The sequence below is a fragment of the Sander vitreus genome, chromosome 18, assembly GCF_031162955.1.
Source record: "Sander vitreus isolate 19-12246 chromosome 18, sanVit1, whole genome shotgun sequence".
NCBI lineage: Eukaryota > Metazoa > Chordata > Actinopteri > Perciformes > Percidae > Sander > Sander vitreus.
Genome location: NC_135872.1, coordinates 4,592,766 through 4,663,700, shown reverse-complemented (window position 1 = coordinate 4,663,700; position 70,935 = coordinate 4,592,766). Strand labels below are relative to the sequence as shown.

At 40.8% G+C, this 70,935-nt stretch overlaps 6 protein-coding genes across 6 annotated transcripts in view; 4 read left to right on the top strand and 2 right to left on the bottom strand.

The window, feature by feature from the left end:
* Positions 1 to 787: 787 nt before the first annotated feature.
* LOC144533741 (uncharacterized) lies at positions 788 to 9,368 on the bottom strand. Its single transcript, XM_078275288.1, has 6 exons — positions 9,105 to 9,368; positions 8,624 to 8,941; positions 8,214 to 8,489; positions 1,950 to 2,036; positions 1,815 to 1,843; positions 788 to 1,598 (listed from the first exon to the last, which is right to left on the bottom strand). The coding sequence occupies exons 1-6, from the start codon at positions 9,163 to 9,165 to the stop codon at positions 1,524 to 1,526; spliced, it is 846 nt and encodes a 281-aa protein (XP_078131414.1). The 5' UTR covers positions 9,166 to 9,368; the 3' UTR covers positions 788 to 1,523.
* Positions 9,369 to 13,240: 3,872 nt separating this feature from the next.
* On the bottom strand, positions 13,241 to 18,956 carry LOC144533370 (uncharacterized). The gene is made up of 8 exons (XM_078274685.1): positions 18,861 to 18,956; positions 16,914 to 17,240; positions 16,482 to 16,787; positions 16,257 to 16,319; positions 15,846 to 15,935; positions 15,135 to 15,163; positions 14,721 to 14,789; positions 13,241 to 14,582 (listed from the first exon to the last, which is right to left on the bottom strand). The coding sequence occupies exons 1-8, from the start codon at positions 18,919 to 18,921 to the stop codon at positions 14,448 to 14,450; spliced, it is 1,080 nt and encodes a 359-aa protein (XP_078130811.1). The 5' UTR covers positions 18,922 to 18,956; the 3' UTR covers positions 13,241 to 14,447.
* Positions 18,957 to 27,246: 8,290 nt separating this feature from the next.
* LOC144533255 (cysteine-rich protein 2-like) lies at positions 27,247 to 42,526 on the top strand. The gene is made up of 8 exons (XM_078274504.1): positions 27,247 to 27,427; positions 34,212 to 34,306; positions 37,338 to 37,395; positions 37,841 to 37,969; positions 38,361 to 38,429; positions 38,591 to 38,685; positions 38,798 to 38,855; positions 41,960 to 42,526. Exons 1-8 carry the CDS (start codon positions 27,385 to 27,387, stop codon positions 42,025 to 42,027), a joined length of 615 nt encoding a protein of 204 aa, XP_078130630.1. The 5' UTR covers positions 27,247 to 27,384; the 3' UTR covers positions 42,028 to 42,526.
* Positions 42,527 to 44,690: 2,164 nt separating this feature from the next.
* Positions 44,691 to 50,585, top strand: LOC144533230 (uncharacterized). The gene is made up of 2 exons (XM_078274463.1): positions 44,691 to 45,340; positions 47,823 to 50,585. The coding sequence occupies exons 1-2, from the start codon at positions 45,017 to 45,019 to the stop codon at positions 48,288 to 48,290; spliced, it is 792 nt and encodes a 263-aa protein (XP_078130589.1). The 5' UTR covers positions 44,691 to 45,016; the 3' UTR covers positions 48,291 to 50,585.
* An 8,277-nt stretch (positions 50,586 to 58,862) lies between these two features.
* Positions 58,863 to 63,325, top strand: LOC144533257 (uncharacterized). The gene is made up of 6 exons (XM_078274506.1): positions 58,863 to 58,969; positions 59,643 to 59,963; positions 60,094 to 60,381; positions 61,082 to 61,174; positions 61,771 to 61,799; positions 61,940 to 63,325. The coding sequence occupies exons 1-6, from the start codon at positions 58,909 to 58,911 to the stop codon at positions 62,021 to 62,023; spliced, it is 876 nt and encodes a 291-aa protein (XP_078130632.1). The 5' UTR covers positions 58,863 to 58,908; the 3' UTR covers positions 62,024 to 63,325.
* Positions 63,326 to 68,073: 4,748 nt separating this feature from the next.
* Positions 68,074 to 70,935, top strand: part of LOC144533826 (uncharacterized) — a 4,003-nt gene continuing 1,141 nt past the window's right edge. Inside the window, exons 1-6 of the mRNA XM_078275392.1 lie at positions 68,074 to 68,164; positions 68,472 to 68,798; positions 69,532 to 69,612; positions 69,944 to 70,030; positions 70,129 to 70,157; positions 70,496 to 70,555. Coding sequence (XP_078131518.1) covers positions 68,104 to 68,164; positions 68,472 to 68,798; positions 69,532 to 69,612; positions 69,944 to 70,030; positions 70,129 to 70,157; positions 70,496 to 70,555 — 645 coding nt within the window. The 5' untranslated portion in view covers positions 68,074 to 68,103. The remainder of the gene's footprint in view (positions 68,165 to 68,471; positions 68,799 to 69,531; positions 69,613 to 69,943; positions 70,031 to 70,128; positions 70,158 to 70,495; positions 70,556 to 70,935) is intronic.

Sequence of the window (70,935 nt, the reverse complement as noted above, 5' to 3'; positions counted from 1 at the left end):
AACTGAAGAGGGAAGTCTTTTGTTGAGATGTGGTTAACAGCAGTAGCAGAGCTCTGCAGGTTCCCCCCTACTTATGACCAGATAATCATCAGAGACAATAATGATGAACACATTAATGAGTGTCTAACTGAACTGTCTTTAATCACTTGAAGGTAGAGCATCAAGTCCCCACAATCCCACTTCTGAACACATGTAGCAGGCCTGTTCATGTTGTTTTAGAAATGTTTTATAGACTAAGGAAGAGTCTGTTTTATCCGAGTGTGTGTGACGTCACCACTTCAGGGTTTTTCATGCTCTGCACACAGTCCTTTAATGTTAATATAATAACTCAGAGTCATATTAAAAGCTCCAGTGAAGAGGTCATTTGCATGAACACGTTTGTGCATTTTCTTGTCACGTTACATGCATTTGTTATTTAGACAAATGTTAGAGCCCAGCGCAACAAGAGGTGTTCAACCCAACAGAGGTCAGCTGAGCACAGGCAAGCTTGTAGTGTGGTCTGTGTGATAGAAATACAAAACAGTTGTAGCAGTCCTGTTCATGTTGTTTTGAAATGATTTGTGTAACTAAAGAAGTGGTGATTATTTTAGATGCATTTATATGTTACACAGACAAATGTTAGAGCCCAGTGCAAACAGAGGTGTTCAACCCAACAGAGGGAAGGTTTACTACGAGTGCTGAGAAAATAAAAGGTCAGCTGAGCAGAGGCAAGCTTGTGTTGTGGTCTGTTTGCTGAAGAGTGAGAGAGAGAACTACAGAACACTGAAATTAATACTTTTATTTGCAAGTTTATATTATTATATACATAACAAAGACACAATTGATACAGATTCCATTAAGACTCAAAGCTCATTAAATCCAAAAACTTACTGTAGTCCAATATGTTTAAATTACAGTCAATCAAAATCACTTCTTCTGTACACTGAGGGACAAAAAGTAACGCAAACTGCTGCAGCTTCAAAAAGAACCAGCACATTTTAAACTCAGATACATTTCACAAACAGAAGAAAATGTACATTCAAGATTAGATTGTGCTTTAAGTGCAAAAAGCAGGGTAATGTACATATATATTATAATGTATATAATAAACTGTAAGGGGTGGATATGACTATGCTAAGATATACACAGTAAGAACATCTGCAGCAGTCGGCAGCGCAAATATAACTATAAAACATATATAGTGCAGGTGTAAGTACAAGTAATGCTAATATAAGATATAATATACAAAATAAACAGCTGGAGGAATAATACAAATTACTTTTTATAGACTATACATCAGATATATGGACATCATCATAAATGTGTACCAGTATGTGAGAGCAATATTTAAGGAAATGTACTAAGAAATAAAAAAAAATATAACAAGTGATCTGTCTCAGATGAAATTTGGGTTCCGGACTGATTTAATCATAGAAAATCTTAAAATGATTTCTTGATTCTTTTGTTATGTAGTTGTATAAGATATGTTGAGATATGTAACAGCAGTGGACTCGGTGGTGAGTTGATGTTGTTGATCAGTGGAGTCAGACAGAGGAAGAAGCCTCAGCATCGTTTTCATAGTTCACCGTATCTTCATCTTCATCTTCATCATTATGCTCCTGTGAAAATAAAGCAAATAAATGTTGAAACACAGATCAGCTCCAGAGGAACAGCTAGGCTTTAGTGCCTTGCTCAAGAGAAACAGAGTGATGGTTATTGGAGCAGATGAGAGCATGACTCATCACTTTTCCTAACACACTCTCAGAGTGAGTCCACACCTAACCGACAGTTTAAAGTAAATAACAAATATCACAAACTCACAAACTTAAACTCACAATGTTTTCTTGCGTCTGGGTTTTGTTCTCTAAAAAGAAAAAAGACAAAAGAGAGTCGACTTCGCTAACACTATAAAAATCAATGTTTATCAAAACTTTTTTTTTAATTAAAGTTTAGTCTATAAATGTTCTCACCTTTAGCTCTTGTCCATATGTTGACCGCCACAACACTTGTTATGAGCGTTGCTAAACCAACGGGCACAAAGATGATCCTCCACCAGCCTGAAGGGAGAAGTTAGAAGTGTTAAATACAGTCAGAGGTGTTATGATGATGAGCTACTTGTTAGCGTGTTCTTGTGCTGTCTTTATATCTCTGAGCTCTGAATAAACAAAGTCTTTTGTCTGCATGTCTTTTCTAACTGTAAATGTAGTTCCGTTCTTTTCAGTCACTACATTCTAGGGGTGGAACGGTACATGTATTCGTATTGAACCGAAATGGTACGGGCATCTCGGTTCGGTACATGAATTTACACTGAGAATACATGGTATAAAAATACATAAAATTTGCATGTAAATTAATTAATGTAATGCGGAACTACGGTTAGATACGCGTTTCTTTAGGGACACCTAATCTGTAGCCCCCCCTTAGCTCTGAAGCTCCCGAGCTCCGCCTATATGCATAGACAGAAATATAAATGGACCAACAGACCCATTGCTCTGGACGGAGACCATTGAAGCTATTAGAAGCACTTTCGCGGTGATGGCTGAGCGTTACTGCCCAGCTGCAAACTGCGCTTGCCGACGTAGATGTGATGTGAGCAACCTGTCTGAAAGTTGTAAGTCTTCTGGTAGCTGTGCCAAGAGAAACCTCAATCATTCCCAATCTTACAGAGATGGAGAGTGTAGGTATATGTAAGGAGATAACACAGGCACAGGCTAATTATTGCTAACTAAAATGCTAGTTAACATTAGTAACTAAACTTAAACAGCTAATGTAAGTCCAAACTGCCTGCGACCTTCTCCTGTACTATACAGTAATTCCTCTACTATGCGAAGTCGTGTGGTTATGACACAATCGTTAGCCTATTTTTACGAGAAACGTCTACTACGGAGCCATAACGTGAGGTACAAGGTAATGGAGCCTTTTATACATTGTCTTGTTTCTTTAGAAATAAACAACGGACAAATAGAGTCTTTAAACGCTTCAGATGTAAAGTTATTCGCTGTCAAAGTGACGTCAAAATGAATGGCAGTCAATGGAATGCTAACGGGGGGCAGTGGTGGAATGTAACGAAGTACAAATACTTTGTTACTGTACTTAAGTACATTTTTCACGTATCTGTACTTTACTTAAGTACAATCAATAGTGCATACTTTTTACTTTGACTTCGTTACATTTTACTGCAATTATCTATACTTTCTACTCCACTAACAATTCTACAACGTTCCGTTACATTTTCGTTACATTTTCTGATCAGTTTTTCCGGTTTTTCCCCCTGCCAAAACGTCTTCCTGACCGTGACATGTTTGCAGTCCGCAGGGTAGCCTTCAGCAGCAGCCGTCCAGCTCCCGGTGCCGCTCGCTATATTACGAATCCCACTATGGCTACACCAAGACCCGCCCTCCAATAGCCTTTATTGGCCAGGCGCGTACCGCTCCCGGTAGCCTACTACCGCTGCTCCTGTTACTACTGCTGCTCCCGATACTCTGCTTGGTCATGCTTGGACATAGGGTTAATATACAACGCGTATATCTATCTTAAAAACGCTCCCGGTCCTCCTCAGCTGTGAAGCCACGTACTTGTTGTCCAAGCCCGTGTGTTCTCGCTAAATAAATGTGTGCAGCATTCACTGTCCCGTGGGAAATAATGCAAAGTTGAGCTTCATGGCTTGTTAGCAACAAAATGGCTCCATAGGAGCTACGCTTTGTGGAGGCTGGCTTACCCCCTTGCCTACATGTCGACGGTCCAGTGAGTGAGTCAGAGCTAGCAGCACTATGGTGAGTAGCCTAGCCTATGGCGAGTGGTGGCGACCCACAACAGTTAGAGGACCCGCCGGCCTCTTTAAGATTGCAAGTTTGGGAAAACTTTGGTTTCCCAGTCAGTTACAGTAGCGCAGGCGAGAGAGTGGTGGATAAGACGAGGACTGTGTGTCGGCGTTGTTCAGCAGTTGTTGGGTATGTGAGTGGAAATGCATCTATCATGCTAATGCATATCCAACGCCATTACCCAGATGTGCCAATCACTGGAACGAAACAAAAAAAAAAAACTGTCCAACTTCTCCTCCCTTCTCGTGCTACTGAAAGCTATCTCATGGTGACTGCTCATTTTTTTGACTGAGTGGGAAATGAAAGCGTAAGTTCTACAGACGTGGCCCCTGTATGAGCAGCACACAAGCACTCACCTAGCTGAGAAGCTACTTTTGTGGGGGAAGGTCTCGCCTAAGTAGAATTTTTTGTTGTTGTTATTATTGTTTATATATGTAATTTGCAGTTTCATAAATAAGAGATGCTGTATTTCCAGTTTTATAGCTGATTGTCTTATTTTGTTTACAAGTTCCAGATGGAGTCTGGAGATGATGTGGGGTACTCTTTGTTTACTGTTTACATCTTACTTTACACACTAAAGGCTGTTGCAGCTAGCTCAGGTGATAGACTGGATGACACTAGGTGGTACAGCCTGAGACACGCACAATAAATTTTTTTTTGCCTTCTGCGTTTTTGTTATGCTTTTCCCTCCATTGTATTCAACCGTGATGTCTGAACTGAGGTATGAACCGAACCGTGACTTCTGTGTACCGTTCCACCCCTAACACATTCTGGTTTCTGTTTTGTTTGATTGTTGTTTTCAGATGTTGAGTTGTTTGTCTCTTCTGAAGTCCATTTATTTCCTTTTGTTGATTGTGGTTTCATTGTTGCTAGAAATATTGTAGTCGTTGTTGTTTCTATTGTTGCTACATCATCATTTTAACGGCTACATTAACAAAACTGTACAGTACATCATGACCAGGAAGGATGAAATACAAAAAGCTTAAATTTAAACACCATCCATCCATCCATCTTCATCCGCTTATCCGGGGTCGGGTCGCGGGGGTAGCAGCTCCAGCAGGGGACCCCAAACTTCCCTTTCCCGGGCCACATTAACCAGCTCCGACTGGGGGATCCCGAGGCGTTCCCAGGCCAGGTTAGAGATATAATCCCTCCACCTAGTCCTGGGTCTCCCCCGAGGCCTCCTCCCAGCTGGACGTGCCTGGAACACCTCCCTAGGGAGGCGCCCAGGGGGCATCATTACCAGATGCCCGAACCACCTCAACTGGCTCCTTTCGGCGCAAAGGAGCAGCGGCTCTACTCCGAGCTCCTCACGGATAACTGAGCTTCTCACCCTATCTCTAAGGGAGACGCCAGCTACCCTCCTGAGGAAACCCATTTCGGCCGCTTGTACCCTGGATCTTGTTCTTTCGGTCATGACCCAGCCTTCATGACCATAGGTGAGGGTAGGAACAAAAACTGACCGATAGATTGAGAGCTTTGCCTTCTGGCTCAGCTCTCTTTTCGTCACAACGGTGCGATAAATTGAATGTAATACCGCACCTGCTGTGCCGATTCTCCGACCAATCTCCCGCTCCATTGTCCCCTCACTCGCGAACAAGACCCCAAGGTACTTGAACTCCTTCACTTGGGGTAAGGACTCATTCCCTACCTGGAGAAGGCACTCCATCGGTTTCCTGCTGAGAACCATGGCCTCCGATTTAGAGGTGCTGATCCTCATCCCAGCCGCTTCACACTCGGCTGCGAACCGATCCAGTGAGTGCTGAAGGTCACAGGCCGATGATGCCATCAGGACCACATCATCTGCAAAAAGCAGCGATGAGATCCCCAGCCCACCGAACTGCAACCCCTCTCCACCCCGACTACGCCTCGATATCCTGTCCATAAATACTACAAACAGGATTGGTGACAAAGCGCAGCCCTGGCGGAGGCCAACTCTCACCTGAAACGAGTCCGACTTACTGCCGAGAACCCGGACACAGCTCTCGCTTTGGTCGTACAGAGATTGGATGGCCCTGAGAAGGGACCCCCTCACCCCGTACTCCCGCAGCACCTCCCACAGTATCTCCCTGGGGCACCGGGTCATACGCCTTCTCCAGATCCACAAAACACATGTAGACTGGTTGGGCATACTCCCAGGCTCCCTCCAGGATCCTTGCAAGAGTAAAGATCTGGTCCGTTGTTCCACGACCAGGGACGGAATCCGCATTGTTCCTCTTCAACCTGAGATTCGACTATTGACCGAACCCTCCTTTCCAGCACCTTGGAGTAGACTTTACCGGGAGGCTGAGAAGTGTGATACCCCTGTAATTGGCACACACCCTCTGGTCCCCCCTTTTTTAAAAAGGGGAACCACCACCCCGGTCTGCCACTCCTTAGGCACCGTCCCAGACTTCCACGCAATGTTGAAGAGGCGTGTCAACCAAGACAACCCCTCCACACCCAGAGCTTTAAGCATTTCTGGACGGATCTCATCAATTCCTGGGGCTTTGCCACTGTGGAGTTGTTTAACTACCTCAGCAACCTCCACCAGGGAAATTGATGCCAATCCCCCCCCTCATCCTCCAGCTCTGCCTCTACCATAGACGGCGTATAGTCGGATTTAGGAGTTCCTCAAAGTGCTCCTTCCACCGCCCTATTACCTCCTCAGTTGAGGTCAACAGCGTCCCATCCTTACTGTACACAGCTTGGATGGTTCCCCGCTTCCCCCTCCTGAGGTGGCGAACGGTTTTCCAGAAGCACCTTGGTGCCGACCGAAAGTCCTTCTCCATGTCTTCTCCGAACTTCTCCCACACACGCTGCTTTGCCTCTTTCACGGCAGAGGCTGCAGCCCTTCGGGCCCTTCGGTACCTTGCAACTGCCTCCGGAGTCGTCTGGGATAACATATCCCGGAAAGACTCCTTCTTCAGTCGGACGGCTTCCCTGACCACCGGTGTCCACCACGGTGTTCGTGGGTTACCGCCCCTTGAGGCACCTAAGACCCTAAGACCACAGCTCCTCACCGCAGCTTCAGCAATGGAAACTTTGAACATTGTCCACTCGGGTTCAATGCCCCCAGCCTCCACAGGGATGCACGAAAAGCTCCGCCGGAGGTGTGAGTTGAAAGTCTGTCGGACAGGGGCCTCCTCCAGACGTTCCCAATTTACCCGCACTACCCGTTTGGGCTTACCAGGTCTGTCCAGAGTCTTCCCCCCACCCCCTGACCCAACTCACCACCAGATGGTGATCAGTTGACAGCTCCGCCCCTCTCTTCACCCGAGTGTCCAAAACATATGGCCTCAGATCAGATGAAACGATTATAAAATCGATCATTGACCTTTGGCCTAGGGTGCTCTGGTACCAAGTACACTTATGAGCATCCCTATGTTCGAACATGGTGTTCGTTATAGACAATCCATGACTAGCACAGAAGTCCAACAACAAACAACCACTCTGGTTTAGATCAGGGAGGCCGTTCCTCCCAATCACGCCTCTCCATGTGTCTCCATCATTACCCACGTGCACGTTGAAGTCCCCCCAGCAGAACTATGGAGTCCCCAACTGGAGCCCCATGCAGGACTCCACTCAAGGTCTCCAAGAAGGCCGAATACTCTGAACTCTTGTTTGGTGCATATGCACAAACAACAGTCAGAGTTTTCCCCCCCCACAACCCGCAGGCGTAGGGAGGCGACCCTCTCGTCCACCGGGTTAAACTCCAACGTAGCGGCGCTCAGCCGGGGGCTTGTGAGTATCCCCACACCCGCCCGGCGCCTCACACCCTGGGCAACTCCGGAGAAGAAAAGAGTCCAACCCCTATCCAGGAGTATGGTTCCAGAACCAAGACTGTGCGTAGAGGTAAGCCCCACCAGATCTAACCGGTAGCGCTCCACCTCCCGCACAAGTTCCGGCTCCTTCCCCCCCACAGAGAGGTGACATTCCACGTCCCCCAGAGCCAGCCTCTGCTGCCCGGGTCTGGTCCGTCGAGGCCCCTGACCTTCACTGCCACCCATGTGGCAGCGCACCCGACCCCAGCGGTTCCTCCCACAGGTGGTGGGCCCATGGGATGGAGGGATGTCCGCCACGTAGCTTTTTCGGGCTGTGCCCGACCGGGCTCCGTGGCAAACCCGGCCACCAGACGCTCGCTGACGAGCCCTCCATCTGGGCCTGGCTCTAGACGGGGGCCCCGGGCTTCCTCCGGGCAGGGTCACTTCATCCCTTCCTCGATTTTTCATAGGATTTTTGAACCATTCTTTGTCTGGCCCCTCACCTGAGACCACTTTGCCTTGGGAGACCCTACCAGGAGCACACAGCTCCAGACAACACAGCCCTCAGGTTCATAGGGACACACAAACCTCTCCACCACGATAAGGTGATGGTTCCCGGAGAAGAAATTTAAACACATTCAGTGTAATTATCATATCATCATGTTCTCACCTGGGTTCTCTCCTGAGGACTGAGGAGAGATGAAGGGAAACAGCTTCACTTCTCTACTGTAATCCTCTGTCACTTCACACTTCAATAACTCGTAATCCTTTGACTTCTGATTAAGGTGAGATGTTGTAAATGTCGCAGTGGCTTGACAGAAATGCTGTATTGTATTCACGTCAGTCTTATCACCCTCATACAGCCACTTCACTGAGTGTCTACACCCTGACTGTCCCAACACAGAGCAGATCAAGGTGACCGTATCATTGTTCTTCTGCTCAGTAACTGGTGAAGATGGAGATATTGAGAGAGAAAGACAACAAGAGTAAAATTAACTTCATCACTGTAATCATAATTATTATAATACTTCAGTATATTGTTCTAACAAGACAATTTGAAAACATGATGTAAATACTCACTGGTAACAACAGACAGATGAACAGAGTCTCCACCCTGTTGTTGTTCTCCTGATCTGAACTGTCTGCAGGTGTAACTACCAACATCCTTCTCTGTGACCTTCTTTATAACCAGAGAACATTTCTCTGTAACACTCAGTCTGTCTGATTTAGCTTCGGCTTCTTTGCTTATTTTCCCGCGTTCAAACAGCCTCACTGTTTCTCTTAAACCACCGAAGGTCCAGGAAGTACTGTCACACTTATTCTGATCATCTATCACATGTTCACAAGACAAAGTGACTTCACCTCCAGTTCTGACAGCGGAGGTGGAATATTTCCCAGCTGTTTGTTTAGAAAAAGAGAGTTAAATGTGATAAACTGAAATATTAATATGACTGTTATGTTTATAGTTAGTGTAATAATAATTTTAGTTTGCAAATGTGTCTCATTTTCAGTTTCCAAGAGTTCACTAAACTCACCACAAACAAAACGTGTGTTATCTTACCTGTAAAGTGAACCAGCAGCATCAGAAATGAAGACATTATAATCCATCTGAACTGAGCCATCGTGATTCTCTCTCAGTCTCACGCTCTCAACTGTCAAAGTCTCTGATGCTGCTTCTTAAAAATGAATACAGCATCTACTTCCTGCAGTCACTTCCTTATATTGACTTCTTCTATACTCTGTCAGTTGAATGTATATGTATAATATTAGCATTTATTCCCTTGTGGACATCAAAAGATAAGAGAACTTTGTGGAATTTGTAGAACTTTTTCTAACTTTCTGTAGAACATTCTGTCTTTAAAGTTGTTTTGTTGTTCTTTCTTTGAACTGAAGAGGGAAGTCTTTTGTTGAGATGTGGTTAACAGCAGCAGCAGAGCTCTGCAGGTTCCCCCCCCCTACTTATGACCAGATAATCATCAGAGACAATAATGATGAACACATTAATGAGTGTCTAACTGAACTGTCTTTAATCACTTGAAGGTAGAGCATCAAGTCCCCACAATCCCACTTCTGAACACATGTAGCAGGCCTGTTCATGTTGTTTTAGAAATGTTTTATAGACTAAGGAAGAGTCTGTTTTATCCGAGTGTGTGTGACGTCACCACTTCAGGGTTTTTCATGCTCTGCACACAGTCCTTTAATGTTAATATAATAACTCAGAGTCATATTAAAAGCTCCAGTGAAGAGGTCATTTGCATGAACACGTTTGTGCATTTTCTTGTCACGTTACATGCATTTGTTATTTAGACAAATGTTAGAGCCCAGCGCAACAAGAGGTGTTCAACCCAACAGAGGTCAGCTGAGCACAGGCAAGCTTGTAGTGTGGTCTGTGTGATAGAAATACAAAACAGTTGTAAATCTTCTCTACTGTAACTATCTGTTACTTCACACTTCAATAACTCGTAATCCTTTGACTTCTGATTAAGGTGAGATGTTGTAAATGTCGCAGTGGCTGGACAGGAATGCTGTGTTGTCTTCACGTCAGTCTTATCACCCTCATACAGCCACTTCACTGAGTGATGACACCAAGATCCTGACACAGAGCAGATCAAGGTGACCTTATCATCGTTCTTCTGTTGAGTCACTGGTGAAGACCGAGATATTGTGCAACATGGCATCATGACTTTGCGTAAACATACACACCACTTTCGTAAAGCCAAATGGCGTGTTATCTGTATGCATTTTGAGCTATCCGCGTGTATGTCTACACTGTATACAGCGGATGTAAACATACACACCACATACACACACCGCGTGCGTCGCCACGTCGTGTGTGTATGCGTGTTATTGCGAGAACGTGCCGTGCTATCGCGAAAACATCACACGTGTGTAAAAAAAAAAAAAGGTTGCGTTTAGAGAAAGAACATTGGGGAAGGCTTTATTAAAAAATTTTGATAAACGCAAAATGTGGGGCGTGATCCCAGCTGTCCTGGGTGAAAGTCCTGTGTTTTACCCATCCACCACCCCAACCAATCTCCCTCTGTGGACCTCAGTCCTTTCATACTACTCGCTATGGCGATAATTCACATGTAATGTAGGTCAGTGGAGGCAAAACGGCGTTGATAAACACGCTAAAAAACGATTATGTGTCTTGATAACACACCAAAATGGCATACGAATTGGCGTGTCATACATACGCCACTTAGTGAGATCAGTCTGTATTGTGAGAGAAAGACAACAAGAGTAAAATTAACCTCATAACTGTAATCATAATAATTGTAATGTTTCAGTATTGTGTTCTAACAGGAAAGTTTGAAAACATCCTGATTTAAATACTCACTGGTGACAGCAGACAGATCATTCTCAGTGTCTATATAATGCTGTCCTGTACTGTATCTGCAGGTGTAACGACCAGCATCCTCCTCTGTGACATTCTTTATAACCAGAGGACAGTTCTCTGTAAAACTCAGTCTGTCTGGTTTAGCTTTGGCTTCGTATTGTATTTTCCCGTGTTCAAACAGCGTCACTGTGTTTCCTGAACCACTGAAGGGCCAGGTAGTACTGTCACATGTATCCTGATCATCTATCATATTTCCACAAGATAGAGAGACTTCATCTCCAGCTCTGAGAGAGAGAGAGTGGAGAATGATGGTTGCCAAGATGCAGCTGTTGCGACAAAGAGAGAAATGTAAAAACTAAACGGAAATATAAATGTGATTGTTACGTTCTTAGTTAGTGTGACGGTCATTTTAGATAAGATTACAAATGTGTCTCAATTTTAGGTTTTCCCACGAGTTCTTACCTGTAAAGTGAACCAGCAGCATCAGAAATGAAGACATTATAATCCATCTGAACTGAGCCATCATGATTCACTCTCAGTCTCACGCTCTCAACTGTCAAAGTCTCTGACGTGCTGCTTCTTAAAATTAAAAACAGTACAGATGGTGACAGTAGACAAGGTCTTGATCAGGAAGTTGCACATTTGAATATTGCTAGTTGGTTCCTCATTGTATCTTTGTAATTGTTTTCCTGAGAAGTGAAGGAGAAATGTTTGGGTTTTGGGTCAACGCCAGCAGCAGAGCTCTGCAGGTTTTACCCTCTAATGAGGACAAGATAAACATCAGAAACACACAAACAGTCCACACTTTATTAGGACAAAGAGACACTTATTGAGTTGTGTTGAAAACTACTTTAACCCCTGGAAGGTTTGGGCTCACTGAGACTAGTTTCAACAAACGGTTAAAACACTGATGAGAGTCCTGACTGAACTGAGTGAGGAGACTGGGACAGGAGAAAAAGTCAGAGGACATCTGGTGGACAGGAAGAGAATGGCAGTGAACTGGTTTGAGGAAGTGTGAATGTGTCTGGAGGGACAGAGAGGCAGAATGTTGGACGTTTAAGATGTGTCAAATGTTTTTACATCGATATCATCTCACAGTAGGTGGTCGTGTGCATCCAAACCTTCTGAACGTGGCTTTTACCAAATGTTGTGGCCAATTAAAAAAATAGTAATACATGCATTAGGTTGCTGTTTTTGAATGTGAAAAGAGCCCAGATTAAAATGCACACAGTAACCCACACCTTGTGTCAACATGAGAAAATACAAAGCATAATATTGCTTTTATCAGTGCATTTATATGTAACAGCACTGTTTGTGTGAGTGTATAATAGAGATGGAAAATAAAATTAAATGAATTGAATGGAAATTAAAATCGTGTCTTAGTGGAGGATTAGGATATTGGCCTAAACTATATATACTGAAACCTTGGGGGCAGTTTTTACTGCTCAACACATTTTTTAGGGGCATTCTTAAGGGGCATTCATTGATTTCTTTCAGTTCACCTCCGTTCTTTCCAACTCACTGTGTTGTCATCAGGTGCTCTCCTTCGAAAATTAACCACAACGGAACATTTCAGCTCTGAACTTACAGTTTGTGTTGATCAGTGTGAACACATTTTGGTGTGAATGTGCTCACCTCGAGCTCTGATGAGGAGAACAGCAATCACAGTCATAAGGAGGACTTCAGCCACGTGCAGAGCCAACATGATGTAGTCCAGAGCAGACCAGCCTGTACCAGTTGTGGAAGCACAAGTCATTTTGGCTTTTAAAATCCTGTAGCTAAAAAAGAATTACCTGTGATATTCAAAAGTGTTTACACATTCATTTCAACCAGAATGGTTCAAAACTGCATCCGATAACTAATTTGACAAAACAAACCAAAAACCCTTAACTCAAGGTTCACTTTCTATCTCTTTCCAGAGCTTTCAACCGCGTGTCCATATTGTCCTCACCCAAAAGAAACAAGCGGTCGATTGTGCAAGCAGCTTATAGCAACAAATATTTGCGTTTGTTGGGCGGCGACCTGTCACTTCCTGTTGCTTTAATTACTTTAATATCAAAATATAAACAATAACCTGAGATGTTAAAATTACTGAATGTCAAACAATAACAAGTGATAGATAACAATAAAAAGCAATTAGATCTTTAACTACAACCCAACACAAATACATTAAAGTTCCTAACAGCATATATTAACATATGTTATGCTCATTTACATGTCAAACAGACATGTAATGTTGGGTTATTGTGCTACTAGTTAATCGACTGCACATTATGACATCCAGCGCCTCATAAACACAACACAATGCAGCAAGTGATCAATAATTCTGATGAAACTTTATCAGTTATAGATGGAGTTTATTTTATATTTAATTTCTGTGTTATGCCAAACATCTGGTCCATGCCACATAGGTTTACAAGACACTGCTTTAATACAACACAGCCTACATCTTTATACTTTTACAAAAGGAACAGCAAAAAACAAGCAAAAATGACCACATTAAAAAGTACTTCTATATTCTTATTTATCTTTAAAAACATATTCTAAACAACCCATTTCATGTGTTACTATAAGTGCCACGGCGCATCATACCAACTGCTATGGTTATTATTAATCATATTTCTGTCTATCTGTATCAGTGTCTCTGTGTCCCAACCGGCAGCGGCAGATGGCCGCCCACCAAGAGCCAGGGTTTGACCGAGGTTTCCGCCTGTAAAAAGGAAGTTTTTCCTCGCCACTGTCGCACTAAGTGTTTGCTCTTTGGGGGAATTGTTAGGTCTTTGTAAATCATAGAATGTGGTATAGACCTACTCTATCTGTAAAGTGTCCTGAGATAACTCCTGTTGTAATTTGACACTATAAATAAAATTGAATTGCATTGAATATGAACTGTACACTGACAAAAACAGTACATTCCTGCAGATTATGATAACACTGATTAAAAAAAATCTTTATCTCATTTCCCAGGCTCTCTCCAAGTATACTTAAGCGAAAATCCTAATATGCAAATAGCCAACTCAATATTTGTGCATCATCCATATTTACAAAATCAAGTGAACAAAAGAAGAATCATTATCTGTTTGTAACATACTTAACAAAGTTCTGTGCAGTTAAGAGTAAAAAGGGCAATGGAATTTAAAATTAATCTTAATTTTTTTATATCAGTCAATCAGCACATTGAACAAACCTGCTTGTCTTCTTCCAGACTGACAAACTTTCCAGTTCCAACAGTAAATGGTAATACATGGTAAATGGTCATACAGAGTCATACAGAGATCTCAGCTGGGCACATAACCTTTTTAGATAAATGATATACACATAACACAACATAATTCTCAGTAATATACAGTATTTCTGTTATCATCTTAAATGTAAGCTTTTTAGGTTTAGTTAGATACATGATCAGCCCGTTGCTCTTATTGAGAAATGCCTCGGCCATAGTTATAGAACAATGTGCGCACATCTCTTGACCATGAGCTAATCATTTGTTTATCATATCTTTCTTCCATATCAAGTAACCAAATATAACTGTAATGATACGAGCTGTAACTACACTGTGCTGTCTTATTTTTTGGGTTTGTTGGCGATGGCGTAGAGGTTGCTGAGATCAGCAGAGGCTGCAGCAGCAGCAGAGGAAGAAGGAGCTTTCACGGTGCTGTAGGTCACTACATCATCTTCATCATCATCTCCACCCCGAGCCTGGGAAACAAAAGACAACACGTAAATTACACAATATGAAACAACAGAATAATGCAACATTATGATATCCAGCGCCACATAAACACAACACAATGCTCGATAATGACACAGCATCACAGAAACCAATCAGCAGCTGACCTGGGCTCTCCTGTTGGTCTTCTTGGTGTAGCTGATGGAGGCGTAGAAAACATCACCTTCAGGATCAGTCTGCACAGAGGAGACAACATAAAGGCTGCTCAGTAACATGTGGGGACTTCATTGGGTTCTAGTGGTGTCGTCCAGCTGCATCATCAGACTCCTCCACGTCTTCTCTCGCAGAAGGAAGTCAGACTTACAGTGGCTCACAGAGATACATTTTAAAAAGCTGATCTATAAACCAGGGAGTGTAACTTGTGGGTGCAGTGTGTGATCTGGTTTCTGGAGTCACTGCAGTGTTTAAGCTCAGTATCTGAAATTAACAAAGTCTATGAAGGATGTTTGGATTTTGATGACACCGTCAGAGAATAGCTAATTGAATGTACAGACATTTGAATACTGAGTCACAACACTCACCATGTTTTCATCCATCTGTGTTTTCTTCCCTGAAGAGACAAAAGAGAGTCGACTTCAGCTTCCACAATAAAAACATTATGAAAGTTTCCTATGTTAATGTCCTCCCCCAGAAAACGACCATATAGGTCGATGGTGCAAGCAGCTCTTAACGTCCCATATTCACGTTTCTCCTTAGGCGACGACCTCTGGTGGCTGTAGTAATTATCGCGAGAGCAAATAAGGGAAAGTAAATGAGCGAAATATTCCGCATAAGGATGCAGGATGGGGCCAAGTGGTTTGTTATTATATGTAATTAAAAACTGTTTGGAAAAGGCACTTTAAAAAAAAATACCTGGCAGGTGATTGGATGAACCATCTGTCATCTATCACGTCCGCCATTGTTGATTTGAACGAACAGTCCCGGCCATCACACACCTAAACCACGCCCGTAGCTGCCAGTAGCTTCTCACTGGACACTAAATGGTTTGGTCCACTGCTGTTTCCACACTAACCCATGACTTGAAAGCCTAGACTCACATTGTCAGACCTTCCTCCACAGCTCTGCGGAGGAGGGTTTGGCTAGTCCACACAGCATTCCGGGTTGGAAGAAAAATGTTTAAAGCAACCACCATGCGGTAGTTAACAGAATAGTCATATATGTCGTTTTGGGAGTCATTGACAGTCAACGTTATTGTGTGGTTTAGTCATGAAGATGTGTTGCAATATTCTCACCTTTAGCTCTCTTCCATCTGATGACAGCCACAGTGATGATTATGAGAGCTGCAACAGCCACAGACACAGCGATAAGCCACCACTGCCAAACTGGAAAGACAATGAAAACATTAAAAAACATTTTTGGACAGGAAAACAGAGATTCCAGAGGAAGAGGGACAACATCTTTGAGTTACTACTTTGTAGTTTGTTTGAAGGATCATTGATTGCTGTCGTAGTTGTTACTGATTCTGTGCTTTTTTCAAATGTTCTTGTTGTCTCAGTTGTTGCGGTTTTTGCTTTACCTGGACAAATGAATTAACACTGTCCTGTGATAAAATATCTAAATGTCTACTATCGACTGTAACTAAAAGAGGAATAATGATTAGAAACTTCAAAGTCATCAAATAAGCGATTAAGTTTAGTTCTTACCTTTTGATGTGCTCATTGTCCCTGATGTTGGTGATATTGTTGTCGTCGTTGTTGCATCAGCAGCTTAATTAATAGAATAGCAAAATGCAACAAGCTGTACATTTAGAAATAAGCTTAACCATCTGACATCATGATACAATGATGAAATATTAAAACCTCATATCTACACTAATATTTAGTGTAATTATCCACAAAGTGATTTTAAACAGCTCATCATATTCTCACCTGGTTTCTCTCTTGAGGAATGAGGAGGGATGAAGGGAAACAGCTGCACTTCTTCAGTGTAACTATCTCTCACTTCACACTTCAATAAGTTAGACCTTGGTTTGTAAATTAAACCAGGATCCACAGAATGCCCAGGATCCAGCCATTTCACAGTGGTGTAGCAGCCACTCTGTGATGTCGTAATGTTTGGCTGATCTTTAGCCACGTCTTTACCCTCATCCAGCAACTTCACTGTGTGTTTACAATGATGATATGACGACACAGAGCAGTGTAACGTCACTATATCATCGTTCTTCTCTTCAGTCACTGGTGAAGATGGAGATATTGAGAGAGAAAGACAACAAGAGTAAAATTAACTTCATCACTGTAATCATAAATATTTTAATGTGTCAGTATATTGTTCTTGTTAGAAAACATGATGTAAATACTCACTGGTAATAACAAAGAGATAAACCTGAGAGTCTTGACCTTGTTTTTGTCCTGCTTTGTACTGCTGACAGAAGTAACGACCAACATCCTCCTCTGTGATCTTCTTTATAACCAGAGAACAGTTCTCTGTAACACTCAGTCTGTCTGATTTAACTCCGGCTTCTTCTTTAATCTGCCCGAGTTCAAACAGCGTCACTGCGTTTCCTGAACCACTGAAGAGCCAGGTAGTACTGTCACACGTTCTCTGACCGTCTATCACATATTCACAAGGCAAAGTGACATCATGTCCAGCTCTGATAGTGAAGGAGAGGTGATGGTTTTCAGCTGCTGCTGTTAAGAAGATGAGAGAAAATAGATGTATGTTGTGTTCATTGTGTGACGATTATTTCTTTATCCTATATATATATATCAGAGATGGGGACTCGAGTCAGACTTGACTCGGACTCGAGCTTCGAGACTCGTCAACAACCTGTTTTCATGCAATTATTGCTTTTTAAATCAAAATGTATTCATGTATTTCTATTTTCTTTTATTGGCGCATATACGGGGAAACGTATGACGAGCTGCATGTCCCCTGCCCTTTGCCATAATGTGCAACGTAACGCATGCACCTATGTGCGCGCACTCACATATCAAAAAATGGATTGCCGATGGCGACACCAAGTCCTCATGGAGTTGTGCCTTTTCTCATTAGTTTTGCTTTTTAATAACTTGGTAAACAGTGGCAGTAAGCCAACAGCTAAATGCAAAGTGTGTGGCACCAAGATAAATGATGCTGGATCAACAACGTCGAACTTCATCAGGCATCTCAAAACGCACCTAAATAGGTCAGTCACTCACACACTAATGTGAAAGAGACGTTACATTTAGCATATAGCGTCACAGGTAACAAGCTAACCATCGCAAAGTGTTGTGCTAATGCTGGGAACAGGCACATTGTATCTTATAGTTAGTGGTTGCTGAGGCTAAGACATCCATGGCTCACAGGAACAAACGCTGTGTCGGGTGGGCAAACTCGTGATGCGTAATTGATCCCGTGGATGATTTGTTGGCTATTAAGTGAACAAGGTGTACCCGGTCCACCAAACACTGGGCCGTCTTGACTGTCTTAATTCTGCACATAATTCTGTCGCTGTAGTCCTATTTACTATTTCATTATTTCATCCATGCGTGGCGCAGCGGATCCGTGCGCACTGTCACCTGCCGTGGAGACGCTGGCCTCACTAACCTCTCCTCCTCTGAGTCGGGTCTCCCTCGCGATGGACTCAGTTTCACTGAGCCTACTAACACTTAGAAAATAAATGGCAATACATCAGTGAGTTCATACTGCTTATTGTGCGTAATTTGGACTGACACTGAGATGCATGTTGTTCTGCAACTGGTGTGGCGCTGCCACTTTTCGCTTGATTTCCACTTCGACATTAGACATTTTTTTGAGTGAAAGAGACGTTACATTTAGCATATATAAACACAGGTAACAAGCTAACCATCACAAAGTGTTGTGCTAATGCTGGGAACATGCAAATTGTATCTTTATAGTTGTATCCATATGATGTGACAGACTTAGGTTAATATTTCACCAGGTCTGAGGTCTAGAGGGATGTGTTAAGTAGACCCCATAAAGTTATCCCACAACTGATTTTAATATGGTAGCTACAGGACATGCTTTGAATTCATAAGATTTAACAATACAGTGTTAGGGACAGATCAGATGGCTGAGTCACAGAGAGACTTGAGACTTGACTTGGACTTGTGGCAAAAGACTAGAGACTTGACTTGAACTTGACCCTCAAAGACTAGAGACTTGACTTGAACTTGACCCTCAAAGACTTGAGACTTGACTTGGACTTGCAAAAAATGACTTGTGAACATCTCTGATATATATAAATATACATATATATATATATATATATATATATATATATATATATATGATATAAGTCTTCTTACCTGTAAAGTGAAGCAGCGGTATCAGAAATAAAGACATTTTGATCCATTTGAACTCTTCCATCGTGCTTCTCTGTGTCTCTGCTTCTTCTCTCTCTCGTTCTGATGCTCAGAACTGTTTCTAAAATAGTGCTTTAGTCGAGCGAGACGCTGCATCTACTTCCTGATATTAGGATGATGTCACTTCCTCATAATGACTTTTAGGGTTAGACTGTTTGAATCTCTTATAGACACCAAAACAGCCAAAAAGTTTTTTCAATTTTCACTTTTGCATTTTTTAAACGTAGTTTTCTCTCAGAGTAAAGTTAAATGTTTCTGCGTCTATTGATCCAATCTAACGCTGCAACAAACAAACTGTATTAATCTCATGTTGAGTCTGGTGTTCACACTGTGTCCAGTCCCAGGGGGCATTTGTGAAACTGACGTGTTTCACACCTAAAAGGAAAAAAAAGATGACTGAGGAAGTTGAGCGTGTGAAGATTGTTGGTTAAGATAAGTGTTTGCAGTAATGCAGGTTGTTCTCTTCAGATGTTGTTCATTAGAAACCAGACAGGATTCATGGTGATGTTTGACAGCACACATGAACACACAGGTGAAGAGTCAAACTCCTCGCCCAGCAGGATTTCACTCTTGATGTCCGTGGTGCAACATGGTGATACTGTAGCAGCTGAAAGAACACACATAAGATGAGGTTTTACTGTCTGAGACCTGTTGGCTCCTCATTGTATCTTTGCAGTTTGTTTCTGAGAACTGGATAGGATAGGATAAAGATTATTGAATTGTGTTGAAAACCACTTTAACCCCTGAAAGGTTTGGGGTCACTGGAAGAGAATGGCAGTGAATGGGTTTGAGGAAGTGTGAATGTGTCTGGAGGGACAGAGAGGCAGAATGGGACACACTGCAGAGACGACTAGTTGGAGGTTTAAGATATGTGAAGCTAAGCAATGTACTGCTGTGTACGGGAGCAGCAGCTGAACATATTCTAGCCACCTAATTACCTCATACAACTCCATTTGTTATTGTCATGAAATAAAAATGGAAAGTCAAAGAACCAGAGATATTGAAGTTTATTTATCTTCTACATGATACACTGAGGTGAGCAATCTACCCCAGTGTCTCAATCGTGGTAACCCAACAAATGTAAATAAACATGAACACTAAATCAAGACTAAAGCCTAGGTAATGTAAATGCATAACGAAACCACTAACAGAACATCATTTACGCACTTAAACTAGGACAGGAACCGTTAATAACCTAGTCCCATGATCCTTTGCACTGCTGTGCAGAACAGTCAACTCAACAGCATCCTATCGGCCGTTACAATACAATGCAAATTCAACCCACAATGACAAACCAGGGTACAGCTAAATTTGATAAGAACACAATTACCTTGTTAAATGACCTTTAGGAGCAGGATGGCGGAAGATGTGCGATGTGTAGTATGTGAGCCAATAATGCGCCATCAACCTCTGTGCTGGCCTGGCAGAGTCACTCACAATCAGGGCCAAATTTCTCTCGTTTCTCTCTTTCTCTTCTTATTTTTTGTACTTCTTTGTATTAAATCTCTGGTGTAGTATTATATTTTTCCGATTACTCTCTTCATGAAGTGGTGGGGACTTGATGGCACATGATTTTAAAAGAGTTGTGGGCGGACTCAACCTGGCTACTAAAGAAAAAGTAATAAAACACCGTACTATACCGTAAAATTGTACAACAGCTTACTGTTACTATTTTGTTCCTCAAATGCCTTAACGTTTACAGTAATACAAACAGACTAGCACTTGTCTGTCTTGGTTAAATGAAGGTTAGGTAATGAAGACACATTAATTATGTTAATTTAATTAATTAGCTATCTTAGTGTTTCTGTCATTCATATTCAAATACGTTCTTAACTGTAAACTGAAGCACCAGAATCAGAAAAAAAGACGTTTTAATTCATCTGATTTCAGCCATCCTGTCTCTCTGGCTCTCTCTGCTACTTCTTTTTGAAAGTCTCTAAACTAGTTGCTTCTTTTAGGACAATTCCGGCGCAAAACGAACCTAGGGGTTATTAACAGATGTGTACCCACTCTGTCGCTCTCTGGGACATGTTTTCATGCTAATCGAATGAGTTTTTAGCTTAAAAGACGCTAACGTGGACCGCCGATTAGCTTACAACGCTAGTATTCAGGGCACAGGGAACGTAACAACAAATCACTATTTATACTAGGCTCGAAATATCACCAAACTTCAACAGTAGCATAATGAGGGTCCCTAAATGTTAACCGAAGCATTGAGAACTTTGTAAGTGTACAGACAGTTTATTGAAAAGATAGATTATAAAGACACTCGCGTTCATGTTTACACAATGTCCGCAGGTACACCACCAGTTTCCCGAAGTACGAGGCTGTGTTGCGGCATTGACTACCGGTAGCTCTCGCTCTCTCGTAGCCCAGCTCTTGGTTCAATAAACTGTCTGTACACTTACAAAGTTCTCAATGCTAACATTTAGGGACCCTCATTATGCTACCGTTGAAGTTTGATGATATTTCGAGTCTTTTTAGTGGTATGAATAGCGATTTGTTTTTACGTTCCCTTTACTAGCGCTGTAAGCTAATCAGCGGTCCGTGCTAGCGTCTTTCAAGCTAAAAACTCATTCGATTAGCATGAAAACATGTCCCAGAGAACGACAGAGTGGGTACACATCTGTTAATAACCCATAGGTTCGTTTTGCGACGGAATTGTCCTTTAAGGACATATGTACTTCCTTCAATCAGTAAAGTGTCACTTCCTCATCCTCCATCCTCCAGCTCCGCTTCATCCTACTTCCATACCAGAATATAAAGACTAAACTGAACAGAGATAAAGACACATTAAAGCAAAAAATATGACTGGAACCTGTTGAAAAGCAGATAGACAAATGTGAAGGAAACTATAAAAAATATATACTTTAGACAGATACAAGACAGAGGCAATTTAGGATTAGACCCCTCCCCCCACACACACACACACACACACACACACACACACACACACACACACATTCGGTCACTGTTGATGTCTGTGCCAAGATTACATTGAGACACAATCTGGATGTGTTTATTTTAAGATTAGTGCATTCCCAGGCCCTGAATAACTCAAGACCAAGTGCACTATATGGAAAAGGAATTGCCACTGTTTCCATCTTTGCTGAATCTGTTTATGTGTGTTTATCTCATTTAAAAATACAGCATGCACTTGTCAGCCTTAGCGACTTAATAGAAAGGAAAGTCTTACTGGCACAAGTCCACTGCTCAACATCTCCTTCCAGCCTGTTCTCATGAACCATTCGTTCAAAAAGCTACTGTACAGAGAGGGCATTTGCAACTTCTGTTTCATTTTTGAAAAATAAAATAAAAAAACAATCTATATTTAAATTGTATGTATTTTTATTCCACACAAAAGGCCACCTTATAAGATGAGATAAGATAGACTTTATTAATCCCCCACTGGGGTTATTCCCTTGTTACAGCAGCTCAAAAGAAAAAAATCACAAACGCATTAAATAGACATAAGAAAAATATACATAAGAAAAATATACAAAAAGTATTATAAGAAATAGAAAAAAATAGAATAAGAGTTATAATAATAGTAGTAATATGTACACTATAAACACCCTTATTATATACAGACAGGAAAAAAATATATATACACAGATATACAGATGCGTAAGGTGCGGATGAATAGAAATGACATATTGCACAGTAGTAGATGACTATGCATAGTGCAGGATGTTCTCAAGTGATGGTTCATGTTGCAGAATCAGCTAGCAGTGCTACATTATAATGTTGTATTAAAGAGTCTGACTGCTGCTGGAATAAAGTCAGTTATGTCAGTTCTTTTTGTATCTCAGTGCCAGGAATGTACAGAGCCGATCTCCCGGGAGCAGCAGAGCATCACTTAACATTCTCTTGTGTAGAGCCGTGCTGTCCGGCAGCGTAACCTAACAACCACACAGACAACACAAACACATCTGAAGGGGGACACTGATGAATGCACGCGAAGAAAACATTGCTAGGATTTAGGATTTAATCACATTTCCAAAATAAAAGGCACCTGCAACAACGCACCAATGACGGGATTACACATTTAAACTCACAGATGTAAATGTGTGAGACATCTTCACTGATGTCGGCCTTCTGTACAGGAAGTCCTTACACTATGATGATTAATGACATCGGGGTGTCCCTCCTTAAAGTGACTATATGTAACTTTTAAATGTTTCTGAAACTGTGACATTTTTTATCTGATGATCATAAATGACCTGTAACAGCAAACAAGACTAGCTATTTTGATATAGTTTTTATTAATGTCATTCCCCGGGTCTGATTTTTCCAGCGAAGTCACAAAATGATTTACGGCAGGTAGACGGCGCATAAAATAACTTTAGATGTGCGATGTGGTTGTACGTTAGCCTGGATGCCAGCCGAACTTAGCCCCGCCCACAACATTTGAGGTCGGGAAGTTCGGTCTGGACTTGATCCGTTGTGGAGCAACTATGCTCGAACTAGGGCTGTTTGGACCAATCAAATTGTCAGGGCGGGCTTTATATGATGATGGACAGATGATCAACAGTAACGTATTCAACCACGTCATTGATATCTAATCCTAAATGGAGAACTTGTTCATATATGCATCCATTACTATTTCTCTAAAAAATAATGATCATGTTGGTAAGTACTCCGTGTATCCTTAAATTCTTTTTACAACACCAGCAAAGATCGTTTACACTCATCTTCTTCTACTTCTTTCAGCGTGCGTGACTACTATTCGTTGCTCAATTACGTCACATAATCCGTTGCTCTGATTGGTTGGAGGTCTATCCAATTGAGTGCAGAGGCATTTTCTTTCCTGGTTCGGTTGAAACATGCCCCATAATCACAGCCCAGTGGAGCAGAATCAGACTCATATTCTGACTGGAATCTGAGTATGACTAGTTGTAGGCTAGTTGTACGTCAGTAGCCGACATTAAATTAGGTCCCCCTTCCATTTAGCGCGGACGTTTTTACTCCTTTTAGTCCGTCTTTGTGTTGGCAGACTATTTTCTTTTCCTTTGTCCCTGTACTTGTGTAAAGCGTCCTTGGGTTTTATGAAATGGGCTGTATAATAATAATAATAATAATAATAACTTTTATTTATATAGCACCTTTCATGAAACCCAAGGACACTTTACAGAATTACAGTGGCTAAGGGAGGTTGTAGGCTGTGGTAAACAGGTGGTGTTTCAGCAGTTTTTTGAACATGTCCAGGGATGTAGCATTTCGAATATCTTCAGGGAGGGTGTTCCAGAGGGATGGGGCTGCAACACTAAAGGCTCTGTCTCCAAAGGTACAGAGTCTGGTGTGGGGAATGGAGAGCAGGCCAGTGTCTGAGGACCGCAGGTTTCGGGGGTGGGGTGTATGGATGGAGGAGGTCGGAGAGGCACTATGGGGCCAAGGCATGGATTGTAGGTGAGAAGGAGGATTTTATATGTGATGCGGGACTTGATTGCTGCCAGGTCTTGGTGTGGGTGAGGACCCTGGCGGATAGATCGAAGATATTACGTTGGTTGCTACAACAAACTCTTAATGCTTTGGCTCATGACACAGAGACAGTGATACCAGGTTTAGCTCACAAGATATCCAAATTAGGCTAAGATACCATGTGCAACACTTGAAAGGCAACAATGCATCTGTAACATATTCTCTTATTGTAAATGAATGATTTTCTGTCAGAGCAAAACATTCATCGTGACTATATGACCTCTCGGTAATGTTAACTCAGTAATATACAGTGGGTAAAAAGACCTTTACGACAGCAGGTGTGGTAAAAACACTGTCCAAAGGGGCCACTAGAATCAACACAAACTGAAAGTTACATATAGCCACTTTAACCTAATAAATATAGAATTCATTTTTGGGTGCAGATGGTTGACCTGCTAGTGGAACTGAAAGTTAAAGTGGCAACAAAAGCATTAGAAATTCTTCTTTTTGAGACTAAAGGCATTCATACCAATGTCATTGAAATAGTTCTTTCAGGAAGACTTCAATAACGTTTTCACATCTCTCCTAAGTGCTGTTTCTAGGCATTCACTTTTCAGTTAAACCAATCAGATTCAGCCATGTATTTCACAAGCCAATCACAGCATGACATCCCTGTTTTAAATCTGTTCTCTCCTCTGCGGTTGTCAGTTGTCATTTCAGGAATAGAGTGCGAATAGAGGTCTTCTCACCCATGATAGCCTTGGTCTTCGTCCAGCTGACCGCCCCTTTGGCACTTTCGATTTGGTCTCTTGTGCTCCTTCATCAACACCACCAGTGTCTAGACTCCATCGGGGATATGGGTTTCTCTACCCTTTTTTAACATATTCGATACGATGGAGTCTAATCTCCAAAGACTTTGTACATTTCATATTTTGCTTATGTAACTTACAAATAAATCTTTTCATATTTGCAATGAAGTCTCTCCTGATTGAAATAACTATTGATGTTTCTTGCACTTGACCAAAGATGAAAGGGCTGATTGACCTGTCATTTCAAATCACAATTAAAAAAAAAGTATAATAATAACTAATCAAATAACTATGTTTAATGTGAAAGGAGTCAGCTCTTTACGGAGTGTCTTAGCGTCTTGAGCTGGCAGCTGTTTTTAGTGAAAATAAATGATAAAACTCACTGTGACAGCAAACAGACACAGTTAGCAACAGGCGTGGACCAAAACACAACTAAAAGGAAAGTAAATATTTGACTAACCCTAACCCTCCAAAAATGACTGATAATGTTTGAAAATGTAATTAAAGCAAAAGCTCTCATGATGGAAAACGCCTAAATTCTCATACACATTTCATATTATTAAGTAAGCAGCATTTTAATTGTGCCACTACTTTATGTTGTGCATTATAATCTATAACAATGCATTTTATTTGATAAGGTGATCATATGTTTTGCATGAAAGATCTAATAACTACAGCTGTCAGGGAAATGGTGCAGTAAAGAATATTTTCATCTAGCAGAAATATAACGTAGCCAAACAAATACTGTGAGAATAGTTGAGTAAATGTAGTCTTTTTTACAACTCTGATATACGGTGGCCGACAGGGGCAAACGCCCTGCAACTTTAGGAAACGCACTGCAAATACACACAACACAACCAAATACATAAATACGCTGCAAATACACACAACACAACCAAATACATAAACGCGCTGCAAATAAAAAACGATGCAAAAAGAAAAGCACACAAACCCCGAAAACAAATGCAACAAAATAAATGCTGCATCCAGATTACACAACGGAAGTTGTCCAGGCTTCTAAAGGGAGCGCTAAATGGAACAGCTTGATTTTCAAGGGATGGGGGGGAGAGAGAGAGAGAGAGAGAGAGAGAGAGAGAGAGAGAGCGACTACATAGACTGTAAATATTAAGTCTATGTTTGAGATATGTTTTCTCTCGTTTGGTGGGTGTGTCTCGGCTCAGGTCACAGGTGATACTCAATCAGCAGAGACGTCTGTAAACTCGTGGTAATAAAACATATAAAACTGCATCAGCATTTAACGTTGATGTTTGTTTAAGCCATATTACATGAGATGATTTAATTTTGAGGTCCAAAAGGCGCATTACTGAAGTGTAGGCCTACTCAAGTGTAATATTGTGATTATACAACAACGGTTACCAACAAAAACTTCTGTTGTGTAATCTGGATGCAGCGTTTATTTTGTTGCATTTGTTTTCTGGGTTTGTGTGCTTTTCTTTTTGCATCGTTTCAGATTTGCAGGGCGTTTATGTATTTGGTTGTGTTGTGTGTATTTGCAGCGCTATTGCTGAACGCTGCGCATGTGTTGTCAAATTAATGAAGTTGTTTTCTTAATAAGCGTGTGTTTTCTTAAGTTGCAGGGCGTTTGCCCCTGTCGGCCACCATACTGATAGGGGACAAGATATACTATATAAATACAATGATGTTATTGGTAGTAAACAGTAGGTGGCTGAAAAAATAAACTCAATATGGATGTGTACAGTTACACCTTTCCATTTTATATTTCACGTCTGCTGTTTTTTTTAGTTTTTTATTGACAAAATGCATTATACACAGAATCAGGTAAACTGCAATAGCACAAAGTCATCCAGTCTAATTATTATAAAGATATAAATAAATAAAAAACACACGAAATAATACAAACAATAAAATAACAGATACATTACATGAAAATAATAATAGAAAGAGGTACATGTAAACATATAAAATCACATTTAGTCCAGAGGTTTCAGGATTTCATATCTGCTGTATGTGTAAGGATGAGAACTGCATGATGTCATCATGGGGGCGGGGTTATGCAAATGAGCCAGACGAATCAAAGGGAGGATGTGGCTGAGCCTCGGTCTCTCCCATCACCATCCGCGCCACAGCCACCACCATCCTCTGAGGTGTGTCTGCTGCCACTGGAGCTCCATTCAGACAGCCCGACATCCAGACAAGACAGACAGAGCGCCGGGACACCGACTGAAAACCACTCTGTGTCTTTGTTCACACGGAACATGGCGTCAAAATGTCCAAAGTGCGATAAGACGGTGTATTTCGGTAAGTGTTTGTTTTAACCGCCCAACGTCGAGGCAATTATCGCAGGCGGGGGGTTGACTGCTGGTGGGAGTGTGAGCTAACGTTAGGCTACTTATCATTCGCTATTCTTTAAGTCCTCATATTGTTTGTTTGATTTCATCGAGGCTAGATTCATTTTTAAGCCATGCAGAGCTCTGTATCTGAGGTGACATGTTGACAATGACAAAACACGGGTTTCCATTTTGTAAGTCATCATTTTACAATTATATTATTTAATAAATATAGCATAATTTAATCACATATAAAAACTGTTTTAAAGAAGAATCCAGCTATAGGCTATTGTACAATATGTATCCTTAATTCATGTACATCACATATTTTTTAAGGAATGTATGTGCACAATTGTTATTACAGCTGGGGCTTCCTAATATGGTCATAACATTAATATGATAGCCTAACATAGACACGGTTCAATTATTGAAAATCACCTAGTGAAAAGTTATACCATTGAGACCAATTGATTTATAATGTTTTCAAGTATTACCTTTGCAAAAATACTTATTAAAGTTAATATCATGTAGGAGTGGTGAGATAAATTACAGTAAACTAATATCATGATATTCATCAAACCTTCCTGTAATACTTACTATCAGAGCTGAACTATAGCAAAATTACTCCACACTATTGTTGCCTTAAAGTGCTCATATTATGCTTTTTGGCTTTTTCCCTTTCCTTTATTGTGTTATATAAGTTTTTTGTGCATGTTATATGTTTACAAAGTGAAAAAGCCCAAAGTCCACCCCAAAGGGACTTACCATTTCCAACAGAAAACACTGTTCACAAACTGCTCCAAACAGCTCTATTGTAGTCCAGCCTTTACTTCAGAGACAAACGTGCGTCACTTTGTAACACACATTATAATGCTCGCCTAGCTGCTAGCGTGGCACGCCCTCATACTCTGATTCTGACTGGCTAGTAGTCCTTACCTAGCTACTGCACATGTGCGACTCCCAAGCTTACTATGTATTCTCAGTACAGACTTGTATCATTTTTCCAAACCTACTTTAGTGGAAATCCACGCATGTATTAAGAGAACGAGGAAATCACACCCACTTCCGCGTGATGAAAGTTTACTTTAGCTAGCTAGCGCTTCCGGCGGACCCTCCGCCTCACTCCCCGGCGCCAGGAGACGGGGAAGAAAGCCGGCAACAACTGCAGCAAATCACATTCAGCCATTGCAAACCCAATGACTGAAATTGCCCAAATACCAATTCTTACATGGCATAATGTTAGTTATGATTTATACGTAGGGCGTGGAGTGGGTCGAGGCGCAATTTGTATTTACGACAGTGGTGTGCTGTACAAATCTCAAAAATACCAATTCTTGCACGTTGCTTTAACTTAACTTAGCAAACTGGCCACTTGGATAACTAGCTAGTTTTGTGTTGCAGGTCAACACCTGTACCAGCCAACTTTATTTTTTATAGCACGTTCACAACAAGGTTACAGAGTGCTTTACAAAGAACCAGCAGATAAAAACCAGGGAACACAAACTTCAAGTCCCAGAAACAGGAATATTGTATATTATAGTAATGCAACAAAACCTCAATTATAAACTCCCGGCTGAGTACCACAGACAGCAGGAGCCTGAATATTACAGTGATGTTCCACCAGGGACAGAAAAACAGCTGACAGCCTAATCTAATAACCCTCCTGCTGTAATGATCTGAAGTCTGGTCTGCTCTGCCTCAATTTGCCTCGGTTAGTTTTTGTTGCCAGTTTGGATGTGAAATGTCAATGCCTCAGATTGCGAGTCTCAGACTGAAACTGGTAACCGCTCTGTTGTGACGCAGCCCAGACGGAGCTATAACTGGTTCACTACCTTTGGATAAGATCTACAGGAAGCCATTACCAGTCGTGTTTGTGGTCATCAGCCTAAACTGTGTTATCTGACAGCTTATGATAAAGCACCATCTTTACATTTAACTCCACTTTTAAATTACCTTTTTTCCCAGACTGTTAGCAGTATAATTTTTCCCGTTTTACATGAGAAAAGAAGTAGGCTATGATCTGGCTCATGAGTGAGTTAAGAGCCCACATATCAGTTTTCAGCTTTTCATTTCGAAGCCACACCACATGGCATAGTAAATAATTGATTGACTGCTTTACATACGTCACATGGATCGATTTCCTTTTTGTTCATTCATTTCTCTGGAGAGCAGCAGCCAAAACCCCGCCCTGCAGCTCTAACCAAGCATGCTGCTCTTCTTTTTCCTCCTCATATTTGGAGAAATATGTTTCCTCTGGCAGTTCGAGTTGCTGGTATGTAGCTGCACAGGAAATTTATTGTGGTGGAGGGTCATTTTGAACATTTCAAGCTCAGACATTTGGTCTATTTTGGGATTTTGAGCTTCAAAGTTGCCAGTGTCTGTCAAGTTGTTTTTATGTGTGCAGCTTATAATGTTCTTATAAAATGTGTATATACCCAGCATTTCATTTATATATTTCATTTAAACAACAAACGACAGCATTTCATTGGTACAACATATTGATATAAAAATGGGGAAAGGAAAGAACAAAATAACAAGAAAACAAACACACAGAAAAAGAAAATCAGCTCGGGAAAGAAAAGGAAAGAATAGCCAAAAGTGAATAAATCAAAACTCAAACAAAGCTGTTTTAAGCGGAGACAGGACAATAACTCAAAATAACCCCCCGTAATAACCCGCTGCAGTGGGCCTCGTGTGGACTATGACACTGCATAAACAGTATTTCTTTATAAACGTGCAATAACAGTATCTATTTTTCTTAACGTGCAATAACTGTTTTTATATGCTGCCATTCAATTTGAACAATAACAATATTAATGCTGCTTTCAAACTCCTTGTTATGTCATATTTAAAGATAACATTCTGTAGCACTTTGTTTTTAGTGAAAATACAGTAATTATGAGCCAGTGGAACGACATTTCGTTCATATGTGCACTAGTTGAATGACAATAAAAGATTTCTATCTATCTATCTATCTATCTAAAAGGAGTAAAACACAAAGAGCATGATTGGAAATGATAAGAACACACTACTCTACACTTGTTCCACACACACACACACACACACACACACACACACACGTCCTCCAGCATCAGTGCAAGGTGCTCGCTGTGTGCCGAGGTGACTTACTGTCACATATCACAGCGACATGCTGACCAGTGAGTGTAAACAGGAAGTGTCACGTTGTATCAGGGCCTCAGTGTGTCTGCTGAGATATTCTGGGACTGTCAGTGACCCTCTCCATCTCTCTCTTTACCTCCCTCTGTCCTCCTGTCATTTCTAAAAGGACAAAAGTGTTAGCATCAAACTAAACTTAAACATTTAAAATCTGCATAGAGCAGAATGGCCCATTTCAGAATCATATATATTGAATCACTGTTGGTAATAGTAATAGTTATAGTTGGTAATGGTGAAGCTCATTTTAATAATATTCTGCTGGATAGCTTGTAAAGTCTCATCTTAATCTGCGATAATATGTTTATTTGTTGACTATATTTCGAGTTATTAAACTGCAAAGTAACTTTTAACTAGTAAATCAAATAAATATAGTGCAGCAAAAAGGACAACATTTCCCTCTGAGATGTAGGAGACTAGAAGTCTAGAGTAGCAGAAAGGGTTCATGTTCATAGAGTTAGATCATAGACTGTATATAAATATATGTGTATAAAAAACGATGCATCTCCATTTCCTCCCACCGTACAAAAATGAAGCTAAAATATCCCGTATACGGGCGCTCCCATCTTGCACTGGTGACCTCATTTGGAGTTTTTATTTGATCAAATAACTAATAAAAGCCAAACTTATCCGACAAAACATGGGAACCTAAATCAGCGTGGTCCGAACTACCTAAAGTGACAGAAACCAGAAATCTTTGGGGGAAATGATTTGACGTGTACTTTGATTTTTTTTTAGCCCATGTCCCATCCGCTATCATGGAGGGGGCGGGGTTTATGACCTATACTGCAGCCAGCCACCAGGGGGCGATCCAGATGTTTTGGCTTTACTTTTGGGGAGCTGTCATGTCATCCATCTTTATAAACAGTGTGTTTTGTGGTGGAATTTCCGGAAACACCATGTTGTGGTATGACGCGACTAAGGGAAAGCTTAGACGACATCGGGTCCTTCATAGGTCACAGGTCAGGGGACGAGAATATTCATGCCAGTCTCTAATAACCTAGTTTATATCCACGACGTTCCACTTCCGGGATTGCTCCGTTGCCACCAGAAATTCGGTCGTATGTCCTTCTTTTTCGGCCAGATGTCCGTTACTTTCCTCTTTCTTTGTGTTGGCGTTCTAAACTCCGGTGGATTCATGAGGACTATGGTTAACTGCTCCTCAGATCTCTGCAGGGTAAACCCAGACAGCTAGCTAGACTATCTGTCCAATCTGAGTTTTCTGTTGCACGACTAAAACAACTTTTGAACTTACACGTTCCACCAAAACTAGTTCCTTCCCGAGGCTATTTAGCAGAGGCACCGGGGCTCCGGGTTGGGCTGCTTCGGTTAGCGCCGCCCATGACGATTGTGATTGGTTTAAAGAAACGCCAATAAACCGGAGCTCGTTCCTCTCCCATCCCGGAATGCTGTGAGGACTAGCCAGACCCTCCTCCGCGGCGCTGTGGAGGAAGGTCTGGCAATGCGAGACTACTAATAACCAACCCTGTTCATGTGTAATTACGTTTGTCTCTCTACAGATTCAGGGAATCCAGGCAGCTGTATGATAACGGAATGTTTTGTCTCAGGACTGTCTCCTTTTGGAGGTCAGTGGGCCAGCCACACTTTAGCATACTTCGCAGAGAGAGAGATACGCTGAATCTGTGTGTTTAGGCGACAGCAATATCTTTGTTTACCTGCAGTGTTTCCTCTGTGTTGATTTTGTAGTGGCGGCCCACCATGGCAACATTTTTGCCACCACGGTATCAGAAATAGTACAAAGCTGTACAAAAAAATGTAGTCGCGGTCGCCTTTTAAATTATCCGCTCACATTGCAGTGTAAAAGTAGAACTAGTCAGAGGTTATTGGGCCCGTCCAGTTGAACTCCACATACTGTTGTGTTGATGGAGTTTATTGTCAAAAACGTTCGCTTTCTTCCGAGTCGACTATTAAAGGAACAGCTCCACCAGAAACGTCACGCGGTGGTTCCGTTCTAAGTGTAGACCTGTTGTAGATGTTAAGTGCCCTATAATTCCTCAAAAAATACAGTTCAATCACAACTGGAAATATGCGTCATTGTGTATGAATAGAGGTGAATAAATATATTTGTTTGTGTTGCTGTACTGCACTGCCTGCTTAATTGTCTCCTCGATTGAGTGTTCATGAAAGGCTTCTGTGCAGGTCATCAAGGTCTCCCGAACCTTCTTCACGTATGTGAAATGAGTTGTGCTGCTCCTGAGTTTTTCCTTAGCACTTTTCGTTAGGCTTACAGCGCTCGCATTCTCTCTCTTCCCATTACCCGGAAATCATTTCCCCCTCCGCCATCACGAAGGATCTTCCAGTCCCTTAAAAGCACCTCGAAGATATGAGGAGCGCTTCTGGAGGAGCTTAGAGCAAGGAAACACAGGTGTATCCTACGCGGAAGTCTTTTATCAAGTGACGTATACATACCGCACACCCACATGACAGCTACAGCTGTGCAGGAACTGACGTTGCTCAATACGGAACCAAGGATTTCTTATTTGGCAGCTTCGGCTCCTCCTCCCTCGCATCTCTCTTTCACATCCTCACTGGGAGGAGCTATGACGTGAAGAAGAGATGCGAGTGAAGGAAGCAAGGAGACCAATAGCATAATGAAAAGCACCCTATGAGTAAGAGGGATGGAGCAACATGCAGTAGCTTTATAAAAAGCCAGAATGAATCCCTCCGTGTCACTCTGCTCTCCCTCTGAGCTCAGTGGAAAGAATGTGCTCTAGGTTGATATGAACTCCCAAGAGCCTGTCGAGTGTCCTTTATCACTTTCACTGGAACAGTCTGGGACAAATGGCTCTGCTATAATTCAGAATGCATGTTTGCTTACGATTGGAATCCAGATTGTGGATCAGCTGTTGTACTGTACACACTAACGATGGAATCTTTCCCTCATAAAATCTGAATAGCGTTGCATGTCAGGTTCTCTAAAGAAGTCATATTTTACCTTGATCTCCTTTATATCTGATATTAAAAACAGCTTGTTTGAATTATGTAATGTAGATTCATTGCATTTGCAAGGGACGGGAAGTTTAATACAGAGGCAAAAGTAGGCTGTGCACAAATAAAGCATGATAGTCTTTTCGCCGAATTTCCCTTTTTACATGCTGTTGCTGTGAACTGTGGGATGCCAATTCTTCCACCGTTTCTTCCATTATACAGCTTTCAATGGATGGATGTAATGTCCCCTTTTAATATTTAATCTAGATCCTATCAAAATAACAGTAAGCACCTTTTTCCACTAGTTCTCTATGAGGTGTTTTTGGCGAGGATGTTATAATCTTAGCTCTGATTTGATTGTGTTTTCTGGACCATTTCTGTTTATGCAATTCTGACCCCTCCGGATGTGGCTTGGATGATTGGATCTTCTATTTTTTTTCTTTGGTGCATTTATACTCAGAATGTATTTATTTACTCTTTACCCCATTATCATCTGGTTTCCCAGGGCTGAGTACCTCCAGGTTCATTAATACTGTCTGGATTTGTATACACGTTTAGAAAGGCCTAATGTCCCATAAACGCCATAAACATGACCACATCAATTGCTCATTTCTGTCTTTTTTATTCTGCAGCGGAGAAGGTGTCATCTTTAGGGAAAGACTGGCACAAATTCTGTCTGAAATGCGAGCGCTGCAACAAGACGTTGAATCCAGGAGGCCACGCTGAGGTAAGAGGAAGTGAGCAGGAAGTAAGAGGAAGTGAACAGAAGGAGTCGTCAAACTGGAGAGTTGATGGAGCACATTTAAAGATAGTGTCCATTGTCGGCGTCATTTTAACGCGTCCCATTCATTTCTATGGGAGCAGTCGTGCAATGCATTCTGGTAGCGCCGCGCGGACTTTGGAGAAGCGGGGTCGTCGAGTCGCCCGCTCCTCATTTGCATAAAGTTGAATCCAGCCAACTTTATGCAAATGAGGAGCGGCTGGCTGATGAAAATCTTTCAAACTGACCTTTATCGATCTGAAATAAAGACTTCAGCAACTGCGTAGCCTATTTCTCGCTTAACATGTTAGAGATCGTATTCCGAACGAGCCGCCATCATGGTCCGTTTTGAAATCTGGGAGCAGCCAGCCCCACATGCCGCGTTCGTCCAATCAGGTCCATTGAGGACCACAATGGAAATAAGTCCTGGACTTTATTGTGTTTTTATCCTCGATCGTATTTGATGTCTTTTCATGTGTAAGGCATTCTTGATACAATTTAATAAATCAAATCAAATCAAAGCTGCAGCCTTCGCAGTTGTAGGAGGGTGTAGACGGTTTTCTTTGCTTGTCAGTGGTCATTTAAGAGAAACTGGTGGCGAGCCCACTAGCGACGTGATCCCATCCGTGAAAACAAAGCGCATATGGATATGTACTATCACAATGGAATATGTTAAAACTAGAGCTGCACAATTAACGATTATCGCAATATGGACTAGTGCAATATCCAATTCGCGGGGGGGGCATTATTTGTTAAAGGCAAAATATGTGTCAAACCATTTTTTAATTTAGTATTGTGGTGCTGCAGAGACGTCCCAGCCTACAAATCCTACCCTACAGACTAAAGAAAACATCTTTTTTGGTACAGATCCTCACAAAAATCACACTATAATCTTTTTTTTTTTTCAATCAATTTTCAATGCAAATTAGAATAAAGATACAAAAAGGATTAATCCCTCCAATATCATGTAGCAATCGCAATGTCAGTCCAAATAGTAGCAATTACATATTTTCCTCGTATCGTGCAGCCCTAGTTTAAACATTATTCCCACATTTTTGTGTGAATGTGTCGTGGAGGATTGACATTTGTACGTGTTTTTATTTTACTTTAGAATAAACTTTTGATTGATAAAGGACAGAAAGGGTGTAAGAGCAGTGGTATAAAGATGAGAGATCATCTAAGTAGTTAAACTACTTGCAGTTACATAGGCTGTAGCTGTTTCAAATATGCTTGCTGTTGAAAGTACACTTCCATGGCCTTGGAATAAAGAGAACATGACCTCAGCAGGAAGTATTTGTGGTCAAATAGTCACTCTATTGACTTTCTAACCAACTGGGAAGTCTGCAGAAAAATCAATGCAAGTCTGACCACAAAGAAACCACACGTACTTCCTGTTGAGGTTACGCTCTGTGGTCAAAGCTCAGAAGTGAAAGTAGCTGCCTGAGTTTTGAGGATCTGTTCACACCGAGCCTAATTGAAGAATTTCTTTCTTTGGTGCATGTAAAAGAGACTTCATTTAAACCAGCGCTGATTCGGACTGTCTTCAGATCAGTAGTACTTTCAGTCTATTTGTGTTCCGAGATGTTACTAGAGTTCAGTACAAAACTACACTAGCTGTACATGAGCTGAAAAACTGTAGCAGCCTGTTATTTACGACTGGGATTGTTTCTGTGTAAATGAGGAAGGGAAGCAGTGTGAATCACAGCTGAGCTGATAAATGAGGAGCTCCACTGCTGAAAGCTGCTGACTCAGAAAGTGACAATGCTTTTTTTCTGTATAGCCAGTTTAGGATTTGTTGTAAAAAGACTTGAACACATCTAGCGCGAGTGAAACACGAGCCTGGATTAATAATTCAAAAAGAAGCTGATTGTTCGGTCAGGCTGAAAAACACGGCTAAAGACGCCTCCTGGGTGGATGACCCAGACATGTCTGAATAAAGCCACTACAGAGCATTGACATAAAGGACACCAATGTCTGAATGACATACATTATTACTTTAAATAAGGCAAGCAATGTTGCATATTTTATGTCTGGAAAGGAGTCATACATAGAAAGTCGAGCTGAGGACGTTTTCCTGGACAAGACATTAGAGCCCCTGCACGCTGCCTGCGTGGCGTGAGCGTGTCAGCTGCATGGCGTGTCCGTTTTTTATTTCGGCTCCCATGTTAACAGGTTAGAGCTTGCACACTGCCTGCGTGACACGCGTGCATGCTAGAAATAGGGCCAACGCCTATTTTTCACGCGACACGCAAGCATGTTGGAAGCGTTTCCAGACAAAATGGAATACGAAAAGATGTTTATATGTCATTTTGACATAAATACATTTAATAAATGACATGTTGATGTTTGAAAGTCTCTAGGTTTTGACATAAATGCAGAAAAATTATATAAATTATTATCGATTTTCTAATATTGCACCTGTCAATACAGAACAAAATATTCTGTAGCCTATTTTGCCGTCAATACTGCCGACGTTGTCTTTGCTGTAATCTATTATTTCACTTTATCAATGGGAAACATACTGTACGTGTGTACAGACAAGGCTAGCAGCAGCAGTGCAGCGTCAGACACGTTTCTGGTGTGCAAAGACAGAAAACGCCACGCAACAGAAACGCCACGCTCACGCCACGCAGGCAGTGTGCAGGAGGCTTTAGTCTCTATTTGCGTTGGGGCACAGACTGTCATTTTCCAGGGAACTGGCTTTCACAGAGATTAGTAACGAATAATGAAATGAAGGTAAACACCACAGAATGGACTGATGCTCATATTTAGCACTTTACGTATGTTATAAATTGTTGTGAACAGAGAAAATAACAGAGAGCAGGTATTCTAAACGTCCGTGATTAAATCCTGGTTCATTTGTCATTTGGCATTATGTGAATCCAAACAGACTAAATACAAAAATGTGTTTAACTAAACTTTTCCACTCTGGTTCAGCACAGTGAGAAACTGGACCTGGATGTGTCTACTTACTGTCCACCCCCCTTGTGTTTTGCAGCATGATGGGACGCCTTATTGCCATAAGCCTTGCTATGCCGCCCTCTTCGGACCAAAAGGTGCAGTTTCTTCTTGTTTACAGTTAGGGCTGGGCAATACATCAATCAAAATCGATAATCGACTAGATATGGTCTTAGATTTTGGATATCGTAACATGACATGTGTTGTCTGTTCCTGGTTTTAAAGGCTACATTTCAGTAAAAGGTTGTATTTCTGAGCTGACTGTTCTAGCTGTTCTATTATTTGCCTTTACCCACTTAGTCATTATATCCACATTACTGATAATTATTTATCACAAATCTAATTGTGTAAATATTTTGTGAAAGCACCAAATGTCAACCCTATAATGTCGTCGCAATATCGATATTGAGGTATTTTGTCAAAAATATCGTGATATTTGATTTTCTCCATATAGCCCAGCCCTGTTTACACCTTTAAAGAGAACATTTTTAACAACTCTGGTCATTTTCAGGTTTGTAAATGCAAACTTTTTCTGTGTTTAAGGCGTGAACATTGGCGGGGCCGGTTCCTACGTGTACGAGGCTCCTGTCAACGAAGCCCCTGCTGCTGTTTCCATGGAAACGGATGCCAAACCAGAGGAGAGAAAAGCCCCCGCACGGGGACCTGTGAAGGGTGAGAAATACGTGGAATAAAAATAGAAAAAAACTGTCATATGTCGGGATGAGAAATGCAAAGTCTGCTAGAAGAGAATTCTCTCTGGAGGGATTGGGTTTAGTTTAGGTCACTTCAGTTGCATAGGTGATTGACATACTGAAGATATGAGGGACAGGTTTTAGAGGATAACGGAGGAAAATCAAGATGACAAAAAGTGGAATCTCACAGAGAAAGAAAATACATAAAACTCAGAAAAAGAAGCGTTATTGGGCCGATGTTCCTGTCAAAGTGATCATTTGAAGATGAGTGAAAAATAGGGAGGTCAAACTAGGGGAAAGGAAAATAAGAGAGATTTTTTGTGTTGAAAAAACAAAATATTATTCCAATTCAGTGTGTCTTTTTTTTTTAGCGGCAAGCTTCTCCTCTTTCTCCGGAGGACCCAACATCTGCCCCAGATGCAACAAGACGGTTTATTTCGGTAAGCAGATTGGTGTCTTCATATCTCATAGTTTGCATGTATGAGTGTTGGAATGTGTCAAAGTGACTAAGGCAGCTGGTTTCCATGGTGACTATCTCCATGGCTGTATGTGTGTGCATGTGTGTGTGTGTGTGTGTGTGTGCGTGTGCGTGCGCGTGCAGCTGAGAAGGTGTCATCTCTGGGGAAGAACTGGCACCGGCCCTGTCTGCGCTGTGAGAGATGCAGTAAGACTCTGGCTGCAGGCAGCCACGCAGAGGTGAGAAACACACTCATCACGCTATCACGTGTCCCTATATTTCTTTTTTCTTTTTTATATCACATACCCATGAGGAGGAATTAAGAGGGATTTTGTTTTCTTTCTTTTGCAGCATGATGGACAGCCATACTGCCACAAACCGTGCTACGCTGTGCTGTTTGGGCCCAAAGGTATGAAGTCAGAAACACTGTCAGTGCAGTGCAGGGGACTGGGCAGCAGGCTGGGCTGGTGCTTAGAATAACCATCTTCAAGGCTTCAAAAACAACTATCTCCCCAAATAACAGTCTGCAGAAGGCCATTTAGCACCTACAAATATTCATCAGAGGCAGTTGTATTGGTTGACTCAAACTTCAGTGAGTGAAGCCAAATAAATACATGTCTTTGTGGCCTTAAAGTGTCAGATTGAAGCTCAGTAACAAGGGCAAGAGGGACATGAAGAGAGGAGGAACACTATTATTACGAGCTTCATGCTTTAACTGATACCATAAATGAAAAAAACTAGGTAATCAGCCTTCATGACCCTAGTTACATACCTGCAAACTACTCGCTTTTCGGCGAAAATTACCGTTTTGAATTGGACAATGTCATCCACGTGAATCGTGTAGATCCGAAGAGTTTTATCTGGGGGGGGGTTCCGAGACCCGGTGCTAATACGGCACCGGTGCCTTAACGACCGTTCTCTACCGGACCGAATAGCAACACGGATTCCGATGCCTTATTTAGGTGCCACTTAAATGCCTGCGCTTCTCTCTGATGCTCCGAAAACGGACGTTAGAGGGAACTGAAACATCGCCGCACGGGACGCTAGTCAACACTACACCTGACAGCAGCTAACGTTAGCCTACCGCTAGCTAGCAGCTGGAGTAAACGGTTAAATGCTGACAGCTAAACGGTGTAAAGTGTGTCTGTATTTCACTGGAGAGGATTCCAACAGTCTGTAGCTGCCGTTGTCAACACAGATGTTGCGTTCACTTGAAATTCGCCTTGCCAGCCTCGTGCTGCATTCAAAGTTGTTGTAAAATACCCTTTTCCCATCCAGTGGTTGTTTTTGTCATTTAACAGGAATTTACTGGTGAAATAAGTTATTGTTGTAAGTTATTGTTATTCCATTTTTAATAAATCATTTAATTTTGACCCTGTGGCCTTAGCAATACACAAGCCGTTCTTTAATGTCGCCGAATGTTGTTTTGGGCTCCTTTTTTTTTTTTGTAGATCAACTTTTTATTGTTTTATATTTTTGAACAGACAAATACAATTGAACAAGATGCTCCTTTTTATATATATATATATATATATATATATATATATATATATATATATATATATATATAGAAATGATGTGTCACCTTTTTCAGCTCTTCTGAGTTTGCAGGTATGTAGTTCTGGTATGTCATTTTGGATTAATGAAATCAATCATCTATCTATCTATCTATCTATCCAAAACTGTGGCTGTGTACTTACAAAGGGAACCAGTGATGCAATCTCGTTTGCGAGTGTGTGGGCACTGACTGCAAGAATTAATATATGCGGATTGCATAATATGTGCTCTCAATTTAATATTTATTTTGGCCTGAGACAAACGCTTTCAGGCTCTGTCACTCGCTCTCACACCTCACAAACAAAACCAAGGAGGTCTGAACATCAGGCTTTCTTTTTTAAACACCAGTATTACCATTATACCATTACAATATTGCAGCTTTGATACATAAGCTAACGTTTGTGTGGCTTCGGTTGCACACACGCCATTCCAAAATGACAAAACATTTTCATTTAGATCTACAATTTTCACACAGTATCTATTATGTTCATTGTGTTTATTATTAATTATGCACTACCTGTAGCTGTCACACAGCAGAAGGAATGGTATAGTGTGTTTACAAGCTCCTAGTTTACAGTAGAATGCATACTTTAGTTACAGTATAGATTAAATGTATTATATTTGTTGCACGCTTTATTTTATTTACCTTGTATCATCTTTTGCTATTTTAGTCAGTGTGCTTTTCATTGCCCTTAACTTTGTGTACTTGACTCAAAGAGCCTGCACAAGAACTCCTATGTGCCTGGACTACTAGGTGTATGCACAAATGGCAAATCAAAATCTGGAATCTTGAAATTCAGAATGAGCATTTTTTTACACACGTGGCACAGCAGCAGTAACTTCTTCATTATTTTAGTTGGGTCATCTATAGAAGTTCTGTGACCATGGAGAGCGAAGGTTCGTTTCTCACTGGATTTGTCATCTATAAAGGTTAAAGAAAAAAATTAGCCGGGATGCCCCTCACAAAAATGTGAAAAAGAAATTTTGTGAGAACCCTATATTACATCACATGTCATTTAGCTGACACTTTTATCCAAAGTGACTTACACGTATTACATATGTCAGAGGGCGCACACCTCTGGAGCAACTATGGGTTAAGTGTCTTGCTCAGAGACACATTGGTTGATGTATCACAGTGGGAATTGAACCCAGATCTCCCACACCAAAGGAATGTGTCACATCCACTGCGCCATCACCACCACTGTATCCAAAATGGCTGCCGTCAGCCAGGCTGGAAATTAACTTTTTAATGGTTTTTCCCACAGTGCTGCATAATACATGGTTTCTGAGACTATTTGGGTTAAGAAATTCATAAAGGATGTAGATTTATTGACTTGACCTATTTTTGACCTTCAAATTCAAGATGGCCGCCAATTTTTGGCCCTTTAAATGTCAATTTTTCAAAATCGTCAGAGCCTTAATATTGGGCTCAAATGAAAGCTCTGCTCATACTGAGTTCAGTTATGGACAGTCAAATGACAACATACACGTAGGTCACAACATACACGTAGGTCATTTCACACATTTTTAACCAAAGGTTAAAAAAAAAAAAAAATGGTTTAAAGTGTAAGTCACTTTGGTTAAAAATGTGTCAGCCAAATGTAATGTAATGTAATTACATTTTTTTTTTAATAAAAACGACTCCCAAGCTAAAGAATCTCCTCTGTCTCCCTGCTTTCATTGGTTCCACCCCAGACATCTGATGACCTATTTGTATGTTGTAATTTTACTGTCCATAACTGAACTCAGTTAAAAGTTTAAAGCTTTTAAAAACAACTCTCCCAACAATTATACACTCAGCGAAAGGATTCTTAGGAACACCTGTTAAATTTCTCGTTAATGCAATTATCCAACTAATTATTGCAACAGCAATAACTCTCCTGAAATGTTTTAAAATGTTGTTATTTGGGTGGACTGGCCCTTAAAAGGTAATGACTGTGTTGTGCCCTCTATCAGGTGTAAACACTGGCGGTGTCGGCAGCTACATCTACGACGAACCTGCTGAAGCTGAGGCCCAGCCCTGAGCCCTGACGCTGCCTCCAACGACCCTCCATGGTTTGCCTTCTACAGTCACACAGGTGACGGATGATATGTACTGCGATCACAGGGATGGATATTTAGATGTTTCTGTTGTATTTGTATATTGTTTATATATCTATTTTTTGTACTGATACTAACCTTTAACATGTCCTCCCATGTGAGTTTTAAGATTTGCCTTTCAGTTTCTTGGTTCTCTTTGCCAAATCATTATAATGTAGTAGATTAAAGCGCCTGCGTCACTCATGATTAATCGTTTTTCAGACTTTTGTGCACTTACGAAATGTACTGTATACTGTACTGTCCCACCAATTTATTGTCAGTGTTTGTTGAACAGGTTCATCCTGGTTGTAAAATATTGGGATGAGATGTAGACATAGTTGCACGCACAGAAGACGTGAATTTTACTGAATGTTATGAAGTTTGGGGTCTGTTGGGAACAAGAAGTGGTCAACTGTGCATCACATTTTCTACAGTAAAACTGTGTGGTACCAAACTTGTGGTAAGTGTCTGTGGATATTTATTAATTTATTACTTATAAGCCAAAATACTAATTTAGCAACGCTAAGCTTAGTACATTTCATACACAAGGAAAAAAATCTGTACAGCTGCAACTAGGGTTGCAAAGGGGTGGCAATTTTCCGGTAAATTTCCGGAAACTTTCCATGGACAGTTTAGCTAGGGGAATTTTGGAAACATTCCAATTTGGAAACTTTCATGGGAATTAACAGGAATAAATAGGAATTAATGGGAATAAACTGGATATTTTTAATATTGCTTTCCATGGAAAGTTTAGCTGGGGAATTTTGGAAACATTCCAATTTTGATTTACTATGGTTAGTGGGCTATACAATTAACACACATAAGTTAATAATAACAATGGGTTATGTATTAACCCCCCCCCCCCAAAAAAAAGAAAAGAAAAAAAACTCCTGTATTTTAAAAACTAAATGTTGGCCAGTATGTAGTAGCCTATGCTGATTACTGCGTGCATGCGTCATTGACGAATATAGGGAAGACATTCAGCTGAAGTTGCATTAAATCAGGTTCTTTTAACCAAGATTATGCTGCAAGATGGTTTTTTTCCAACTACATTTAAGTTCCCTGTTATAGGCTAACAGTATTATAACAAGCAATATAAAAATATCCAGTTTATTCCCATTAATTCCCGTTAATTCCCATGGAAAGTTTCCAACTTTGAAAATTCCCAGAATTCTGCAACCCCTAGCTGCAACTAATGAGTATTTTCATTATTTATTCATCTGTCATTTTTTTTCTGTCGATTATTATTAAACAATCATTTAGAAAATTATCAAAATTGCCAATTTATCAGAGACCAAAAGTTTTCAAATTGCTTGTTTTGGCCGACCAACAATCAAAACTATTTAATTTACAATAATTTAAACAGAAAAAAAAATAACACATCCTTAAAAGAAGAAGCTGGAACCAACAAATGTTTGGTATTTTGGCTTGCTTAATGATTTAAAAATATGATACATTAAGGAGAGCTACTAAAACCATGTTCACATACAAAGTGTTACAATAAATGTTAAAAAGATATAAAACATGTCAGGCACATTCTCAGGAAGGTTGTTTCTGTGAGCAGGAGCATACAAACTCAAATTAGTTTTAGCAGGTTTTGAATTGATTTAAGCATAGCACATATTTACATACAGTGTATTCTGTTCCAAGTGCTGTTATAGATAAATAAGACAACCTTAAACTCAGTTTTGGTGCAGGATAAAGGCTGATGTATTTGTTATTATTCCCTGCCAAAACTCATACTCTTTTCTTAATCTTAAGCACAGAGTGCATAGCAGGGACTCATTAGGAGACACAGTTTTCCAGTTGTACAGAATTTATCTTTAATTTCTTTTATTTTTGTCATCTCTTACATATGCCCCGCCTTAGAAAAGTTCAACCAAACGTCACTGACAGGATGAACTGTGGTAATGCATGACCCGCCCTACTCTCCCTCTGATAGGCTAGTACCCTGGTTGATGTCAGGGTACGCCAATCAGAGGCAGAGTAATGCCGCGTTCTATTTACATTGGAACTCGGAAGCCGGAGCTGGGAATGACGTCATACCCGAGTTGAACGCGTTCTATTTAAAAGTCGGATTTTCATTGTTTTCATTAGCTCTAGCCCGGTTAGCTATTGTTAGCAATACCAGTTGATAACAACGCATTACGCCGTTTTTTGTGCATGCAAACAGCGTCACAACATGTCCACAGATAGAAGTTGAAGATGCCTGTGTGAACGACTGATTTAGTGACACAGATAAGACAGAAGTGCTTATAACTTTATGTTACTGCAGCTTTTCACAACTGTTGATACAGGGGGCAGCCATGTTGGATTTTGAACTCGGGCTACTGCGAGGTTGTACAAGTTCCGAGCTCGTAAATCCGCGGTCAGGGGGCGTGTTTACGACTTTGACCTCGTTAAAACCGAGTTGCGAGGTAAATAGAACGCGGCATAACATAAGGCCCCTAAAAGTAAAGATTTGTCACGCTACACAAGAATGCTATCGGAAGTTGAAAGTTTCATACAAAATAATTGTACAGAAAGTGACAATAATGCTCTGACGTCAATAGAGCTCAACAGATAACAGTCTTATTATGAAATACATCACCGGAAGTCATATGTTTTACTCTGGCAAGCTTAACATTTTGAGCTAACGCAACTTATGCTTTAACAACACGCTCACTAGGACGGACCGACGCCATCTCGGAATAAGGGACGTCTATAGGGTGTTTTTAGAAGCACAAGTTGACTTTCAGAAATTTCTGGGGAAATATAACGTTTCATTCGTTTAGTAATTATTTCTGCGTCAGCGGATAAGAAAGTGTATCGTCCGCCCTCGAAGAAGTAGTTCAACGTTAGCTAACTGTTAGCTTGTGACGTAGTTAGCTAAACTAGCTAACTTAGCCGCGGAGGAATTTCACAGCCTGTTTATGTTTTCGCCAGTTCGAAAAAATGTTGGACGGATCTCCGGCTCACGGTGATGAAACAAACATCGGTAATGTCGAAAACAACAACCCGATATCGTTGATAAGCAGCGATGGGGTGAACAAGACGAGACAGGCGCTGCTGAAAAAAGGAGGGAGGAAGCTGCGGTCGACAGCGCCGCTGCATCACCAGAAACCTCCGAGAAACTGCCCCAACATCCGGCTGTCCGACCACAACAACAACAACACTTTATCTGCTAACAAACCCGCTGCTCAGCCCGGTACCGAGCCGCCTCTCGGTACACAGGCCGTGCTGACCCTCCATCATCTCAACCAGGGACCCAAGACAGAGGTAACTTCCTGGTTCATTGTTGTCTGCGCTGAACTTCTGTTAACTGACTGTTCAATAGCCAGTTAGTCTGAAAATAAGACAAGATACACCTTTATTGACCTCCATCGTTGAAATTCGGTTGTTGCAGCAATAGAAATAACAAATAAAAACGGTATATGAAGTTACATAAATAAATTATAAAAAGGTACAAAAGTGAGATAGAAAAGAGTAACATAGCTATACAAGAAATTGTGCAAGAGCATGAGGTAACTTTAATGAAGAGGCTGTTTAAACCTGTTTGTGAAATCCAGTTTCCCTCAAATTCCTGAAATTAAATATCCCCAAATTGTGTTTACATCTGTCCTGTTTTGGTGATTGATTGATTAAGTCATTTATATCAGTTGTAATAATAATACGTTAGTTGTAGTCATATTTACATCCCTATCAGAAAACTTTGGAAGCTATGTGCTTATAAAGTCTCATAAAAAAAAGAGAATAAAGTATCAAATAATTTAAAAAAAATCAAAAAAAGTCACACATTCTTAAAATAAAGTACATTTAATCGTGATAAAGTGCCTGAGGCAGTTTGAAGTGACGCAGTTACTAATCCTTGTTGTGAAGAATCAAAACTAGACAAGCCTGTCTTTATACTGGCAGCTTGACAGAGATAAAACGCCCGACTTGCAATCTGCTGGTAGGCTTGCCTGCCTATGAACATTAAAATGAGAGGGATGAGAGAGGAAGCTCATGTAAACAGTGCAGGGTTCATTTTATCAATGTATTATCTGTTGAAACTATTAAACTTTATCGATTACAGCATAGGCTGCACAATATATCGGTATTTTTTATCGTCATCTCAATAATAACTGTTGTATTACAAATCGCGAAAGGCTGCAACGTATCGCCAAGGACACTCCGATTTTGTATCAGTAGAAAACTGCACTTTGAAATGTAACTGTCATTCTTTTTCAAGCGCCGCTTTTTATATTTAATTCAACGTTCAATTTGTTCAATAAAAGAATCATTTGTTTTGAATTCCACAAGCAATTTGTTGTATTTTAGCAGAATCCTGTAAGCAGCAGAACTGAGTACACTGTAAAATCTGTTTATTTATCGCAAGTAATATCATCGTATTCAACAACATTTTCGCATATCTCATATATTCCTCATATCGTGCAGCCTTATTACAGCATAGGCTGCATTTGGGTGCCTCGGACCCCAATGCAATAATTAAAACAGAAAAAAAATGATATGGATTGAGTCGATGACATTGAAAATAAGGGTCGCCCCTCAATGACCTCTCGAGGATAAATAAAGGTTGAACAAGGAACAAATTGATTGACAAAGACGTAAAAAATTGGAAGGCTAGAATGAAGCACCTGTGAGAGATGAAAGAAAGAAATCCCTCAGTAGGATGAGTGTTAAAAAAAGCTAGCATGTAAACTTTAAGTACAGATGTTTTTGTTTGCCAAACAACGGTTTCTAAACTCAGCTTTGACATACACAAGTCTTTGATCCCTCTAATATTAGTAAAAATAATTCATGATTTCAGCTTTTTTGACTCAAAAATTAGGTATAATTTAAAAATCCAACAAGGTTTGTTGACCATGAATTCCGAAAAATGAGTGTAACACTAGTGGTAATAAGTTGGTGTCCGTGGCGTGTATACAGTGCTGGTGGTAGTGGAAAAAACAGTGGGGGGGAAAAAACAACAAAAACATTGAAAAAAGTGTAAAAAAAAAAAAATTTACAAACAAGTCAGAAAAAGTGCCTAAATCACCAGGGGAAAAAGCGTCACAGAAGTGTTCATTTTCTATTTTGACCCGGGAGGACAACAAGTGCTTGGTCGGCGGGGGAAGACAACACGAGGGTTAATATACAGTCATGTGAACAAATTAGGACACCCATGCTAAAGTTGACTAAACAGGAATAAAAAAATCATCTTTTGGAAATTGATCTTAATGCCTTAATTAAAAAAAATGAGGAAAAATCCAATCTTTAAGGACATCTTTGTGAATGAATAATGTATCATAAATAAATAAATGTTCTTCCTTAAAATACAGGGGGCATAAGTCAGTACACCCCTATGTTAAATTTCCATAGAGGCAGGCAGACTTTTATTTTGAAAAGCCAGTTATTTCATGGATCCAGGATACTATCCATCCTGATAAAGTTCCCTTGGCCTTTTGGAATTAAAATAGCCCCCCCACATCATCACGTACCCACATGGGGTACTTTTCATAAAATCATCTCTCAATGCAAATCAAACCAGCTATTAGGCTAACTGAAATAAAACCATGCCAATCTCTAGGTATGGTGAAGGGGATGTGATGATGTGGGGCTACTTTAATAGTTTAAAGTTTTAGTCAACTTTAGCATGGGTGTCCTAATTTGTTCACATGACTGTAAGTGTTGTTTTGTCCAGTGATAGAATGAATAATGCTATTTTTTTTTATTTTTTTTAAGATAACTCAATTAATAAGAGTTTCTTTCTGTTTCTTAGCTGCTGAAATCCAAAGGCGGCAGGTCGGAGCAAGGAGCCGCGCAGCCAGGTGGCCAACCCGGCCGCAGCCAGCCCCGAGTCGCCCAGAGCATGATCACACGGACCCACAAGCCCAAGCAGGGCCAAACCCCCGGGGCCTCTCGCTCCGCCAAGAGGAAAGAGACGGGCAGCCCGAACAAGCCCCATCCTCGCCACCAGCCTCCGCCCCGAGAGCGCAAGCAACCCCTCCACGCCTCCGACACTGTGTCGGCCGTGAGCACGCCGCCCGCCGAAGCCGCGCCCGAATACCTCAAAGATGGCGAGAAGGTTTACGCCGGAGCAAAGTTCAGCGAGCCACCGTCGCCGAGTGTCTTGCCCAAACCGCCCAGTCACTGGGTCGGAGAAAACGAGCCTCAGCAGAGCGACCGAAACCGAGAGCAAATGACTGTTCATCTGAAGTCGCTGCTGAAGGTTCAGGATAAGTCGTGACCACGTCTGCTATCGGATCCACGCTGAATGCCAACGATTGGAAAATAGGCATTCATGTAAAAATTGAGTTTGGCCTTTAACACACTGAAACACAATGTAGGGAGTTTTTATTAACTGTAGTACAATTTCTCGTGATTCAACATGCTGCCTACATTTGTAAACATTTTGACGGCCGCGTTGTTGCTGGAGATCTGACTAACCAAATATTTTCTGCCTTCTTGTCGGCAGAGTAAAAGAGAAAGCAATGTTTGTGATTGAATTTGTGTAGTAGGAAGTCAAAGTCGTCTCCAGCGGCAACGCGATCAGCTCCTAATGGTTACATTGTGCAAAGTGATGACTGCACTTTTTTTTAACGCTATAGAAAAGGCAGGTTTTTTGTGCAGATGTACATAATATATTGTAAACATACATGTGTGTGTATATTTCTCCTTGTTATTTTTAACTGAGATTCTAGTTTTGTTACTGAGTTTTTTTCCAAAAAAGAAAAAAAAAAAAGAGAAAACTATCCCCTGCAAACTAAGGCGCTTTGTTACAGCTTCGTCAGCGTGAGGCTCAGTGGAAGCACGAAAGACTTTTCTATCTGATTTTGCACTGAAAATCGGGGAAGGGCAGGAAACCTTTTCGATTTGTCCCAAAACGCTTGACCAGCCACTTTGACGATTTTCGTCAGCCTTCGTCGAGCACAGGAGAGCACTTCCGGATCCTGGCTGGGCACCTTTTGGAAACAGCTCAGACAGCGGACAAATCAAAAAGTCCGAATTTACCATCTGGTCGCTGAAGTTCTTTCCCTTCCCTGAACACGGGTCCAGCCGGTGGAAAGCCAAGAGTGGAATCAGGGACCGCGAGGCTGCCGAAGCCTCGCTCACGAACTGAAGAGAAGACCACAAATGTGAAAAGTCTCACAACCAGCTGCTGCAGAAAAAGCCAGTATCCAGCATCAAGACCACGTGCTTCTTCTTTTATTTTATTTTTTTAATTCTGTATTGCACTGACTCAGAGTCAGTCACATTAAGCCGTCTACATTTGAAATATCTTTTTCTCGTCTGTCCACACAGAGCCGGTGTATTTCACACCCCAAAAACAGATTTTTCAAATATCCAGAGTGGGTAAATCTTAAAATGTGGGCCCCCCAGTCATGGCTGAGGATTGTGAGGCATTACGAAAGACAATCTTCTGTCACCTCCAGCTTCCTCTGTGATCATAACAGGCGATACAGGCGATCACCAACACCGCGTATTGTCAGAAGATGTCCCGATTAGAAGTCATCGATTGCCTGAAAAGCTACCTGCACCTCTTTTGATAATCTATTAAATGTTTGCGTCATTGCCTAAGCAAAAAAGAAAAGAAAAGCCAAACATTTGCTGGTTCCAGTGTCTAAAATGTGAGGATTTTCTATTTTATGTCATTTAAATATGTTTGGATTTTTGGACTACCTTGTGACATTTTAGGCAATAATAGTGAGAAACAATGAGCTAATCGACAATGAAATGAATCATTAGTTGTACCGTTAGACATAATCATAAAATAATGACATGCAGTGAACATGTAGTATTTATTATATACTTGTTATACCTGGCAGTAGAAACAGGTAAACGTAAGAGAGGACAACTAAATGGTGACTTCGGCTGCATCAAACGACCATATAGGTGATCACGGAGAGCAGGAGGGGACAGAAAACAGGTTTAAAAGATGTTTATGTTTGTCCCGCTCTCTACCAGATGTTAGCTGTCAGGACAGTTTTGTTTGCTGAATGAAAAGAGGACCGAGAAGAAGAAGATGAAGCTGTTTTTGTAGTATTCAGGTGTTTCAGGATGGACGGCAAGCAAACAAACGCTCGTGTGGACGCACGTAACATTTTTAAAGATTGTATGGCTTCATGTAGACGTAGTCTCACTTTTGTCTGTATGTTGTGTCTTTTTAAAGGGGACTTGGTTCCACACACGTTAATGTTTACCAAGAGTGCAGTAAGTGTTCCGTTTGGCACAGATCATCTTGTGATTATGTACGGCGTGTTCTTTTGTTTCTTCTGAGTGGTTTCCGTGGATGCAGGCAGCTGCTGGATCTTGTTTTCTTGACCTCTGTGACGTCACGCAAGTGGGAAATTGTATTACTGTAGCAAAAAAACTGCCCATTTTTTTTATGACCGTGTTTTAAAAGTGATTTCATTCCAGTTATGAGAATATGCTAAACGAGACACCTCCATGCCACAATTTGGAAGGGGAAAAAAAAGTTTATTTTATGAAGTCTTTCATATCTAAATTAAAAATTATTAAAATATTGGTTACCCCTATTAAATGTTGCTTCTGTGTTTATTACAAGCTGAACATGTCAGATTTTGTTAGAGATGTAGAGAACACAAAGATATGGTGGTTATAAAACATGTTTCCTACAGAGGTACATTTAGTTATGTAAAATTATAGCATGAATGTGAAATTGCATCAGGATTTGACACAAACTGTTACAACGGGAGAACGATGAAACGTATTCCAGCCCTGTCTTTCTATTTGGAGAGACCCTTCTCACTAGATTTGCATTTCGGTGAATGTAGTTTGGCTAGAGATGTCCAAATAATACAGAATGAATGCAGGTGTTTATCTCATCCTGATACTTTAACCAGTGCTATGGAAGCAAATGGACTTTTTTCACAGCAGACATTTTGACTTGTCATATTAGGAAAAGCACAGCTGAAATTGATAACCTTAAAGATGGCTCAGTTCCATCAAGTGTCCCAGTGAGCTATTTCAGTGAGTCAGCATGAACAATACCAGGGCCTCTCCTAAGTGGAATGCAGCCGTCATTAATGGTTTTGAATACACCTGTGCTGTTCCTACTATGACATGTCAGCATGTCTGCCGTGGAAAAGGTCTTTGATTTGAAACTTAACATGTGATTGTGAAATTGAATCACAACTGAAAACTTAATATAGAAATGTAAATGTCACTGAGTTGAAAGCTGTGAAATATTTTATTTAGAAAACCTTATGTACTGGTATTCTCCAACAAGTTAAAAAAAACCCCACCTCTGACATATTAACACTTTGATTCATTTATATGGAGAAAAAAACTTTTAACTGGCTGTACTTGACATTCTGAACATTAAAATAGCAGGAAACAAATATTTCCTATGTAAAGATGTAGAGTAATGGCGTCCTGAGCAGAGAATGAAGTCCCTCTGTGTGTGTTGTAATCTCTCGAGTTCTCTGTTTTGGTAGCCGTTCTGGTGTGCATGTGAGAGCCTTGTGCGTCGGTATCAGAAGACGAGGGCCGTCACAAGGCGTCGGTATTTGCTCGGTTCCTCAACCGAGCAAATACCGACGCCTTGTGACGGCCCTTTGCTCGGTTGAGGACCGGTCAGCGAGAGCCGCGTGGAAGCAGTCCCAGACTTTTTTTTCAGTATTTTTAGTACAGCGCCTTCAGCATCTAATTGTGTAATTAAATCACCACCGAATAATATTGACTGATTGATTTAAATGTCACTGAATTAATAGTCTCGCATTACCAGACCTTCCTCCACAGCACCTTAAAAGAGGGTCTTGCTAGTCCACACAGCATTCTGGGATGGGAGAAAACGGTATCTCTTTGGTGGAAGGTGTATGTTTAAAAGTTGTATTGTTGCTATTAGTCGTGCAACGGAAAACTCAGATTGGACAGATAGTCTAGCTAGCTTCGTCCGTTACCTTCGATGACATCCGGCCGAGGAGAGGTACATCTGGCGGAATTTCCGGCGGCACCTGATCAATCCCGGTATTGGAACGTTGTGGATATAGACTATTACATTTATAGCTGGGAAAATATTTTACTTTTAAAAACCTTCTGATCTTATGTCCCTTCTTCGAAACCTTTAACGATCAATTTTGAGTGATAAAGCCAATTTGAGCAAATGGATTCTTTGACTTGACTTGAATATTTTTGGATTTTAGATCTGAAATAGGCTTATAAAGACCAAGTAGAACAGAATAAAAAAAATACTTTTTTGTGTGCAAAAAGGCAGACATTTGTCTTTGGTTTGCATGTGCAAAAACTGCTGTTAAAAAAGGATACATTAAGACCCATAATATATGTAACACATAGTTTTTGCATACCTGGTATTTTAAATTTCTGATATCTTTAAAATCATTATTTGCTTCCGCACAGTTCTGCTAATCCCACCAGTTTACAATGGAATCTATTAGTTGTTCTACTATCTACATGATACCATGTATAATATTAATGGTGGTTAGTAAAATAACAGATACACTTCCTGCAGGTGTCTTTAATGTTCAGCAGAGCTTTTAATAACCACTATCTACTTATGATCCATACGCTCTCACCACACCCCTGCTGCTGTTGTAACTTTATTGGTTGCATAACTACATCCTCTTTCAAAACCATAACAAACACACAGCTCAATAACTGCTGACACATCGTCGTTACTAAAACGTACCTGTTTAGTTTCAGTTTGACATCATTTACAATTATACAAAACAAAGAAAACTGTAACAAGTATCCCAGAGCCCTAAAGGATTTTTGACAACCTCTGGTCCGTCTGGTTTTGTTTTCTATAAAAGCTTGTAAAACATCAACCCTGGTGTCCATAGTCAATCTATGTACATCATTTCTTTTCAGGAAAAACTGGGCTATTAGAATATTTGCGCTGCAGTGAGGTCACTTGAATGTTAAAAAGGTTGTAGGACCATAAAGACAAATAAATAAATAAAACGGAACATGAATCTCACAGATATATATTGATATCACACACACACAGCAATGCCACACAAGCATTTGTGTTGTCTAAAACAGTTCTATATATTTGGAGTCATCCAGTGCAAAAATAAACATATTGAACATTATAAGTCATATACAAAGGACAAACTATTTACATGTCTTACATACAGTGTAGCAATCTTGGATGTAACAGTATGGATTAATTGCACAAAGACCACGAAAAACTCTGGACTTCTAGGCTGGATACAAAACCTTCTGTAAGGGCTAGGAAGACATCAAAGACATCAGCGGAATGGGGCGACTGTTAGCTTTTAGCTCCAAAAGACCGTATGTTTCTACTAGTTATAATTATAAAGGTATTAAGTTATGAATCACAAGTGCCATTTGGCGTTGTATACAACGCGCTCGACCTCAGAAGGGGTAAAAAGGCCCAAACTGGTCTACGTTGACTATATTACATTACATTACATGTCATTTAGCTGATGCTTTTATCCAAAGCGACTTACAATTGCTATATATGTCAGAGGCGGCACGCCTCTGAAGCAACTATGGGTTAAGTGCCTTGCTCAGGGACACATTGGTTGATGTACTATAGCGCCCCCTAATGGCCGATCTTTACCGAATTTGGTACATAGCGGCATGCCGAACAAGCATCGCGAGTTGCGTGTTGATAGCATTTACTGTGGCAGAGATATTGCAATTGCAAATTTCTCATTTAAATGTATTGAGTTATTGGCCAAAACAAATAAACTCAATCTTCTCAAGTTTCTTCACTGACGACATTTAATTTGGTTGAGATATGATATGATACGTGTGTGGTAGCTAGCTAGGAAAATGTGTTTGGTTGTCAAATGCGCATAATTTAACGTAGCAAAATTCTTTTAATAACTTTTGGTCAGGTCCATCTGGAGATGCTAGGACGAGTTCGAAAAAGTTGCTTTTGCACATTGCGCGATATTACGAAACAACTTTATAGCGGAAATGGGCCTGGCCTATATCATGTGATTCAGCTTAATTCAAGGAACATGTTGATGTAAGGTTTTCTAATATGCGATGAGTAATGTGGGAGTTATAGGCAAAAATACGTTTGACGTCCTTATAGCGCCACCTAGTGGTCCACATGCGTAATTTTTGGTAGGTGAGGTCAATTACCCATTGTACATCTACCATATTAACCAAGTTATTCACTTTAGTGTAAGTGGTGAATCCAAACGTGGGTCCTATAGGCCACGCCCACTTTGACCAATCAGTACCCCACTGTAGGGGGGTCCTCAGGAGTGGCCCTATAGAGGGTAGCCATCAAATTTTGTAAAAATCAGATGAGCCGTTTATGAGATATAAACGTTTTGTACTTGTAGCGCCCCCTAGTGACCAGTTTTCTTAAAATGTGTGGGGCACCTCCAGAGGGTCATGGCAAACAAGAATCTAAAGTTTTGCGATGATAGCATTTATTTTGGTCGAGATATGGCAAAGTTAGTGTTTTCATAGTTAGCTACACAAATTTGTCTGTGTGTAATATGCGCAATTTGTAGCCTATAAAGATTATTTTGATAACTTTTTGTCAGGTCGGTCTGGAGATGCTTCCTGCCAAGCTTCGTACAGATATGTCGCACAATCTAGGAGGAGATCAAAAAAGTAGTTTTTTGATAAATCGCATAAACGCATAAAAGTCTAGGTGGAAATGGGCGTGGCCTATATCAGGAGATTCAGTTGGATCCAGGGAACGCGTGGATATATGGTTTTTGAATGTCCGGTGTACGGTGTGGGAGTTATAGGGCCAAACGCGTGTTTTCTGCTATAGCGCCACCTAGTGGTGGAAGTGGGTCAATTGTTGCGCCTGAGGTTCTTGCAGAGTTTTGGACTAGTCCTGAAAATGGCAACCCCCCACCATGTACGGTTTAGGCTATAGCAAATATCTGATGTTGTTAGTCAAAAGAAAGGAATGGATTTGGTAGAAAGTGAAGCATTTATGAATGTGATATTTGTCCAACAGACAGAGTACCTAACTGTATATTGGATTTGATCATTCAGTCTGCAGAGAAGGTGATTGGCTGCAATCTGCCACCGCTCCAGGACCTGTATGTCTCCAGGACTCTGAAGCGAGCTGGAAAGATTGTGGCCGATCCCTCCCACCCCGGACACAAACTCTTTGAGACACTCCCCTCTGGCAGGAGGCTGAGGTCCATCAGGACCAAAACCTCACGTCACATAAACAGCTTTTCCCCCTCCGCCACTAGCCTTATTAACAAGGCCCGAAAACCACCCTGACTCTCCACCCCTGGCTCTTAATGCCACTGTTCTCTCTCTGCTGTAATGCTCTTTATTTTTTATTTATATCTTTATTTTTAATTGAATACATACTGTGTACATATACTTATATTGTGTATACCTACACTTATATTGTTTAATATTCCATCTAGGGAATGTGTGACGTGCACCAACAACACCAAAACAAATTCCTTGTATGTGTTAAAAAACATGCTTTGCAATAAAACCCTTTCTGATTCTGATTCTGATTTGAATGCTGTTCAACATTTAAACCATACTTTCCTAGATAAGGATTAAAGACATATCTCTTAAAAACTAAATACATTTAAAAGAGGACTCTGTTCTTTCTGCAGAAGGAAGGTAAAAGAGAAATTACAGGTCTAAAATTGTTGCAACAGTAACATTCTGTGCAACATTCATCAGAAAAGGGAACCGACATGTCGTAATGTTGAGGTCTTATACCAAACCAACAGGTCTCAGACATTAAAACATCATCTTATGTGTGTTCTTTCAGCTGCTACAGTATCACCATATTGCACCACGGACATTAAAATTTCACGGACATTTCACCGTTGGAAAGACGAATATATCTTTAAATTGGGTCACTTATGTAGTGGAAATGTGAATTTCTTTTAGAAATTGGTGGCTTCTAGGCCAAGATAAACCAGAAAATGTGTTTTTGGCTCATGTGGATGAAAGACACCAAATCCCAGAATGCACTTACTTCGCTGCTTTAGAGTCCACTCCCAAGCCACGCCTACCGTTTACAGACAGACAGACAGTGAGGCAGCATTCAACTCAACTCAAGTGTGTTTTATTCTCATTTCAACCATATACGTGAAACAGCGTTTCACCGTGGCTCAAGTGGTGTTACACATTTAATATATATATATATAAACGACATTATATAACAACGACATACGAAACAGGCTACATTTAGTGCACACACATTATCGGCTCCGTAAAGTTCAGCTAAAGGACTACTAGCGTTAGCGCTTGTTGGGCTGTAAACACGAGTATAAACACAGCCGTAAATTTGCGTGGAATGTAAAATGGTCGGCATTTAACAGGCACAAACTCCACCAGCAGTTAGCAGTTAGTTGGATACAAGCACCCCATTTCTGCACCAGTCCGTGTTAACACAGCCCACCTCCACTAGTCTTACCCGGCGACAGAGCAGCCGGCCTGGTAGCTGGATAGTCAGGTACACTGTTGTTCAGCCATGTTTCCACAACAACAAAAACACAGCAGTCTCTGAACTTGCGTTGGGAGATGTAGTCCAGTTTGTTGTCTAATGAGCGGACACTTGTAAGCAGGATTGATGGAACAGGTGGCCGACCAGCGTTAGCTTTCCACCTAGCTGCTTTCCACTCCTGCACACCGCTGTCGTGGTCCCTTTCCCCCGGCTAGCGGCATCGGGCGAGACCGTAGCAGGCGAAGCTCGCGTAGTCTGTCGAGTATTCCGTCTGTAATAAAGTGTCCTGCATATTTTTTATTATTGCATTATTTTTTTACGTGTATTTATTGTCTGTAATGGCAGCTACTACTATGCACTACGCGCTCTTGAGTCCATGACAAATTTCCCCTAGGGGACAATAAAGTATATTCTATCTATCTAGTCTATATTCTCCGATCTGTACCAATGTATCCCGGTGGTACACGAGAACGGTAGTTTGAATGCACATAATTGTTTTCTGTTGAAAAGACGGAGCTCCCTGTTAGCGAAGCAGTCCTTCCAGTTGCAGAGTTCGCTGGTGCTAGGCTAGCGCAAGTCAACAGTATCTGCTAGCCTGCCACTAAAAACAGTCTTACCCACTCCGCAGTACACCCGAGGCAAATAAACTATAACGCCAGACTATCGATGTAAATGTCTGTGTTGATAGAATAATGTTAGAAATAAAACTACCCATCTAATCGGTCAAAGTTCTCATGGTGGATGCACATGACTACCTACTGCAGCGTAATATGAATGCAAATACATCTCAGACAGTATTAACTAACTAAGTAACTAACTAACATGTTACAAAGTTTTTCATTTCAGAACAACATGAACAGACCAGACACTGCATTTGTGCAAAATGGGATGGTGGAGTTTTGATGCTCTACCTCCAGTTATTTAAAGAGATAGTTCAGTTATTCTGAAGTGGGGTTGTTCGAGGTAATTAGGTGGCTAGAATGTGTTTAGCTGCTGCTGCTTTTAAAATGTTTTTATCTGCTTTTATATATTTCAGTCTATGTATTCTTTTGTACGTGTCAGTATGTGACTTTAGACTTTAGCTTTTCATTTTGATCCCAACTTTGCATGTTTTGGTTTTGGCAGTGTGTATTTTTGCATTTGGTTTTATTGGTAGACGTTATTTGCATGGTTTGGTGGATTTGCTGTGTTTTCTTAATTGTTTGTTGGACTGGGAATCAAGGTTATGAGAAGCAGCTGTGTTTGCCTCACACACACACACACACACACACACACACACACACACACACAGCGTAGTAAGATGTGCTTGTTAAAGATGGATGTGAAACAGGTACAGAAGAAAAGGAGGACAAAAGAAAAAGAATCACAGGGTGTGACCGGCTGGAGGAGGGTCTTTGTTTTTGTTTTTTTACTCTTTATGCTGTACCAACGTAACCTTTTTTATTTTAAATACATTATTGAAGAATCATCCTGTGGAACTTTTCGGGGGTTTTTTACACGTTTTTTTGCTGGTAAAACAGGACCTCACACAACCATGTGACATACACTACTGGTCAAAAGTTTGGGGTCACTTAGAAATTTCCATTACAGACAGAATACCAGCTGAGATCAGTTGACCCTCCTGTTTTTTTAACCAGGGCAGCAGTTTTCAGATTACATTATGTGCTTACATAATTGCAAAAGGGTTCTCCAATGTTTTCTCAGTCAGCCTTTTAAAATAATATCAGATTAGTAAACAGAATGTGCCTTTGGAACCCTTTTGCAATTATGTAAGCACATAATGTCATCTGAAAACTGCTGCCCTGATTAAAAAAACAAACAATGCAACTGATCTCAGCTGGTATTCTGTCTGGAATGGAGTGGAATGGAAATTTCTAAGTGACCCCAAACTTTTGACCGGTAGTGTACATCGGTCGGACTGTTGTCTTTTCCTGTTGCACTGCAAATGGTTGGTGGAGAACAGTCTTTTCATTGTCTTTATGTATGTAAGTACACAAGGAACTATGGCAAATCAATTAATGTAAAGAATCAAAATGTAATCAAGTTTTGTTTGTTAGGTTTTTGGTTTTTTTTTTTTACCCCTTTTTTATTTTAGAATAGCTGAAGAGGAAAGATGGGAAGAGATGCAGCCCTCACATGTTTAATCCAGTTGCACAGGATCTTTGTGAGGCTGCTGTGGCCTCTGACCTCCTTCATGTGGATCAGGGAATTGGGGATCATTTAGCTACAGTTGCATTCAATGTACGCCACTGCGGACGGTTGTTTGGAAATCACGGAGACGGGAAGTTGATTTGCTCCACCTTCAAAGGAAAAAGAAAATCAGACAATGAGGAAGTGCCTCTTTCTTAACAGCAGATAATATATATAAACTGATTTCCTCATGAGATGCATTAGTTTAGTGACTCGGACAGTTGAGAGCATCAAAACAGCAGAGATACACAGAGGAAGAACGATGGCTGAATTCAGATGGACTAAAACGTCTTTATTTCTGATACTGGTGCTTCAGTTCACAGGTAAGGACACATAGAACATGTATACAAATAACAAACATAAGAAAGCTAATTTATTAATTTCATTAATTTAACTTTATTACCTAATCTTCATTTAACCAAGACAGACAAGTAGTCTGTTTGCTTTCCAGTAATAGTAAGTCAACCCTTGTGTTAAACCCTGTTTGTTTGTCATAAAGTCGGTTTATTGACCATGAATTTAAAAAAGCGTTGAAAAAAGTGACAAAACATTTCAAAAAGCGCAAAAGCATCGAACTTAAATTAAGAAACACAGCATCAGCAGCTTTGATTATTCAAGGGCAGATTTTTGCAATCGGCGAAGCAAAATCCGACAGACTGAGACAGAGTGTTGCAGAGAAATGTTCTCTGGTCATAAAGAACGTCACGGTTCAGGGTGTTAGTCACAGCTCAGACCAGAAGAACCACGAAGAGCAGACACTGAGGTTTACCGGTCTGTTGTTACCAGTGAGTATTTACATCATAGTGTTTTCAAACTGTATTTTTAGAACAATATGATTACAGTGATGAAGTTAATTTAACTCTTGTCTTTCTCTCACAATATCTCCATCATTATCAGTGACTGAACAGAAGGACAGATACGGTGACGTTTAACTGCTCTGTGTCGTCATATGATCGAAAAAAAAATGATTTCACATTTCTCTCTCTTTCACAACAGCAGCAGCTGGGGAATATAAGTCCTTCACTGTCAGAGATGGAGATGAAGTCACGTTGTCTTGTGAACATGTGATGGATGATGAGGAGAAGTGTTACAGTACTATCTGGACCTTCAGTGGTTCAAACACAATGACGCTGTTTGAACGCTGGCAGATTCCCGAAGAAGCCAAAGTTAAATCAGACAGACTGAGTGTTACAGAGAAATGTTCTCTGGTTATAAAGAAGGTCACAGAGAAGGATGCTGGTAATTACACCTGCAGACAGGTCAGACCAGGATACAATCAAAATGGTGGGGACACTATTGATCTGTCTGTTGTTACCAGTGAGTATTTACATCATAATCAAACGTTCTTGTTGGAATAATAAACTGAAACATTACAATAATTATGATCACAGTGATGAAGTTCATTTTAACTCTTGTTGTCTTTCTCTCATATCTCCATCATCACCAGTGACTGAAGAGAAGGACGGTGATGCGGTGACGTTTAACTGCTCTGTGTCGTCATATGATCGATGTACTCACACAGTGAGGTGGCTGTATGAGGGTAAAAAAAATTATTTTGAGGGTCCAGATGACAGAGGCGTGACAACATCGCAGTCTGGCTGCTCGGCCACTGTCTCCTTTCCGACTTCTCATTTCCTGCACGTTTCAAAGAAGTATGAGTTGCTCAAGTGTAAAGTGACAGATGGTTACGTGCCCACTATAAAAGTGTTTCCCTTCAGTCCTCCTCAGTCCTCAGGTGAGAAAAACAAATGAGAACATGTTGAGCTGTTTAACATCACATCATCCTGATGTAACAAATATGTTTGATTATCTGATGTATTTTACAGCTTTAGTGCGTAACTTTTTGATATCGATAAACGTCTGTTACATTCAAGCCATTGCCAAATGGGTTAGTACAAGTGGGTTCAAAATGTGATACAAACTAATTACATGTGTCTGCTAATGAATGGTGTAGCTGTTATCTCTGCAACCCAAACAGAAAATGCATGGTTTACCCTCAAACACAAGGAGGGAAATGTTCCAATTTACCAGCTGTGGCTCAGGTGGTAGAGTGATCGACTACCAATCGGAAGGTCGGTGGTTTCGACCCCTGGCCCTGCAGTCCCATGTCGAAGTGTCCTCGGGCAAGACAAAGAACCCAGAATTGCTCCTAATGTAATTTTTGTAATTCATACAAATTCTGTAGATTTAGTTAAAAATGTAGATGCATATTTACATTGGCAGTTGTAAAGATGTTAATCAAAAATATTAATCTGAGGAACCCCCCAACGTCAGCAGGCATCATCCTCAGTTCATGGCAATCCATCCAATAGCTGTCCAGATATGTCAGTCTGGAACAAAGTGGAGGAGCGACCGACCTTAGCATGACTCGTGCTTCTGATTTTGTGTCATCAACTTTCTTCTCTGACGTTGTTTGTGTTCCACACCTGGTACAGGTTGGTCTGCTCGGAACTACATCATGTTGGCTCTGCACGTGGCTGAAGTCCTCCTAATGACTGTGATTACTGTTCTCCTCCTCAGAGCTCGAGGTGAGCACATTCACACCAACATTTGTTCAATTCAGTTCAAATAACTTTGATTTGTCCCAGAGGGGCAATTAAGAGGCACGAAGAGTGGCACATAAAAGGACAATTCATAGACATGGTACAAATATGAATAAATATATGAATAGATACATAGTAATGCATTGCATAACGCTGCACATTATTATAATAATAATAATAATAATAATTTACACTTTTTATTGATCCCCAGGGGGGAAATTACAATTTACACTCTGCTGTTAGAACAACAATACACACACATGCTCAGGACTTATACATGAACAAATGGAGGGATGTCAGAGTGAGGGGGGCTGCGAGTGGTGGACAGGCACCCTGAGCGGTTGGGGAGGGGGGGTTTCGGTGCCTTGCTCAAGAGCACTTTGGCAGTGCCCAGGAGGTGAACTAAAGTGCTAATGTAATAGAAGTCATTAACATCATCATCAGTGGTGGAATGTGACTAAGTACATTTACTTAAGTACAAATGTTGAGGTACTTTACTTGAGTCTTTTCTTTTCATGCCACTTTCTACTTCTACTCCGCTACATTCACACTGAACTGTTCCTCTGTGGTTTATATTCCAGGGAACCGTAGAGCACCTGATGACAACACCGTGAGTGTTGGATGTATTGTTGTTGTGTTGGTGTTGAAAATAATTATCTTTTAACTTTGAGGCGTTGTTACACAATGATGGACTGCTCGAGTTCAACATTGATCTCTTCCATTTACTTCCAGTGTTTCTTTGTTTCACAGGTGCATGGTGATGGAGATGAACATGGCGGCACAGTGAACTATGAAAACGTTGGCGAGCCTTCTATTTCTGTCAGACTCCCCTGACAACAACTTCCACACCGACGTCAGCTCTCCAGAGAAATGAGTCCACTGCTGTTAAACATTTCTTCACAGCGTCATTTTGAAGACAAAGTTGATGTTGTGTTAAGGCTCTGACACACCAACCTGATTATCGGCCGTCGACAGTCGACAGTCTGGCGAGGTCGGTGACCCGAGTCTGTTCGGTGTGTTCCATCGTCAGTCGGAGGAGCCGTCGACGATCATTTGGGTCAATTTGACATGTTGAATGGGCCAGTGGGCAGTCGGACTCAGTGACCGATAAACAGAAATGACGAGCGGGATGAGCATGACGAACACCTCTCAAAATCTGACAAAAATCTTTTAAACTGACCTTTGTCGATCTGAAATGAAGACAGATTCAGCAACTGCACGGCCTATTTCTCGCTTAAAATGTTTTCAGAGACACGTTTCGGTGAACTATTTTCGTAAAATATGAGATTGTATTCCGAACGAGCCGCCATTATGGTCTGTTTTGAAATTCGGGAGAAGCCAGACCCACGTGACACGTTCATCCAATCAGCTGCCGGTTTTCATTTTTTGGGCGACATTACAGATTAGCACCGCCTGCTGTTATGGAGACGTATTACGTCTCGCGCACATGCAGAACGTACGTTTAAGTCAGCGTCGCTTCGGTGTGTTCCGAGGCACTTTTTTGACCAACTCTGGGAGACTGATCAGTCCAACTGCCTTTTACTGCCGACGGTCGGTCGTTGGGTTGGTGTGTCAGAACCTTTAAAGCAACTCTCACTTGCAGCCAGATATTAAAGCCTTTTTTTTTTTTTTTTTTTTATAATTTTAGTTTGCTGTACATTTTAGAACATTTTATCTTTTCCTGCATCAGTTCTGAAAATCTTCAGAACGCACTAACAACTTCCTGAATACGACTTCTGTCTGATGACCTTTCAATGTGTAAGTAGCTAAGCATGACCTCACTTTGTATCCCTCTGTGTGCAGAAAAACTCATTTGAATCTACGTTGATAGGAAACTGTAGGGTATTTTTCTACTCATTTACAGAGTAGATTTGAATGAGTTTTGGTTCTGAATGGAGTCAGTAACAGTGTTGTCTTCTTTAGAACTGAAAATAAATGTCAAATTCTCACTAATACACGTGTTCTAATAGAGTCATGTCTTTTACAATAAAAGGTGGATGTATTGACAGAAAATATCAATCAACGACCGCACCCTCCATTAAGGGTGGCATTTTGAAAGCATATTGACTTTGTTAATGTGATATTTGTCACAGACACAGAAACTTCATATTTGTTAACATTTAAATCATACTTTCTCAGATAGGAATGTAAGACATAACTCTCAAAAACAAAATAAATGGGAAGAGGCCTCAGTTATTATTGCTGCAGAAGAACAAAAAAAGGAAAATTACAGCTTCCAAAAAAATTGCTAAATTGTTGCAACAGTAACTTTCTGTGCATCTTTCAACAGAATGAGGAACTGACATGTCATCATGTTGAGGCTTGTGGTTTCAATATGTTCTGTGTTCTGTATGTTTTTGTTGTTTTTTATTCCTGCATGTTCTTATTTTTTTGTACTTTTAGAGTCAAAAGTTTAAGGGACTTAAGACAGGGACAAGGAAACTAACTAGTTATGTTCACTCAGATGATGCAAGCGAGGATCTATTACCATTTCCTCCACCCTATACTTTATGGACAGAACAGAACAGAACTACATGAAATGACATGCAGGCAAAAGACACATTGTTCATTCAGATATTAGAGACCCAGATTGAGACGCATATTCCGAATGCGCTGTATACATGTCCAAAGAATGCCTCTAAAACCCAAAAAATACCGGAATATCCCACGTCTTAATCGGAAAATGCTACATTCGGAAAAAGGCCTTATTCAGAATATCCAACCGCATTATGATGTTTACATGACGTATCAAAAATGGAATATTGTCATATTTGGAATAATATTGGTGTGCATGTGTACTCATTGTTGCAACAGTAATGTTCTGTGCAACTTTTAACAGAATTCTATCAGTCACACATCAGTCTCACATCAAGGCGGCCCGTATTTAAATATGACTCACTGATCCCTGCTTCCCAGGGGTGCAACTACCCAGTGTCAGAGGGGTATGCAGCAACAATTTTGGCGCCCCCCCCCCCCAAAAAATCAGACAGACTGAGTGATACAGAGAAATGTTCTCTGGTTATAAAGAATGTCACAGAGAAGGATGCTGGTCGTTACACCTGCAGACAGGTCAGACCAGGATACAATCAAAATGGTGGGGACACTATTGATCTGTCTGTTGTTACCAGTGAGTATTTACATCATCATTTTTACGCAAATCTATGCATGATTCCATGGTAAACCAGAGTTATTGCAATAGTTATGTTTTCCAGATTCTTGTCATTTATTGTACATGCTACCTTATATTTACCAGTTTTCAGCTCAGCAACCTCGGTTTTGCATATTCTAAGCTAGCTGTAAACCCCCATTTGGCTGCTACATTCCCAGTGTTAGCAAACGCTAGCTAGTCTGTTAACATGAATATTTGAAAGCCTCCAAGCTCAAACGTCACACTTTAAATCCTACCTGTTGCCTCTCACCATCCACTTATTTAACTGCTGTCACATCCCTTAACATGTCATCTCCTTTTCCCTCTTTCTTTTTCTATTTTTCGCCCCAACAGCTGTTTTGCTTTGTTTTTTTTCTTTTTCCATACTACTCTACTTCACTTCTCGTACCTGCTTGCTCTGCGCTCACGGCGTTCACCCACTCCCCCCCTCCCTCTTCTATGTCAGCATTCTATGATGGAATCTTATGAGACAGGGCGCCTACTCTATCCTGTTAGTCCTCGAAAATAATAACATTGAGGAAATGCAGAAATGATTTAGAAACGCACAACAGCAGCCACATACAGAAAATACCAAAAAAAGAATTACTTTAAAAAAAATGTTTTACTATATTTGGCGCCCCACATGGTGCTGCAAACAGCGCATACCCACTTTTGGTGCCACTGCTGCTTCCCCACTGCTGCTGCTGGCAAAGCTTTGCCTCTGCTCTCCTAGTTCAGAGTCCTAACATGACTCAAAGGTTCAAATGTTTTCAATGTCTTGCTGTTGGGCCAACTCTTGTATACCAATTGGGGTTTTGGATCAGGTGCATTAAAATTGAAAGCAGCTTTTACAACTTCAGCTGAGGTTTTGGAGTATGAAGCAAATGCCAGTCAGCAGTGCAAGTCTGATAAGTCTGAGTAACAAAGAGTAACAAAAGGCTCTTTATATGCCATTGCCTACATTTTAAATGGATGTCTGCCAATAGGCAAAACATCACATATATGATTATTGTGACAGAGATTGGGACTCTAATAAGATTCTGATCCTGTGATTCTGTGAGAATTCACAGATCCAGTTTCTCTTTTTTAATCTTCCCCTTAACATTTAAAGGAAGGATGTATGTGTGTGTGCTCAAATATGGCTTCTGGAAAGAAAATAAAGGATAAAATATGATTTACTAAACAGATATTAATCAAGTTAATTAAGTTCCCCATACTTTTAGAGTTACACAGCACATTCACCAGGAGTCATTCATGATGCCTACTATCTCAAACATCTCTCTCAGATAAGGCCAAGGATGATTGGGAATGTCTTTCTGCTTGTCTGCTGAATCTCAGGGATCTCTGTTTTCTTCATTTTCAATCATGTCGCCATCCATACTACTATGCTAACGTTACCACCATCAAGCCGCAATGATTTGCCGCGAATGAATGCCGCCCAATCTGTCGAGTCGTCTTGTAGTAGTGCGTCAAGTGCAACGTACAGTATATTCCCATCCAATTAGACTGAATTCGGTATTGATGACGCGAAAAATAACGGTAACTCCACTGAAATTATTTGAAACTAAAGTAACAAGCCAATTTTGTATGATGTAACAAGTAAAAAGTACTTTTTTTGTGTTTTGTGATAAAATGTATGGAGTAAAAGTAAAAAGTCGCCACAAAATAAAGTAAAGTAAAAATATCTGAAAAATCTACTTGAGTACAGTAACAAAGTATTTGTACTTCGTTACTTCCCATCTCTGCTGTCAAGTTATTTGTACTGATTGTCAACTGTACACAATGTTATTGACTTTGGATCTTGCTAGCATAGCGTTAGCTCTCTGGCTTGTAGTTGAGCTAAAGAGTTCTACGAGCTGAGCGGACTATGAAAAACGCCGTCGTCCATTAATACCTGACAATGGACACCTCGTTGGGCATTAACCCTTACATATGCCCAAGGTTGAACTGTATTAAGTCTTTGGCGATTAGACTCCATCGCCATGTAAATAATTTGTAGAGGTAGAGAAGCCATGAGTAGGCATTTCCCCCCGACGGAGTCTAGACACTGGTGGTGGTGAGGGAGCCTGAAGACGAGGAGATAAGGAGCCAACAGGAGCGGTCCAACGGAAGAGGACCCAGGGTGCCGTGGATGATGAAGAGGGTTGCACACTTTGCCTGAAATGACAACTGACAGCAGCAGAGAGAAGAACAGATTTAAAGCAGGGATGCGATGCTGTGATTGGCTCGTAGAATTCATCGCCAATTCTGGTGGGTTTAGCTGAAAAGTGAACGCCCCAAATCAGCTGAATAGTTTAGGAACAAGAGAGAGGTGAATGAAGCTTAGAAGTCTTCCTGAAAGAATTTATGCTGAGCTTTATTTAGCTGCTGCCCCAGCAGCTCCACAGCAGTACATTGCTTAGCTTCCGTGCTGCAGTAATAGAGACTTGAGTCCTGGACTCTGATTCGAGTTTGACTCTGGACGCATGATTTGACTCTGGCCTGGACTCCGACTTGAGGATTTATGAAATTGGACTTGAGCATTCATGAACTCGGAAGTTGTATGAAGTTTCTGACTACTTTTATGTGTAATGTGTCATAACCTAACATTTTTATATAAGATATTTATATATATATTTAGTCTGTAACTGTTTCAATGGGCCACTGATGGAGTACTCGATTCCTGGACTTGATCTTGAGTCCGACTCCAGTCACTATTCTCTGGACCCTTGGCTCAATTAAGACTTGATCTCACACTCTTTGTTGGTGACTCGGCTTTGAACACCACAGCCTCAACACTTTACTCGGACTTGACAGTTAGTGCCTCGACTACAGACTAACGTGTCGGTACTCCTGCCTGCTTCTCCAAACGGGGGGCGTGCCGACCGCCATCTACTGTAGCTAACACACTGACTATGGAGAATTAACTCATACAACCACAACTGAAAAATCTGAACTATCCTTTTAAGATCTGTGAGACGCTCATTTATCGCATGTGTTCAATATTTGAATTTCTGATGTTTATCTTGTCCTCATTAGAGGGTAAAACCTGCAGAGCTCTGCTGCTGGTGTTCATTCTCACCCAAACACTTCTCCTTCAGTTCTCAGAAACAAACTGCAAAGATACAATGAGGAGCCAACAGGTCTCAGACAGTAAAACCTCATCTTATGTGTGTTCTTTCAGCTGCTACAGTATCACCATGTTGCACCACGGACATCAAGAGTGAAATCCTGCTGGGCGAGGAGTTTGACTCTTCACCTGTGTGTTCATGTGTGCTGTCAAACATCACCATGAATCCTGTCTGGTTTCTAATGAACACCATCTGAAGAGAACAACCTGCATTACTGCAAACACTTATCTTAACCAACAATCTTCACACGCTCAACTTCCTCAGTCATCTTTTTTTTCCTTTTAGGTGTGAAACACGTCAGTTTCACAAATGCCCCCTGGGACTGGACACAGTGTGAACACCAGACTCAACATGAGATTAATACAGTTTGTTTGTTGCAGCGTTAGATTGGATCAATAGACGCAGAAACATTTAACTTTTACTCTGAGAGAAAACTACGTTTAAAAAATGCAAAAGTGAAAATTGAAAAAACTTTTTGGCTGTTTGGTGTCTATAAGAGATTCAAACAGTCTAACCCTGAAAGTCATTATGAGGAAGTGACATCATCCTAACTTTAGGAAGTAGATGCAGCGTCTCTCTCGACTAAAGCACTATTTTAGAAACAGTTCTGAGCATCAGAACGAGAGAGAGAAGAAGCAGAGACACAGAGAAGCACGATGGAAGAGTTCAAATGGATCAAAATGTCTTTATTTCTGATACCGCTGCTTCACTTTACAGGTAAGAAGACTTATATCATATATATATATATATATATATATATATATATATATATATATATATATATATATATATATATTATATATATATATATATATATATATATATATATGTATGGAAGGCACATTAAAAATCAAATGTATCATAATTATTGAATTTACTTTGTTAGCTGAATTTTATTTTAAGACAAATCTGTTGTGTGTCATTAACATGGTGAGTTTAGTGAACTCTTGGAAAACAAGGATAAAGAAATAATCGTCACACTATGAACACAACAGACATTTATTTTCTCTCATCTTCTTAACAGCAGCAGCTGAAAACCATCTCTTCTTCTTCACTGTCACAGCTGGATATGATGTCACTTTGCCTTGTGAATATGTGATAGACGGTCAGAGAACGTGTGACAGTACTACCTGGCTCTTCAGTGGTTCAGGAAACGCAGTGACGCTGTTTGAACTCGGGCAGATTAAAGAAGAAGCCAGAGTTAAATCAGACAGACTGAGTGTTACAGAGAACTGTTCTCTGGTTATAAAGAAGGTCACAGAGGAGGATGCTGGTCGTTACACCTGCAGACAGTTCAACAAATCAGGACAACAACAAGGTCCACATACTAAGGTTGATCTGTCTGTTACCAGTGAGTATTTACAGCATAATGTTTTCAAATTGAGTTATTCGAACAATATACTGAAACATAATAATTATGATTACAGTGATGAAGTTAATTTTACTCTTGTTGTCTTTTTCTCACAATATCTCCATCTTCACCAGTGACTGAACAGAAGAACGATGATGAGGAGAAACCAGAGGCCTACACTACGAAGCGAGATCAACATGTCCTGGATTGCGTAAATCACAACGCTTATTAATATCACTTCCCCATCAGTCAGGACCAAGATCTGACCATAATTACAGTTGTTGCTTTCCATAAACTGCCGTTGCTTTAGCCTAGTATTTCAGTTGCAACCCTGGCAGTGGGAAGCCATCGTGAGAGCAAATAAAATATATAAAAACATAATTCAAACTGATGTGCGCATTGGCAACACACTCTCTATCTCTCTGTCCCTCTCTCTCTCTCTCTCTAACCTGCTCCCGACCAGGTTAGGCGTTCAGCATAAGTTACCACGGCGATTGAACCCGATCACAAGTGATCCACCTTCATAGTACAGAAAACCCTGGGTTGAACCTGAAATTAGCTCGTTAACGCCAAATCTCGCTTCGTAGTGCAGGCCTCTGGTGAGAACATGTTGAGCTGTTTAAAGTCACTTCAAACTGATGAGAATAATGACCTAAAATATTAGTTTATTTTATGGATTTGAAGTTTTAATATTACATCACAACAGGTTGTTGAGTTGTGTTCATCTGTTCAGGTGGGGACACAAAACCAACAACAACCATCGCCATAACAACACCAGAACCAAGGACACCAACTGAGAGCAGCATTAAAGCAGGTACCAACACAGCAGTATCTGCAGTCAATGCTAAAAACATTAACTAGTGTCTCAATATTTTTTTTAAATTTAAAATAATGATTTATTTCTTTTGAAGATCTCAGTGACAGCATGAATAAAGCTGGAGTACAAGTCTTTCTCTGAAACCAAAGACATGGAGACTTTTAATAAGATCTGGTTTAATCTGCTTTTTCTCTTTTAAATGATGGAATCTGGTTTTCAGAATGAAATAAAATTGCGTATTTGCATCGATGTAGTGGAACATTTCGACACTTTAATGTAACTAAATGTTGATAAAGTTTATTTTCTGATGTTGTCCTTCTCTCTCCAGGTTGGGGGAGGATCATCTTTGTGCCCGTGGGTTTAGCAGCTCTCATAATAATTGTTGTGGCGGTCAACATGTGGACGAGAGCTAAAGGTGAGAACATTCACAGATCAAACTTAGAAACAACAGGTTTTGATGAAGCTGATTTTCACTGTGGAAACTGAAGTCCACTCTTTCTCTCGTCTTTTCAGAGAAGAAAACACAGACGGAGAAAATCGCTGTGAGTTTTTACAACCAAATAATGAAATGTTTTTACAGTTGATGCTTTACACACTCTTCATTATAAACTGTACATTTAGATAGAAGAAGACAGGAGACAACAATAAACAGGTGAAGTGACGCAAATGTTAGTTAAACATATCTATGTTACTTTTGGTCTTGAATTCAGTAATCTTAACGAAAGCATCTTCCTAATGAGTGTAATGAAATGTACTTGTCGTCTTTAACTTCTTTCTTATTTCCCTGAGCTAAATGTGGGGCGGTGGACGCCTACAGATCAGAGAAGTGGGATTGGGATTGTAAAGTGTGTCTTTGATTGTGTTGTGTTGTTTTTCACAGGTGTGTTATGATGTAGATGATGATACAGTGAACTATGAAAACATCAGACCTCCTGATGGAGTTTGACCAACATATCTGCCTCCATCAGACTCCACTGATCACCTCGTCACCTTTTACTGGAGTAGTTCAAGACTGTAAATAACAAACAGAATCATTAAAGGTGCTCTAAGCGATGTTGGGTGACGTTACTTCTTTTTGACGTTCAAAAGTATTTTCAAACCAAACCAAACCAAACCGCTCCGTTGCTCCAGCGCTGGACTGACCTCACCCCCACGGGCTCCGATCGCACATGAGCCGGTTCGGACCAGTTTAAGGAGCTCAGACCCCGGGGGAGGGTCCTGACAACTCGCAGAGTTAAGTGGTCACATATGAAAAGAAACTGTTAAATCTTGAATGTGTACTCCTGTCTAGTTTTGTCTGTAGGCCTATTCACTGTTTAT

Excerpts from the sequence above, each read along its gene's own strand:
- LOC144533741 (XM_078275288.1), bottom strand. The coding sequence starts at position 9,165 with ATGGCTCAGTTCAGATGGATTATAATGTCTTCATTTCTGATGCTGCTG. Across the intron at positions 8,942-9,104 it reads GCTGCTGGTTCACTTTACAG|CTGGGAAATATTCCACCTCC; the intron begins GTAAGATAACAC and ends CTAAACAAACAG. Across the intron at positions 8,490-8,623 it reads TCATCTGTCTGTTGTTACCA|TTACTGAGCAGAAGAACAAT; the intron begins GTGAGTATTTAC and ends CATCTTCACCAG.
- LOC144533370 (XM_078274685.1), bottom strand. The coding sequence starts at position 18,921 with ATGGAAGAGTTCAAATGGATCAAAATGTCTTTATTTCTGATACCGCTG. Across the intron at positions 16,788-16,913 it reads TTATCTCTTTGTTATTACCA|TGACTGAAGAGAAGAACGAT; the intron begins GTGAGTATTTAC and ends CATCTTCACCAG. Across the intron at positions 14,790-15,134 it reads CACAGATGGATGAAAACATG|ACTGATCCTGAAGGTGATGT; the intron begins GTGAGTGTTGTG and ends TCCTCTGTGCAG.
- LOC144533255 (XM_078274504.1), top strand. The coding sequence starts at position 27,385 with ATGGCGTCAAAATGTCCAAAGTGCGATAAGACGGTGTATTTCG. Across the intron at positions 37,970-38,360 it reads CGCACGGGGACCTGTGAAGG|CGGCAAGCTTCTCCTCTTTC; the intron begins GTGAGAAATACG and ends TTTTTTTTTTAG. Across the intron at positions 38,686-38,797 it reads CTGCAGGCAGCCACGCAGAG|CATGATGGACAGCCATACTG; the intron begins GTGAGAAACACA and ends TTTCTTTTGCAG.
- LOC144533230 (XM_078274463.1), top strand. The coding sequence starts at position 45,017 with ATGTTGGACGGATCTCCGGCTCACGGTGATGAAACAAACATCGGTAAT. Across the intron at positions 45,341-47,822 it reads ACCAGGGACCCAAGACAGAG|CTGCTGAAATCCAAAGGCGG; the intron begins GTAACTTCCTGG and ends TCTGTTTCTTAG.
- LOC144533257 (XM_078274506.1), top strand. The coding sequence starts at position 58,909 with ATGGCTGAATTCAGATGGACTAAAACGTCTTTATTTCTGATACTGGTG. Across the intron at positions 59,964-60,093 it reads TGATCTGTCTGTTGTTACCA|TGACTGAAGAGAAGGACGGT; the intron begins GTGAGTATTTAC and ends CATCATCACCAG. Across the intron at positions 61,175-61,770 it reads TCTCCTCCTCAGAGCTCGAG|GGAACCGTAGAGCACCTGAT; the intron begins GTGAGCACATTC and ends TTTATATTCCAG.